This window comes from Pinus tabuliformis, chromosome 6, assembly GCF_031772625.1.
Source record: "Pinus tabuliformis cultivar Carrire ecotype Pingquan chromosome 6, CPIR1, whole genome shotgun sequence".
In the NCBI taxonomy this organism is placed as follows: Eukaryota; Viridiplantae; Streptophyta; class Pinopsida; order Pinales; family Pinaceae; genus Pinus; species Pinus tabuliformis.
This window is the reverse complement of record NC_142292.1, coordinates 419825329-419897417: the sequence shown is the minus strand read 5'-3', so window position 1 is coordinate 419897417 and position 72089 is coordinate 419825329.

The window sequence follows — 72089 nt, the reverse complement described above, 5'->3', positions numbered from 1 at the left end:
CCCATTATTACATTATTACCTTGGGTACCTCCCTTTGTACCCCATATTATCCCATCTCAGTATCACTCCCAGCCATCCAGCCAGTCATTTCAACCATATGCTCCGCCAAAACCTCAGTGCAATGCACCGCCCTAGGGGTGGAGGCACCAATACAACAATGCTCTAGATTTATTACCTCCACCACCTCCCCAACCACAGTTGTTACAGTATTCTCCACCCAAGAAACCCTAAATGCCTGCCCAGCCAAATCTGAACCCGAACAACAGAAAGGATTAGTAAGTATACAGTGGAGAGACATCATATCCATCTTATGCCATGGAAATCCAGGAGATTATCCTGAGATCTGGGAGAGTTCTCCCAGATAACCAACCTCCACCTCCACCTATGGAGGTTGAGAAAAAAAGAGAGGAAAGAATTCTTAAAGTGAATCCACCCTTTCCTAAGAGATTAACCCAACCACTCCAGCCTACCCCAGAAGAGACTGAACTTCTGGTAGAATTAAAAATTCTATGTGTAATGATTCCACTTCTCCAAGCAATAAAAGATGTTCCTATTTACAATAAGTTGATTAAGGAGAAGTTCTTCAAGCATCAAGGGAGGCGAAAAAGGGATGCACCTACCATTAATGTCATTGGACAACTGTTCCACTTAATGCTGGGGCAGGTAATCTGTCCAAAGTATTTGGACCCTGGAAGCCCTATAGTAGATGTGCACATCAATGGAACCATTGTCCCATAGACTTTGATCGATCTTGGGGCTACCATTAATGTGATGACCAAGGACACCATGCTCAAGCTCAACCTCCAAGGTTCATTGAGGAAGAACACAACAATTATGCAACTTGGAGACTGCTCCACAGTGACCCCTGAGAGGATTGTGGAGGATGTGATGGTCTCCATTGACTCTTGGGAGTACCCTGTAGATTTCCTAGTTCTCTAGCCTAACGCTAATCTTACTAGTTACCCTCTCATCCTTGGGATATCCTGGTTGGCTATTGTTGATGCTTACATTAGCTGCAGAGCTAGGAATATGCCCATCAAGAACAGGAATATGTCCATGCAGTTATTCCTATACCCTCCTACTCATACATCTCTATAGCATGATTTACCTTTATGGTTGGAGGAGGAGGAAGAAGATGAAGTTTATTCCACCCATATCTATACTTTAGAAACAACCATGGAAGGAGGACAACAGGATGAAGATGATTTGATTGAACACCTACTCCAAATTCCAACTCCCGGTACATTGCCCTTAGAATATTTAGTAAAGGAAACCCAGGACAATCATCCAATTGGCCTATGCTTAGCTGATTCCAACCCCCTCCATATCAAGACCATAGAATTTGTCCATGAGAGAACCCTGAAAATCAATCCATCTCTTTTTGTTTTCCAAGAAGAGAAGCTATGCAACATGCTAAAGGAACATCTAGATGCCTTCGCTTGGAGTTACAAAGAAATGAAGGGAATACACCCCTCAGTGTGTACTCACCACATATACATCAAAGAGGGTTGAAATCTAGTTTGGCAGCCCCAAAGGAGGATTAATCCAGCTCTTAAAGATATAGTGAAATAAGAACTGCAAAAACTGTTAGATGCAGGATTCACTTACCCTATCTCCAACATTGAGTGGGTCTCTCCTTTCGTGTTAGTTCCAAAGAAAAATGGTAAGTGGAGGATTTGTGTTGATTAAAGGGAGTTGAACAAAGCCATAAAGAAGGACCATTTCCCTCTACCCTTCATTGACCAAGTGTTAGATGGCCTGGCAAGGAAAATGTTTTTCTCTTTCCTAGATGGATTTAGCAGGTACAACCAAATCTAGATCAGCCGAGAAGACCAGGATAAAACCATCTTCACTTGTCCTTGGGGTACTTTTGCCTATATGGTTATTTCTTTTGGCCTATGCAATGCTTCTGCCACTTTCCAGAGAGTAGTCTTGAGTATTTTTGCCAAGTTAGTCCATGATGCGATGGAAATTTATATGGATGATTTTACACCTTATGTCTGTCATTTTCAAGAGGCTCTGTCCAACCTAGGCAAAGTATTGCACAAATGAATTGAAATAAATGTGTCTCTCAGTCTCGAAAAATGTGAATTCTTGATGACTACATGGACCATGATATGTCATTCAATATCCCAGCAAGGACTGCAGTTGGACCCAAACAAAATAGCTATCATCCAAAGGGTCCCACCTCCTCAAAGGTAGAGAGATGTCAGAATTTTCCTAGGGTTAGTTGGATACTACCAAAGGTTCATAAAGGACTTCAACAAGTTGGCCTCTCCTTTATTTAGTTTGTTGGCCAAGGACTCTCAGTTTATGTGGTCAAAAAGTTGTCAAGAGGCCTTACACACCCTAAAGAACAAGTTAACCACTGCATTGATTCTCCAAGGCCCAAATTGGGCCTTTCCTTTCATATTCATGTTGATGCCTCACACGAATCCGTAAGAGTAGCCCTAGGTCAGATAGATGAAAAATTGCCTTATGCTATCTACTTTATCAGTAAAAATCTGTCAAAGGCTGAACCAAATTACATAGTGACCAAAAAGGAACTCCTAGTTGTTGTGCATTCATTGAACAAATTTAGGCATGATATTACAGGCTATCAAACATTTGTGCATGCTGACCATGCTGCAATCAAATATTTAATGAATAAACCAGATGTGAATACTTGGATTATAATATGGTTACTTTTATTACAATAGTTTTATCTAACTATTGTTGATAAGCCTCGTAAGGAAAATGTTGTTGCAAACTTTTTGCCTAGATTAAATTTTCTTGCAGGAGAAGAAGGAATGGTTGATGACCAGTTACCGAATGAGAACTTATTTTCTAGTTCAGTTCTCTCTCCATGGTTTTTTGATATAGCAAACTATTTGGTATCTTCACAGTTCCCACCGAACTTGTCCTCCAAAGAGAAAAGCAAGATAGTGAGAAAGAGCACCCCCTTCACTTGGATTGGCGGAAATATCTTCAAACCTGGCCCAGAGAAAATCTTGAGAAGGTGTGTCAGGGAGGAGGAAGTCTTTGAAATCATTCTGACTTGTCATGATGGGCCTTGTGGAGGTCACTTTACAACAAATAGGACATCATTTAAATTGTTACAATTAGGTTATTATTGGCCCACTCTTCATCAGGATGTGAAAAGATATAATAGTCAGTGTGATCAGTGCCAAAGGATGGGAAGGCATACTCTAAGAGATGAAATGCCTCTGCAGCCTAAGGTGACTTTCGAGCCATTTAACAAGTGGGGCATGGACTTCATTGGACCTATTGACCCTCCTTCCAAATAAAGCAGTACATCATTGTGTGCACTAACTATCTGACTAAGTGGGTTGAATCCAAGGAAATTATGGCAGCGACAGAAGAGAAGGTAGCTGAGCTTCTAAGGGATAATGTATTTTACAAATTTGGGTACCCTAGAGAGATGGTCACAGACCAAGGCAGCTAGTTTACCTTCAACATGATTGAAGACTTTCTTAGCCAGCACAAGATCAAGCATAGAACCTTCACTCCCTACCATCCACAAGCTAATGGACAAGTAGAGGTGACCAGTAGAGCGTTGGAGGGCATATTGACCAAAGTGGTAAGCAGTAGTAGGAAGGATTGGGTAGATAGACTAGTTGAGGCCACATGGGCCTATAATACTACCTGGAAGACCAGCACTGGATTCACACCCTATGAGATGGCCTATGGGAAAAGGGCCCTGCTGTCCATTGAATTTTAGTATAACACATTAAGGATGGTAGTCCAACTAGATCTAGATCTTAGCAGTGCACAAAAAGAGAGATTGCTCCAGTTGAATGGTTTGGATGAATTCAGAATGTAGGCCTTCCTACATACAAAGGTAATTCAACTTCGGAGGAAGATTTGGCATGATAAGAACATGAAGGAAAAATAATTTCAAGAAGGTGATTGGGCTTTGTTATATGATTCTAGGTATAAAGACTTCAAGGGCAAGTTAAGGACAAGATGGATAGGACCTTATTGTTGGGCGCAGGATCCCCCAAGGGTAGTTTTGGGTCTAAAAGCCCATATTTTGGTCAAAATCTATAATCCAAGTGCAAAGACTCCGCATTTTGTGGTCACGGAGCACGTAGGTGTTAAAGAGTCATAGTGTTGTCTGCCCTTATTTTGGAAATCTAATGTCGGCTGTAAAAGATCTACCCATGGTTCGCAGACCATGGGATTGTATAAATAGAGCTAAGCTCCAAGTAGTTTGATAAGAAATGATCAGGCAATGAAGAAGAAGAAAGTCATAGCTTAGAGCAAGAAGTATAAGTCTTAGGTCGTAGCATAGGTAGAGGCTCTGCAGCTGAGTGCGTAGAGGCCTAGGGTAGAAGTCCACAGCTAAGTGCGCGGACCCCTGCAGCTAAGTGTGCAGGGCGGGTAGAGTCTGTAATCGTTTGGAATTATCAATAAAGAGGAGTATTCTACAATTTCTGCATCTTTATTTCCTGTTTATGCATCTGGTTATGATGGGTATGAATTTCACGTATAATGCTCATATGATGCGCGAATATATGTGAATGTGTTGGTGAAGAGAATGCAAGTAAGAACATATATTTATGCAAATCTAACTAAGATCGATTAAATAAGATAAGTAAGACACTTAGCTTAGTTTGGGAAATATTGCGTTTTGCTGCCCTAGTAGTGTGAAAGTCCTTGAGCTGCAGGTTAGGGCTATGGGAAAGAAAATTGGAACCTTTCGCAAAGGTACTGAAGGGTGGAACAAAGGGCTAAGACACGTGCATGAAGGAAAGTATAGCCAGAATAAACCAACATCACAACCATCTTAAGGGTGCATAAAATTGGTTCCAACATCCCCCCATACTACTTTGAGAGAGACTTTAGTCGGCACTCCACGGGCTGATGCTGAAAGGGCCAGTGGTGTAAGGATTTGTTTGGCTAACTAACACTGAACCTGGGTTAGGCCCCCTCAAGCCAACAAATGGTTCCATTGTTGGGACTCGAATCTACATAAGAGATGTGTGATGTCGTATCACTGGAATCCAACTAAGAAATAAATCGAAGGCTGGTTGGACAGAAGGATCCACGAGTTTGCGGCATAGGAGAATAGAAATTCGTGACTAACAAAAGAATAGTGGCTAGACAAGTACCTATATACGGAGATCCATGAAATATTTTTCGCCTCCTTTCCATTTCAACTATAAGAGTGGGTCACGAGGCCAGTAGATAGCCAAGGAAGGTGGAAAATTGACGGTCCTATTGTGTGGACCCCAGAGCTAGTGCGAAGGTTGGAAGCATCAGAGGATAAGATCGCAGACGTTGTCAATTATTGGCACGATCGCGTCATAGGAGGATTTGTTACTGAATTCGTGGTTGACACCTCACTCAGCTATAATGAGGCAGAGCGATGCTTTTTCAAAGGACTGTGAGGTAAGTACGTAAAATATTTGAATACTTGGATTAAAATGTTGTTGTGTGAAAAACAGGTTATGCAACTGCCTTAATGTTTGGGACTACGTGAAGCAGAAAAATTTATAGAAACGAAGGAAAAATGGGTCTAGAGTATAGCCTCTTAATTTCACCTTCATGAAGGGATGAAGAAGTGATAGTGAAGATTTCTCATCAAAGCGCTATTTAGTTGATAAGACAAGGATTCCCATGAATACCACCTCCGACCACACCACCTCCAGCTTCACCGCCATTGCCTCCAACTTCACCCACACCACCTCCACCTTCTCTGCTTTTCAGTATGACAAATATAGTGAATTTTCCTTTGTTCAAAGGCTTAGGACATGAGGACCCAGACCAATTTTGGTTCGTTGTGAGGGTTGTATGGGAAGCTCAAGGTGTTATAGATGACCACATAAAGAAGGCGACACTAGTTAGTGCCCTGCAAGATCACGCGCTAACCTGGTATATTAAGTACCCTAACGATAACCAAAATGGTGGAGTAGCAGATGTCCAGACAACACTAAATACGGAAACTAGTAGGCCTAAATCTGAGGCGCAATCGATTGTGGGGTTCAAATAGATTGTGATGCGACTAGGCTAGACACCTTGGGAATTGGATCAAAGATTAAAGTGTCAAATCCGTGAAGCCAATATGAATTTTACAGATGGACAACATTGCGAGTGGTTTGTGGCTTCACTACTACTGGTGAGCTCCAGTATTGCAACAATAATGCTGCAACTCCTGGGGCTTCCTACTTTACTTTTATCAACGCGGTAGTTCATAACAAACTTGGAAGCAACGGTGTTGTATGCACAAGTACTAGCTCTTACTATAGGTTGTCACTTAATCAACTGGCACAAGTTTTCTAGGAGCTTTAGCCAACTTCTATGAGTTCTCAAAAGAAGCTTTTAAATGTGATGAAATAATGCTAACTCTACAGAGGCTATTCTATTTGCATAAAGAGAATGAAAACTAAAATTAAACACAAACCCTAGCAAACCCTAGTTTACCCACTAACCCTACTTTTGCAAAAAAAGAGATGGAAACTAATGAAATGAGTGCCATTGACTACTGAAGAGGTAGATTGCATTTTATTTAGGCTACCTATGAAGAGAAATTAGAAGAAATCATCTTTTTGTATTTTTGAGTGTTTTTATGTGAAATTATTATGCTTGTGATTTATCTAGTTGTGATTGTGTAGAGGGTTGGTGGCGAAGGAAGGTGGAGTTGGCTTTTGAAGAGCTGGAGGAAGGTGTGGAGAGGTCCTAAGAAGCCCCTAGTACCCTTCTGAAGACTTCCATAGCAATCGGACTTCGAAAAATCACTCACAGGAAATTCTACATGAGGCTGCAAGGGATCTACAAGAGGTTCTACAGGAGGATCTACAGGAGGAGACCGAGAGCTATTTTAGGAGTTTTGAAGGTGGAAACATGATGGGAAAGGGGAAATGAAGGCTAGATGAAGGTTTTGAGGTGTCTAGAACTTGTCAAGAAAGATCAAGAATGAACTTGATGGTTGGATTTGTTCAAAGGACGAAAGGAAAGCTTATGGAGAAAAACGCAGAAATTAGGGCAGATTGGAGAACTGTTGCGAATGACTTGGGAAATCTATGAGAAGTGAGCTAGTGCTGGCTATTGTGTGGAGGGATGGTGAGCTGGAAGGTCCTGCAAGAGATCTACACAAAAACTGATCAAAGAAAGAACTAACTATACCATGAAAACATAGCTTTTTCTAGCTTGACCTAATTTCTGACCTACAAACAGAAAATGTTGAACAGTAACCTGTGAACAGAAAATCATGTGGAGAGAAATATGGTAAAAGAATAGAAATGATCTAAGCAACTGAATCTGAATTAAGATATTAATCTTTCCCAAATCAAGTTATCACACTAGTAGTTGCATGGAAGAGCAAAAACTGTGTTTTTGGTGGCAGCAGTAGTGCCTTAACCTCAAATCATAGCTCAGGAAGGGAGAAAGGAGATTAGGGCCTGTTGTTGGCCTTTTGAATCTTATTCCATCACTGCAGTAACCTACTTAAGCAACTGAAACAAAAAAAACTATACTAACCATCAAAAACAACCTAATCTAACAAAGTAAAATGAATCTATGCAACAGAAATTAACTAATAAACTGAAGCAAAAACATATAAGTATACAGTAGGAGGTGCTGGGAAACTTGGGTTGGGCCCTAACCCAAGAGCTTTAGCCATCTGAAAGAGATCATTTCTAGCTCAAAAATTGTTTCATCTTCATTATCCAAAATAGCAGTTACATTACATAAACTGTTTTAAAAGAGAACTCGAAAATGAGCTTAACACAATGTTGCACAACAGTGAAAAAATCAACTAATAATTGGCTAACATACTAAGGCTCTAAGCCTCCTTATTTATACAAATGAATTCCTTCAACATTTTTCCTAACATCAAGGAACTCGGCTTTCTAGAACTGGAGATAGACAGCATTCCTACTTTACTTTCTTGGTTGCCCCTTGGAATCATCTATGTGGACCTTTGTGCTCCGATTTGTTGATGGAGGATTCGAGGAAGGGGGTCATAAATGAAGGAGAAACCCCTCTACAAATCCTCTTCCCTATTTTCCTCGAGTTTTGGCTGCCATTTGCTCATAAATCCCTTGACTTTGTCCAAAATTGGCCAAAAAATCTGCATACAACACACATTAGAGTACATGGCAAAGTGACTAACCCAATTCACTCTATTAACATAAATATATTCAAGAAAATGCATTAAACTAATGAGAATGGTGGAATAAGTAGAAATAAGAGGTAGAATGAGCCCATATAATTACCCATTTCTGGGGCCCATCATCACCCCCTGCTCAATGGGTTGCTCATCCTCTGAGCAACTAATCTAACTCTTCATCCTTAATGGCTCTAACAGATTCCATAACATCCCAAGCCTCTGATGTGATGTCTTCCTCCTTATCATGGAAACCTACTTTCCTATCCACTTCTTCCCAGTGTTTCTGTTCTTCGTCCTCCTTGACTCCTTCCAACAGTCCTAGCAGCAGCGAAGGACTGAATTTAAGGCCAATCTAGTTGGCTTTCAAATTTTGCATTGAGTGATTATACAGAGCCACTCTCCTCATGGCTTCCCTCATCCTATTTGGGGAGTGATACTCCCTGATCCTTAGGCTATGTGGCAATGTATTCCACCTTCTCATGCAGGCATGAATACAGTCATCGCCAAACAATCTCTCCATATCCTCGAAATGAGCAATAGCTTGTGCTTGCTTGTCAACATAGTCAGGGACAACTTGAGGATTAGTTGCAAGGTGTTGGTGGGCATAGATGAGAGCTAAGGATTCTTCTAGTTCTTCTCTAATCATCAGGGGCTCACTTAGCTCTTTTGCCATCATTTTTTGGATTTCCACTACCCTCTTTTCTTCATGGCTCATCCAAGATGCCATAGCCATTAGTTTCAAGTCTCCCAATGTAGCATTTGGATACCACAAATTCATGTCAGTAAGTGCCATGTTGTGCAAGTAAAATTATGCTAGCTTTGCTTTATCCTCAACTGAACAGTGATCACATAAATGCATGAATTGGACATAATCCTGAAAAGGTATTATGCCCCTCTGGGCCAGTGTCTTAATCTAAAATTGGAGCAAGTGATATTTTAGGTATAGTGCATATGATTTGGCTAGCTGTCTGCACTGCAATGCCTCCATTGCGCAGCCGGCCATGCAGGCTAACTGGGGTTCCTTTTCCTGTAGCTTCCTTTTCAAAATTAGCACTTCATTTTCTATCTAGGATTATTTTTGTTGTTGTTGTTTCAACAATGTCTCACTATCTGTCTGGGGTTCCTCCTCTTGTTGTTGTCTTTTTGTTGCCTCACTATTTGCCTGGGGTCCCTCTTTCTGTTGTTGTCCTTGTAAGATTGATAGTTCATTTCCTCCTTGAGGTTCACTTTCTTGTAGCTTCTATTTCATCATTTCATTTTCTTCCTCCAATTGATCTCTTCTGATGCTTTCTATATGCCTGACCATGCTCAATTCTCTATCCATCTCTCTCAACCTGTTTTCCATGTGCCCAATGTCTTCTACCCCTTTTGATTTTGCAATCTACATCCATGTATGGGTCTTGACTCTTTCCTTTTCCATCTCGAAGAAAAGAGGCACTGCAAAATTTTGTGGGATAATCTTCCCACCTTCCAGAAGGTTGTAGTAGAAGCCTAAGTTAGGCTCAGGTCCAGGCTCTGGTATTTCTTTTGCCTTGCCTTCCTCCTGGACCTGTTCTTCTACTTTCTTTTCCAGTTTTTTAGTTTCTTTGAGCTTGGCCAATGTCTCTTGTAGAGAGGTCTGCGCCTCCTGTAGGACTGCTTTAGAGTCCATTAATTTGATCCTTTCTTTCCAGGTAGAGGTCTTAGGGCTTCCTCTCTCGTAAGTGACGGAGATTTTGGAGGGAGATCCCTCCTTTGTTACAATAGGTACATCCTTAGTGATGATGGGTTTCTTTGAAGGTGGCTGAGGCTTCCCCGTCTTGATTCTAGTGATTTTTCTAGCTTTGAAGTACATAGATGGTTGTCTTTTTCTTTTCCCTTTTTGCTTGGCTGGAGTACTAAGTGCAGCAAGAATAGCTGCTGCTTCTCTTGCTAGTGTCTCAGGAGACACTTCCTCTTGCTGTTTTTCTTCTTCTTCATCTGTTGTTTTGCTTGTGTCTGCTATCTCTGATTTTGTTTCTACTATCTCTGGTGTTGTTTTCTCCTTTACTTGTTGAGTTTCTACCTTTCCTGTGGTGGCATTTTTCTGAGATGTCTTGGGCTTTTTCTTTTCAGTTCTTGTCCTCTTCCTTTTCTCTACTGTGGTTTTCCCTTTTTCTGCTTTTGATGCTATTTCCTTCTCTACTTTAGGTTCAACTGTGGTTGTGTCATGTTTCTCCTCTCCTCTTTGTTATTCTTCTTTTTCTTCTTCTAATTGAATATTCTGTGCTTCTTCAAGGATTTCCTTCTCAAGTTCCTCTTTCTGCTCCTCCTCTTCACTGCCAAATGAACTAAGGTCATTAGTGAGTGTTTTTATGTCATCTTCTTTAGTCATGTTCCTGAAAATCTCCCAAGCTATAGGGATTGTGTAAGTGTGGAGGGCATCCTCCACCAACAATTTAATGAGCCCATGGTGAGCCAGCTGGTCTGGGACCCCTACATTCAATTTGGTGCTACATTCTATCAAGGATTGGAGGAAGAAATATGGAAGATTGTGTTTCCTAGGTGCAGGTAGGTCTATGCCATATCTTAGTTCATGTAACAATCTGAAATGATAACCATAGACTATATTGTATCTTCCTTCACAGGAGATATATTTCATGCCCTGATAGCTAACCTCACCCCATGGATAAGGTATACTTGTCCTTATGATCCCATTCTTATCCTCCACAAGATGTTCATCAGGCTGGAAAAAGGTCTTTTTAGCAACTTGTCCTAGTGGTTTTTCTTCTTTGCTCCAAGGGAGCCCAAGTGGAAGACTTGTAATTCTGCTCATGAACTCTGGTGTAAGTTCTATGGTTAGTCCCCTGAAATTGACTGTAGCGTGGGTTTTTGACTGGGGTATTAAAGATATTAAAAATTCCTCTATAACTTCCTCATCATACCCATGAAATTTCTCAAAGAAAGGCATCCAATTTGCCCTGGTAAAGAGGGCTACCACTTCTGCGTGTTCATGCAATTTGGTGGAATTCAGAGGCTCCTTTCTCATAAAACCACCTGTCATGTTGTTTCAGAGACTGCTGGAAATTCTCAGGTGAGGAGGAAGGTAGCAAATTTCAAAACTAGAAACAAAGGAACGGCTAAGGTTTTTCTTTCTGGAACCAGAGAGGGAATTTTTCGTGTTCTTCTTCGTCTTTTTTTTAACAAAAGCAATTTGCAATTTTCCTTCCCTTCAAACCCTATTCTCAACCTTAATTTACTTCTCGGGCTTTTTGAGGGGAACAATATCTTGATAAAACAGAGAGTATATCAAATAATGTTTTTTCTTCCCCACAAAATAAACAGAATTCCCAATGCAAATTCACTTTTTTACAGGCTTGATTTTCTATGGTTGCATCCCTTCTTTACACAGTAGAATACCACGGAGGAGAAAGAGACAGAATTTCAGTGCAGAGAGTAAAAATGGAGAGACTGTACATATATTTCAAAACACAGGCAAACTTCTGTTCTCACTTTTCCTCTCTTTTTAACTCAGTACTTCCCTTCAAATCCCACCACCTTTTGTAGATATATAACATGCAGAGTGGTTTTTCTGAGCCTACCCTTTTCAAGCTCGAATTTGGCATAAAATCCCGAATTTTCCCTCTGCAGAGCCGCTCACTGGCCTTCCTGTAGAAAAGCTCCTGTAGGCTGTGTTTCTGCTCCTGTAGAGCCCAATAAGTAGAAGGGTTTCAAAACTGATAGAGAGTGACTGTTATGAAGTTCTGAAGATGGTAGGTAGGTTGCTACATCCGAGGACTCGTCAATGCAAATGAAAACAAGGGTGGTGAAGGCGTCGACTGCAGTGTACTTAAGCTTACGGGAGCTTACAGGCGTGTTCTGCGGTGATGAGGTGAGGTGGCATGAAAGGTACATTATCCCCATCCAGACCATTGGTCCCTACTCCAGTGCCATTATGATCTTCCATGCCGCCTGCTTGCAATCACTTCCATCATTCCTGTTATACACCACCACCACTACCGGTTTCGATTTTTTCTTCCCGAGTTGACTGAACACATGTGCGATTGCACCCACTGAGTGTTGTTTGAATTAGATGAGGCTTGTTTGAATTGGATGAGGGTGGCCAGTTAGTTGGCCACCAATTTCATTTAATCATGACCATCTCAATGGTTCATGTAGTTTCTAAATCATATTCATGCAACAGAGGAATGGGTTTCGTCACTTACCTGTTAGTCGCTACCGTGCTTTGCATGCTTAGACTTTGTTCATGGATTGCTACTGCTATTGGTGCTCGTGGCTTCTAAACTGGTGATTTGGCTACCTCATGCTGGCGATTTTCTAATCAGGAGTGGCTTCTTGCGCATTGTATACACCTGTGGCTACACTAACCTTGCCTCTGGAGCTTATTCTTTTAAGGGGATCAGTTGTTACAGGAATAGTGCAAGATTTCCTATAACTACTTCTCCCTCTGAAATTTTAGGCTGATGCTTGAGTAGGGACTGAAGAGATAGCTGTGGAAGGTTTTGAAGGAAGGGAAAAGGTAGCTGGTATGCACTAGGTAAGAAACAAGTTAAGGATGTTGTTGTTTTATTCTTCATCATTTAAAAAAAAAAACAAAAGAAATAGAATTTCTGGGTTTTCTGTGCAGGGAAGAAAGAGGCGAGTGGAAATGTAAGTGTGCAGGGATGGAATGGAGAATTAGAGGGATGAATGGTGGCAGGGAGGTCCACAAGCCTTCTGGATAAATTTCTAGCCCTCAGATTCTTTTTTGAACTTGATTTGGAGCTCTCTGTGGCTTCTACAGGAGCCTCCTGTAGAATGCACAGATATTCCTGTAGAATGCACAGAGCTTCCTGTAGGATGCATAATTTCCAGAACAAATGAGACCAGGGCCTAGGAAAAGACAATGGTGATGGAGGAATGATCTATTAGGGGTATATTCAACCTAGACATGTTTTTTCTTCTATGACCCTCCTGCAATCTGCAATGCATTCAAAAGAAGTTAGTTTTTTTCTAGTTTTTTCCTATTTTTTTCTCTTCTTTTTTTTTTAAGACAGTTGGGTCCCCTCCAGGAGGTTTTCACCCAGGGATCTTTTATTTTCTTCTTTTCTTTTTTCTGGTTTTTTTTTTTTTTAGGGTGTGGGTGGAGTGGAGGTAGAGACCTGCTCCACTACCAACACTGTTTTACTCAGATTTTCAATGAATTCCTACTTGGAGAGGGGCTTCTTGTAGATCTTCAACTTATTCCCATTGATGAGCATGGGATGGCTTCTTCATCGATGGTCCAAAGTAGAAATGAACCATTGTCATTGCATTTTTCTACTGTGTACAGTCCCAACCATCTTGTCCTCAGTTTTCCCTTGAAATCTTTATATCTTGAATCATACAACAGCACCCAATCTCCTTCCTGGAATTGTTTGTCTTTGAGGTGTCTGTCATGCCATATTTTCCTTTGAAGTTGGACTAACTCTTAGTGGAGAAGGGCCTGCAATCTCTCTTCATCCAATCCATTTAGTTGAAGTAACCTTTCCTTTTTTGCATGGCCGAGATCTAGGTCCCGCTGAGTTGTCATCCTTAGTGTGTTATATTCAAATTCTATTGACAACAAATCCTTCTTCCCATAGACCAGCTCATAGGGTGTAAACCCTGTGGTGGTTTTCCAGGTGGTGTTATAGGCCCAGGTGGCCTTAAACAACTGATCTACCCAATCCTTTTTGTTGCAGCTCACTACCTTGGTCAAAATCCCTTCCAAAGCTCTATTAGTGACTTCCACCTGTCCATTTGCTTACAGATGATAAGGGGTGGAAGTTATGTGCTTAATTTTGTGATGTGTGAGTAGGTCTTCAATCAGATTGGAGGTAAACTGACTCCCTTGATCTGTGACTAATTCTCTTGAATAACCAAACTTGTAGAAGATATTTTCTCTCGAAAACTCAGCTACTTTTTCTTTTGTTGCTGCCTTGATCACTTTTGTTTCTGCCCATTTTGTCAGATAATCAATGCACACGATGATGTAAGATTTCTATTTTGAAGGAGGGTTGACATGACCCAGAAAGTCCATGCCCCACTTCTCAAATGGTTCGAAAGTCACTTGAGGTTGCAAATGCATCTCATCCATTGGAGTAGGTTTCCCCATCCTTTGACATCGGTGACATTGGCTGATATATCTCCTGACATCTTGATGAAGAGTGGGCCAATAGTAACCTTCTTGCAGAATTTTGAAGGCAGTCCTCTTTGTTGCAAAATGGCCCCCACAAGGTCCATCATGACAGGTTACGACGATGTCAAAAACTTCCTCCTCCCTGACGCAACGCCTCAAAATCTGATCTGGGCCAAGTTTGAAGAGATTACCCCCAATCCAGGTGAATGGGGCACTTTTCCTCACGATCTTGCTCTTTTCTTTTGAGGACAGGAGTGGCGGAAATTGTGCTGAAACCAAGTAATTAGATATATCAGCAAAACATGGAGAGAGTAATGAGATAGCAAATAGGTGTTCATCTAGAATTCGATCATCCACCATTCCTTCTTCGCCTGCAGGAAGATCTAGTCTAGACAGAAAATCAGCAACAACATTTTCCTTACCTGACTTATCAACAATGGTTAAATCAAATTGCTGCAATAAAAGTAACCATCTAATAATACGAGCATTTACATCTAGTTTGTTCATAAAATACCTAATAGTAGCATGATCAATGTGCATGAATGTTTGATAGCCGGTGATGTAGTGTCTAAACTTATTTAGGGAATGGACTACAACTAGGAGTTCCTTTTCGGTTACAGTGTAGTTTAATTCTGCCTTGGATAAGTTTTTACTTACAAAATATATGGCACAAGGCAGCTTCTCATCAATTTTCCCTAAGGCTGCTCCTATCGCTTTGTTCGAGGCATCTATATGAATGTGGAAAGGTAGGGCCCATTTTGGAACTCTCAAAATTGGGGCAGTCACCAGTTTACTTTTCAAGGTATCCAGAGTTGTCAGTCCATATGAACTCAACATCTTTTCCCAAAAGACCAAGCAATGGAGAGGCTAGCTTACTGAAATCCTTAATGAATATTCTATAATACCTTGTTAAGCCTACGAATCTCCAAACATCTCTTACATTTTGAGGAGGTGGGACCCTTGGGATGATGGAAATTTTGTTGGGATCCACCTGTAACCCTTGCTGAGAGATTGTATGAACTAGCATGGTCCCTTCAGTCATCAGGAATTTGCATTTTTCAGGACTGAGGGATAGGTTCATTTCAATGCACTTGTCTAAAACTTTTCCCAGGTTAGTCAAAGCTTCCCGGAAGTTAGAACCATAAGGGGTAAAGTCATCCATGTAGACTTCCACTGAATCATTAACCAGTTCAGCAAATATACTCAATACAGCTCTCTAGAAAGTGGCGGGAGCATTGCACAATCCAAAGGGAAGGACCTGGTATGCAAAGGTACCCCAAGGACAAGTGAAAGTGGTCTTATCTTCGTCTTCCGAGCTAATTTGGATCTGGTTATACCCACTAAACCCATCTAAGAAGGAGAAGAACTTCTTCCTTGCTAGGCCATCGAACACTTGATCTATGAAAGGAGAAGGAAAATGGTCCTTCTTGGTGGCCTTGTTTAGTTCCCGATAATCGACACAGATTCTTCACTTCCTGTTTTTCTTTGGCACTAGCACCAAAGGAGAGACCCATTCGCTGTCAGAGATAGGGTAGATGAATCCTGCATCCAAAAACTTTTGCAGTTCTTCTTTGACAATGTCCTTAAGGGCTGGATTCATCCTCCTTTGAGGCTGCCTGACTGGCTTACAATCTTCTTTAATGTAAATGTGATGAGTATAGACTAAAGGGTGGATGCCCTTCATCTCCTTATAGCTCCAAGCAAAGGCATCCAAGTGGTTTTTCAATAAGCTAAACAGTTCTTTCTCCTTAGAGGTGGATAGGGATGAGTTGATCTTCAAGGTTCATTCTAGGCCAAATTCCACATCCTTAACTCAGAGAGAGGTCGGATCAGCCACACTGAGATCAACTAAAGGATTGGCTTGGTTTTCTTCCACCGACTCTTCTAATGGCAACACACTGGGGGGTGGATTTTGAATCAAGTTTTCAATAAGATCATCCTCGGTTTGTGGCCCCCCCATGTAGCTTCTACTATACACAATGGTGTGGAATAGACTTCATCCTCATCTTCCTCCTCCAACCAGAGAGGTAAATCATGTTCTAACAAAGGCTGGGTAGGAGGATACAGGACTAGCTGCTTGGACATATGCCCATTCTTGATTGTCATGTTCCCAGCTCAACAACTGATGTAGGCATTTGCAGTAGCCAACCAGGGTCTTCCCAGGATAAGAGGATACCAAGTGAGCTTTGCCTTTGGCTGGAGAACTAGGAAATCATTAGGGTACTCCCAAGAATTGATGGAGACCATTACATCTTCCATAATCCCCTCATGGGTCACATTGGAGTGGTCTGCTAATTGCAGTACTATTGTGGTCTTTCTTAGGGAGCCCTGAAGGTTGAGCTTGAGCATAGTGTCCTTGCTCATCACATTAATGGTAGCCCCTAGATCAATCAGGGTATGGGGGATTACGGTGCCATTGATGTGGACATGGCCTACAGGACTCCCAGGGTCTAGATATTTCTGATACATTATCTTCCCCAACATCAGGTCGGATAGTTGTCCTATGACATTGATAGTTGGGGCATCTCTCTTGCGCCTGCCTAGGTGTTTGAAGCACTTCTCCTTGGTCATCTTGTTGTATATAGGCACATCCTTTATGACTTGGAGAAGTGGTATATTTACACATAACTGTTTTAATTCCCCCAGAAGTTCAGTTTCTTCTGGGGTTGGTTGTGTGGTTCCAGTTAATCTCTCAGGAAAGGGTGGAATGGGTTTTGGTTCACTTTCCTCTTTTTCTTCTTCATCCTCCTTAGGGGGAGGTTTTATCTAGGAGAAACTTCCTAGATCGTAGGTTAATCTCTTGAATTTCCACAGCATAGGTTGGGCATGATGTTTCTCCACTATATACCTATTGGGCATGTCTGTTATTGGGGTTTGGGTTTGGTTGAGTAGGTATTTAGGGTTGCCTTGGTGGAGCAGGAGGTAATGGTTGTGGTTGAGCAGGTGGTGGAGGCAAAAGAGTGGGAGGAGAGTTGTATTGGGGCCTCCACCCCTGATGAGGTTCATTCCACTGAGGCTGTCATTGAGCATAAGAGTGAAACGAATGAGCAACTGGTGGAGCATGGTATTGAGATTGATATGACCAAGGAGGGGGTGTGGACTAGGAAGGATGAGCAGGGGACCCTAAGAAGGCATGGAGGTGGCTTGATTGGGGTTGTAATAGGTCCAGGATGTCCCTTGCATTCTCTACTGGTAAGGTCAGGGCCCATGTGACCTCCTTTGGTTCATGAAATAGAGTGGTCTAGTGGCTCCTTCGACCGCCTAATATGCAGCTTTAAGTTTGGGCAAGGAAGGGCATTGCTTTGTAGGATGGTGTTCTTCATAGACTGAACACACTTCTATAGAGTTCAATGGACATTCGTTCCTAGGTTGCTTTCTAGTGCACCTGGGACAAAAGATGGCCAAAGCCCTCTTGGATTCCTCTTGTTTCCTTTTGATATGCAAGGTATCCATTTGCATGGCAAGATTCTGCCTCATCTTGCTCTTGAAATCTTCCAGATGATTCTCAAATTCACTTCTAAGAGATGAACTGGATGAGGATGTACCGGCTAAAGGTTGGCTTCCCCTACTTCTCTTTCTAGCTACCCTAGAATGGTTTCTAAACACAGTCTTTATGTCATCATAAGGTAGTTGGTAGATATCTCCCCCAGCTAGCAAATCGAGCATATCTAGAAGGTCTTCAGGGACTCCTCTAAGCAGGACCAACTTCAAAGATTTGGGGTCAAGTGTGCACCTGGCCCTTTTATAACTGACCTGAATCCTCTCTTCATAGTCTTCTAAGGATTCATCACTTCCTGGGGTCATTTGGAAGATTTCTTCCTTGGTATCCTTTGATCTACAGTAGTCCTGGTATTTGTTGTTAAAGGCTTGCTTCATCTGAGCCCAAGTTGAGATGTTGTTTCCAGGTAACCCCATGAACCAACACAATGTTGCATCCTTGAGGGTAGAAGGAAACAGTTTCAACTTCTGGTCAGCTTCTGCATAGTCATAGGCTTGATAGAGAACAACAAATTCAAACAAGAAGGTATCAAGATATTTGGTAGTCAATCCATCGAAGTGAGGCAAGGCTGAAGGACTTATGTTTTTCATTTTAGTGTCCCCATTGGTCTCTCAGATAGGAAAGGTACCCTCTATTCTTTCCCCATTTCCTCTAACATTTCTATTTTCAGCCATGGTCTCAGGAGGAATGGTTTCTTGCTCTTATTCTGCTATAGGATCTTCGTATATCTCTAGATGTTCACCTATAGGTTCTTTTGGATCACTGCCACCAAAGAAGAGAGAAGGGTGACTTAGTGATGTGGTGGGGGTGTTGGGTAGGAATTTTCCTGAATTTTCTTTGTTCCTACGAGGCATAAAAGGAAATCTCTTTTTGGGTGATTTTTGTTTTTTTCTGCTTGTACTTACAAAAATTGAAATGGATTGAACAACAAATTGCAACTAACTAAAATGAACTTGCTGAAATAAAATTGTAGAATTGAAATGAAAGCGATGAAATGACTAATCTACTTTGCTGGAATGGAAATTGGAGAATTGAAATGAAAGTAGGAAATGACTAATCTACTTTTGCTGAAATGGAAATTGTAGAATTGAAATGAAAGCAGGAAATGACTAATTTACGCTTGCAGAAATGGAAATTGCAAAATTTGAAATGAAAGCACGAAATTTCTAATCTACGCTTGCTAAAATGAAAATTGCAGAATTGAAATGAAACAACTACTCTACTTTTGCTGAAATAAACTACTTAGCATAATGTAGCACTAGAAAATAGAAGAAAAGCAGTAATCACAAAATACTTTGACACTTTCCCGTCAACAGTGCCAAAAAGATGCTGAGCTCCTGCATTGCAGCAATAATGCTGCAACTCCTAGTGCTTCCTTCTTTACTTTTATCAACCCGGTAGTTCATAACAAACTTGGAAGTGATGGTGTTGTATGCACAAGTACTAGCTCTTACTGTAGGTTGTCACTTGATCAGCTGGTGCAAGTTCGCTAGGAGCTTTAGCCAACTTCTATGAGTTCTCAGAAGAAGCTTTTAACTGTGATGAAAGAAGGCTAACTCTATAGAGGCTATTCTATTTGTAGAAAGAGAATGAAAACTGAAATGAAACGCAAACCCTATCAAACCCTAGTTTACCTATTAACCCTATTTTTGAGTGTTTTTATGTGAAATTATTATGCTTGTGATTTATCTGGTTGTGATTGTGCAGAGGGTTGGTGGTGAAGGAAGGTGGAGTTAGATTTTGAAGAGGTGGAGGAAGGTGTGGAGAGGTCCTAAGAAGCCCCTAGTACCCTTCTAAAGACTTCCATTGCGATCACATTTCGAAAAATCACTCATAGGAAATTCTACAGGAGGCTACAGGGGATCTACAGGAGGTTCTACCAGAGGATCTATAGGAGGAGGCCGAAATATTTTTTTGGAGTTTTGAAGGTGGAAAAATGATGGGAAAGGGGAACTGAAGGCCAGATGAAGGTGTTGAGGTGTCTATAACTTGTTAAGGAAGATCAAGAATGAATGTGATGGTTGGATTTGTTAAAAGGATGAAAGGAAAGCTTATGGAGAAAAACGCAGAAATTAGGGCAGATTGGCGAACTGTTGCGAATGACTTGAGAAATCTATGAGAAGTGAGCTAGTTCTAGCTATTGTGTGGAGGGATGGTGAGCTGGAAGATCCTGCAAGAGATCTTCACAAAAACTGATCAAAGAGAGAACTAAAAATACCATGAAAACAGAGCTTTTTCTAGCTTGACCTAATTTCTGACCTACAAACAGAAAATGTTGAACAATAACCTGTAAACAGAAAAGAATGTGGAGAGAACTATGGTAAAAGAACATAAATGATCTAAGCAACTGAATTTGAATTAATATATCAATCTTTCCCAAATCAAGTTATCACACTAGCAGTTGCATGGAAGAGCAAAAACTGTGTTTTTGGTGGCAATAGTAGTGCCTTGACATCAAAGCATAGTCCCAAGAAGGGGGAAAGGAGATCAGGGCCTACTGTTGGCCTTTTCAAATGTTATTTTGTCACTGTAGTAACCTACTTGAGCAACTGAAACAAAAACAACTATACTAACCATAAAAAACAACCTAATGTAACAAAGTAAAATGAATCTATGTAATAGAAATTAACTGATAAACTGAAGCAAAAACACATAAGTACACAGTAGGAGGTGTTGGGAAACCTAGGTTGGGCCCTAACCTAAGATCTTCAGCCCTCTGAAAGAGATCAGTGCTGGCTCAAAAACTGTTTCATCTTCATTATCCAAAATAGCATTTACATTACATAAACTGTCCTAAAAAAGAACTCGAAAATGAGCTGAACACAATGCTACACAAAAGTGCGAAAATCAACTAATAACTGGCTAACCTAATAAGACTCTAAGCCTCCTTATTTATATAAATGGAGTCCTTCAATAGTCCTCCTAAAATCAAGGAACTCTGTTTTTCTAGAGCTAGATATAGACAACAGTCCTACTTTACTTGCTTGGCTGCCCCTTGGAATCATCCATGTGGACCTTTGTGCTCTGAGTTGCTGATGGAGGATTCGAGGAAGGGGGTCATAAATGAAGGAGACACCCCCCTACAAATCCTCTTCCCTATTTTCCTCGAGTTTTGGCTGCCATTTGCTCATAAATCCCTTGACTTTGTCCAAAATTGGCCAAAAACTCTGCTTACAACACACATTAGACTACATGGCAAAGTGACTAACCCAATTCACTCTATTAGCATAAATATATTCAAAAAAATGCATTAAACTAATGAGAATGGTGGATTAAATTGAAATAAGAGGTAGAATGAGCCCATATAATTACCCATTTCTGGGGCTCATCAACTACCCCACTTAAGGAGCGCGTTGTCACAGTAGAAGATAACAACTCAAGCAGAGGCCTTGGAGATTGCCATGAGACTACATGAGAATCCAATGCAGGATCCTAATCTAGGATTTCAGTAGATCCATGTGCAACTACAGAATTTGTGCCTTGAGATGCAAAGTCTGAAGCAGCACAGGACGGTTCGACCAGAGGTACGCGAGGAGGTATGGTGCTTGAAATGCAAGAGTCAAGGTCATGACAAAGACCATTGCCTGGTCTTTGCAAATTACATTGTAGGAGGAGGACCAATGCCTTTAAGGTTGAAATCGCAAGAAGGACCTAGTACGACACCTGCATTATGGTGCACTATCTGTCAGGTAGCCGGAAAACATGCCACGAATAACTATCACTTGCTATAGAGGCATGTACAAGCATTGCAACAACTGTTCTGCAACTTTTGTAGGTTGGTAGGACATGATGATCATACTTGCAGGAGCTATGAATGGATGATGGATAGAACTCCCGCATTGACCAGAATGAAGGGAATGTGTGGATGGGATTTCAGAGGTGTAGACGAGGCCGAGGCAGAGGAGGACCTAGTAGAGGTCGCAGAAAGTTGATTTGCTATAATTACGAGGGACCAGGACACTGTGCCCGTGATTTCACTAATCCAATGCGTCCGTCATGTAAGAGTTGCACGTTGTTTGGTCACGAAACAGAAGACTATCCTGCACCGACAGATAGGATATGAGACAAAGGGGAACTACCACCTCCACCGACTCAGAACCTTCAAATGATGAGGTTTGAGTCACGCGAGGAAGATCCGAATGTAAATATAGTTCTCAGGAGTGAGATCACGATAGAGGATGACAAGGGGAAACAACCAGAAGACAGTACATGGCTTCGCAAAGCCTCGACGAAAGAGGTTGAGTTTGATTTGGAGCACGCTCATGAAACCTTCATGGAAGCTAAGAAGAGCTTCGCTAAGGCCTCCACCTTGGGAAGCAAGGACAAACTGGAGCTGGAGATGGACCCCTCTATGCTCACAACTTTCCTAGAAACCTGTATGAAGTTACTCTGCAACACTAAGGTTGTGAAAGTGCTACAAGAACTCATCAATAGATGTGCTGGGACCACGCCAGGTGAAAAGCACGTAGTCTTGAAAGATCAGTAAGCATAAGACAAGGATGGAGCGTGAAATGAGACTCACAAGCGTAGATTCATAGAATAAGAAATGGATCAAGTCATTCTAGACTTGGGGTCAGATGTGAATGTTCTACCGAAATAGACATGGGAGTGAATGGGGATACTTATGTTGCAATAGTGTCCAATTTAGCTAAGGATGGTGAATCAGCATAAAATCATCCCCATGGGGTAGCTGCAGGGGTGACCGTGGACATCGAGGGAGCGAGCGCGCTGGTGGATTTTGAAGTAATAGAGATAGTGGATGATAGCAATCCATACCTTGCACTCCTAGGAATTGACTGGGCTACTGATATGAAAGGGGTAATCAATCTAAAGAAGTAAAAGATAATTTTTGAGAAGAAATCACTACACGTAATAATACCCCTGGATCCTGCTAAAGGATTGCGCTATATAGAACCAGTCTGCGATTATGAGAGTGATGATGATCTGGACTACATGTATAAGATAACAATGTGAGACCAAGAATGGGTGAATCCCAATGTAGATGGATGGAATACATGGGATCATGAGAGTTCCTGTAGTTCGGACTCTGATGAATAAATAGAACGTTGGAAGAATCGATTGCATGAAGTAACTACGCTAAATTGCAACATGATGACCCGGTCGTTGCACTGTGTGTCATTTGAGGTGAGAACTCTGCCCACTTATCATGGAATGAATGAGGTATATATCATTTTGGATGCATTTGAAAGGGAGGTACTAGAAAAGCAACGCTTCCAGGCCTTGGACTGGGCACTACGCGCTACGCCCGTGAGATGGTGGGGCACACAAAAGAGAAGCTTTGATGATTGGTGCGAATGTAGGAGGATGATGAGAACACAATTTGGGAAGCCTAAGATGTGACTGACAGATAAGTACAATGGGCAGAATAATTTGTGCGTGCATCTGGCCAGAGGGATGCAAGCTTATGGAGAAAAGCCCCGACCTGAGTAGGTGCACCTGTTCTCCGCGCTAGAGTACCTGGTCAATAAGCCTGTGTTGGGGGGCTGAATCTGCGGATGACTCTTATTTTTCCAAGAGTACAATTTTGAAGTTGTTGTGAAGCCTAGACAATTGAACACAGGACCTGACCACCTGTCATGCATCGAGACAGGGGAGGAACCCACTAATTTGAAGGAAGGGTTACCAGACATGTAGCTCTTTGCTATGCACGTCAGGTAATAGATGTGCTAGGGCTACAAGAACTCATCAATAGATGTGTTGGGACCATGCTAGGTGAACCGCGCATAGTCTGAAAGATATGTAAGCATAAGACAAGGACGGGGCGTGAAATGAGACTCACCACGCAGATCGGAGAATAAAAAATGGATCAAGTCTTTATAGATTTGGGGTCAGATGCGAATGTTCTATCGAAATAGACATGGGAGCGAATAGGGAGACCTTCACTACAATGGTGTCCAATTTAGCGAAGGATGGCGAATCAGCAGAAAATCCTCCCCATGGGGTGGCTACAAGGGGTGACCGTGGACATCGAGGGAGCGAGTGCGCTGTCTAATTTTGAAGTAATAGAGATAGTGGATGATAGAAATCCCTACCCTATGCTTCTAGGAATTTACTGGGCTACTAATGTGAAAGGGGTAATCAATCTGAAGAAGTGAAAGATGATCTTTGAGAAGAAATCACTATGCGTAATAATACCCCTGGATCCTATTGAAGGGTTGCACTATACAGAACCAGTCCGTGAATATGAGAGTGATGATGATCTTGACTGCATCTATAAGATAACATTGTGAGACCAAGACTGCGTGAATCCCACCACGGATGGATGGATTACATGGGCTCACGAGAGTTCCTGCATTTCAGACTCTGATGAAGAAATAGAACGTTGGCAGAATCGGTTGCATGAAGTAACTACGTTGAATTGCAACATGATGACCTGGTCATTGCACTGTGTGCTGTCTGAGGTAAGAATTCTGCCTACTTATGATGGACTAAATGACGTAGATATATTTTTGGATGCATTTGAAAGGGAGGTACTAGAAAAGCAGTGCTTCCAGGCCTTGTACTAGGCACTGCGTGCTACGCCAGAGAGATGGTGGGGTACACAAAAGGGAAGCTTTGATGATTGGTGTGAATGTAGGAGGATGATGAGAACACGATTTGGGAAGCCTAAGATGTGACTGACAAAGAAGTACAATGGACAGAATAATTCGCACGTGCAACTGGGCAAAGGGACACAGGCTTATGGAGAAAAGCCCCAACCTAAGTGGGTGCACCTATTCTCCGTGCTGAAGTACCTAGGCAATAAGCCTGTGTTGCGGGGGTGAATCTGCAGATGGCTCTTATTGTTCCAAGAGTATGATTTTGAAATTATTGTGAAGCCCAGACAATTGAACGCAGGACCTGAACACCTGTCACGCATCGAGACATGGGAAAAACCCACTAATTTGGAGGAAGGATTACTTGACACGTAGCGTTTTGCTATGCGCGTCATGAATGGACATTTTGAGGACATCATACACTTCCTAAAAATAGGAACTATAATGGAGGGTTACATTGTCTAGCAAAAGAAGGAGTTAGTGGTGTGCACGACAGATTTTTCTGTCATTAGTGTGCATCTATATAAAATGGGTTCTGATGAGATATTGTGAAGATATGTACCGGAGTTGGAGAGAAGCAACATCCTCATGGACGCTCATGGGGGTGTCGCAGGAGGATACTATGCAGGGAGAGCAACCACGTAGAAGATTCTACACGTAGGATTGTGGTGGCCAACCCTTCATCAGGATTCAAAAGCATATTGTAAGGCATGTGATGTATGTCAGCGAACAGGTAGGCCATCGCAAAGGGATGAAATGCCTTTGAATCCGCAAATGACATTACAACCTTTTGAGAAGTGGGCAATAAGTTTTGTAGGACCCATCTAGCCACAAGGTAAGACAAGGGCGAGGTATATCATCACCATGATAGGGTATTGGACACGATGGCTGGAGGCGCAGCCTGTGAAGGATTGCACAGGCACAATGGCTACAAAGTTCCTATTTGAGCATGTATTGACGAGATTCGGATGTCTAAAGATTTTAATGACTGATTGGGGTACGCACTGTCTAAACGAAACAATCAGTGTGCTAATAGAAGAATTTCCGTATATCGCCAGAAGAGCACACCTTATCACCCACAGGCTAATGGGACTGTGGAGGCGTTCAACAAAGTTCTTGAAAATGTGCTGGCCAAGGTTTGGAATGCTCAACAAAGTGATTGGAACCTACACATACCTGCAGTATTGTGGGCTTATCGAACAACGTGCAAAAAGCTTATGGGACAAACCCCTTTTATGCTTGTCTACGGTGTGGAAGCTATAATTCCTATGGAATATATCATGCCTAGTCTGTGCATAGTAGCGCTCACAGGTATGATGGATCGCGGAGCCTTGGAAGAGAGGCTCACGCAATTGGAGGAGCTAGAAGAGGAAATATTTTTGGTTGGATTTCACCAGCAGGTCCCAAAGTAGCGTGAAAAGGCATGGCATGATTGACACATCAAGCTACGCACATTTAAAGTAAATGATATGGTTTTGTTGTATGATAGTAAGTTTGATAATTTCCCCAAAAGATTCAAGTTGCACTCGTGAGGGTCCTATATTATTAAGGAGATTACTGATGGTGGAGCAGTCCAGTTGGTTAGGTTGAATAGAGATCCCTTCCGAGGAAAGGTGAATGGTAGTCACTTGATGCCAAACACCAATGATCCCTCCATCTGGCTAAATGAAAGTAGCACATTATTAGCGCTTTAGATAGCTGAAAGGAGGAGCGGGACAATAAACTACACTGCCAAGGTTAGGGAGCTGCGTGAAGCAGGGAAGTTTCACAGGGCCTGCGACAGCACGAAGGCAGCTGCGCTATGTGGAAAGAGTGCGCAGGTCCACTGGAAAGTGACAATTAAAGTCACTGTTCACAATTTGATGGTCAGATTGTCGCCAAATGGAGCGGGTAGCAAGCGTTTAAGGTAAAATTTATTGATTAGATTGTTGAAAATTTGCTTCCAATCTAGCATTAATGGGCCAAATGTGGGGGGAACGGTCAGATTTGAATAGAAAAGGCCCTATAAATTATAAGTGGCTGTCCAGCGAAAAACACTTAGCATTTTGAAAATTCAGTTGTCGCGCTATCATGTGCGTATGGACCGTGTGGATTTTGAGGCTTTGAGAGCAAGTTCAGTGTTTGAGAGATTGTCAAATGATACATAGGACCTCTTGAATAGAATGATGTCGACATCCATGTAAGCCATGGACATAGAAGCAGTGACATCCGAGGAAGCTGCACAAGAAATTGAGGTAGTAGGAGTTGTCCCAGAGTGCTGGAGTCATAGTCGAAGTACCTAAATCACCCAGGATACAGAGACCAAAGAAGGATAAGTAGAAGTAGCCTATGCTACCAGTGCACATCCCACCAAGAAACCAACAAAGGACTAAGCTCACCTTGTAGAAGAAGGGGAAGGCCATTAACCTGGAGGTAGATGATGAAGAATTTGAAGAAATCCTGGTGGATGAGGAGGATGTGGAAATGTAAGTTAAAACCAAGGGTTCAAACCCTATACCAGGTTACCAGAATATGTTCCACTGTGCAAGGGCAAAGCCAAGGTGCCCAAGGACATAAATGAGAGCAAGAGCTCCCTACAAACTTTTTTACTCTCGGATGATATTGTTTTTGAGGGATTGCACTTAGGGCAGGTTACTGTACTAAAGTTTTAAGATTAGGACCTTGCAAATCACGAGAAATTCCCGCATTTAGTGACTGAGCAGTTAATGCGCCAAAGGATTGATACGACTATTGGAACGATCGAATTAGAGTTGTAGAGATGGCTCAAGGGTGTAGAGAAATTCGGGCTGCTCAACCTTCTCTGGGTACTGCATTACCACCGTGCCCTAGTAACCATCTTCGTCATCAAGCAACTGCTCTGCTTGGTGCATGATGGGTGTTTGTGGCTGGAGGAACCCATTCCCATCATAGACCACTTGATTCATCAGATCACATGGATGCCTTACTCAAAGGAGATTCCAGCTAATATATCAGAAGGAAAAGGTAGTAAGTTGGCCCTTGTGGAAGTTATGAAGAAGAAATTCAAGTTGGAGAAGAAGAAGCAGGGATATGCCATCTCCAGCATTAACAACCCTGCAGTCAAGGTAGCAACACAAATATTAGCAGGAAAGTTGATGTGGAAGTTTCATGTGGATGAGGTGCCCACACACGTGATTACACTAGCATCCCAATGTGCTAAAGGAGTCTTGTTCAACTCAGTGAATTACCTATCCGACGAGTTCCTTGTGAACTATCGCAAGGCATGGGAGTAGGGTAAGACATTCCATTACATGTGGCTCTTGCTCTTGATTATGCTAGTGGCATTGGAGCTACTAGAAGATAGCCAGTTCCCTTTGGTCATGCCGGACCTTCCAAAGGAAGCAAAGTATGCTTTGTTGTGGGTGACCAAGGACAAGCAATGCATAAAAGAAAGAAAGATCTTTTGGATCTTGATGGAGATGAGTATCCAGATGGGGATCAATCACAAACTGTGACTATCTCCCACAATATATGCTAGTTTGCAGAGTTCAAAGCGGATATCCACCATGTATTTATTAGGGCGTGGAAGGATCCTACAAAGACATGGCATCACCTACCATATTTGGCAATTGATGATGTTATCTTTGTAGTCCTCGAGTCTTGGCCACCGAAGTGGTACATTGCAATGGGCTCCACGGTGGAAATGGACAAGTTCGTCGCGCAGTGTAAGAAGGAAGAAACAAAACTCTGAAAGGAAAAAGTAGCTGAGAAGCGTATAAAAGAGTAAGCGGAGGCTAAGGCCCAAGTAGCACGCGACACCGCGAAACTAGCAGAACAACAAAAAATAGGAGGAGAAGAGTGCAAAGGACAGAAGTCACCTTCGCCTGGGACTAAAACAGAAACAATGGAGCCAATAGAACAAGATGGTATGGACCCGCAGACGACATCCACCCAACTCAATCATCAGGGGCTACAAGAGAAGGTCATGCCACGAATGAAAACCAAGGCCTCAAAAACATCCTTCGACCTAATCACCGTCATTGAGGGGGATTTGCACAATATTGGAGAAACGATGAGGCCCTCCAACAATTTGAAGAGTAATAGAAACTAGTATTAGCGGCTCTCCGGATAGAGATGCAGGAGTTGTAGGCTCGCACTCCATAGGTTGGCACAGTGTCCACCAGCCTCACGATTGACAGTTCAGTAGTTGCAAAGATGTTTCACACAAAGGTGACCAACATGATAGTGCTACCAAATGGGGCACTTACTACAGAGAATGAGGCCGATAGGCCCACAGTCAACAACCTGAAAGGGGTGGGATTGAATATGGTCATTCTCCCTTGGGAGATGCTCCACCTCTTGCATGATGGAGTCACCATGGAACTTAGGACCTGAGAGAGTCACGCTCTGCAGGTGATGAGCGAAAAGCACATCAACATCAAGTAGTTGGGTTTGCAGCGCAACGAGGTAGTGGAGAAAAATAAGAAAATCATGCAGGTAGTGGAGGAATCCTACCAAATGGTTCTGGAATTGGAAATTTAGGCAGAAGAATCGGTTGAGGTGCACATCCACAATTTGGCCACAGGGTTACGCAATGCTTGGACAAAGATGGATAGGATTCAACTGGAGCTGTACCTACAGATCACAGAATCGTAGTTGAGGGCTCAACCTTCAACCCCACCAGAAGTTAGGGAACAACATGCCACCGTTGTTGCAACAACAATAACGGCGGTCGACAGTGTGGTAGTAGACTACACGCAACTTTTCAAATAGTCATACGAGGTCCTGACCACCCTACAGGAGGACCCAAATTTGGAGTGCTTGGAGACAGAGGCACACAAGGTACAACAAAGATATGATGAGGTCAAAGGGATAGCACAGATGGTTTCCCTTACATAGAGGCTCACACAGATAGTTTCCCTTGTAGAGTGACTCGAGGGTGAGTCACGATGTTTGTGTTGGGGGCCTATTGGGCGCAAGATCCCCCAAGGGTAATTTTGGGGCTAAAAACCCATATTTTGGTCAAATTTTGTAATCCAAGTGTAAAGGCTCCGCATTTTGTGGTCACAAAGTGCGGAGGTGTTAAAGAGTCATAGGGTTGTCTACCCTTATTCAAAAATGCAATGTCAGTTGTAAGAGATGTACCCAGGGTCCGCAGACAATGGGATTGTATAAATAGAGCTACGCTCTATGTAGATTAGGAGAAATAAAGAATGATGAGGCAATGAAGAAGAAGAAAGTCATAGTTTAGAGCAAGAAGTCTAAGTCTTAGCTTAGAGGTAATTCTGATTTGTTACTAAAGTCAGAATGTGCTTCAGACTTGGCATCTCAAGGCATATATTCTACAACTGTGCATGGATCTGTTGAACTCCTAGATTAGGATGCTACATCAGAGTCTCATGTAGTCTCATGGAAATCTCCAAGGCCTCTGCCTAAGTTGTTATCTTCTGCTGCGACAACGCTCTCCTTAGGTGGGGTAGTAGTCAAGCCACAAACCACTCGCGATGTTGTCCATCTATCAAATTCATATTGGCTTCACGGATTTGACACTTCAATGTTTGATCCAATTCCCAAGGTATCTTGCCTGGTCGCATCATGATATCTTTCAATCCCATAATCAACTGCGCCTCAGATTTAGGACTACTAAATTCCCTATTTAGTGCTGTCTGGATGTCTACTACTCCAGCATTTAGGTTATCGTTAGAGTACTTAATATACTAGGTTAGTGCACGATCTTGTAGAGCACTAACTAATGTCACCTTCTTTATGTGGTCATCTATAACATGTTGAGCTTCCCATACATCCCTCACAATGAACCAGTATTGGTCCGAGTCCTCATTTCCCAAGCCTTTGAACAATGGAAACTTCACTATATTTTCCATATTGAACCGTGGTGGAGGTGGAGGTGGTGTGGGCAAAGTTGGAGGCGATGGCGGTGAAGTCGGAGGTGATGTGGGAGGAGGTGGTATTCGCGGGAATCATTGTCTTATCAACTGAATAGTGCTTCATGGAGAAACCCTCGCTATCACTTCTTCGTCCCTTTATGGAGGTGAAATCAAGGGGCTCTGCTCTGGACCAGTATTTCCTTCGTTTTTGTAAATTTTTTCGCTTCACATAGTCCTGAACATCAAGGTAGCTGCCTAACCCAGTTTTTGCACAACATTTTAATCTAAGTATTCAAAGATTTTACATACTTACCTCGTGGTCATTTGAAAAAGTGTCACTCTACCTTGCTATAGCTTACTGAGGTTTCGACCACGAATTTAGTAACAAATCCTCCTATGACACAATCAAGCCAATGATCGATAACACGTGCAATCTTATCCTCTGATGCTTCCAGCCTTCACACTGGCTCTGGGGTCCACACAATAGGACCGTCAAGTTTCCACCTTCCTTGGCTATCTTCTAGCTTCGCGATACACTCATATAGCTCAACTAGAAAGTAGGTGAAAAATATTTTGTGGATCTCCGTATACAGGTACCTATCTAGCCACTATTCTTTTGTTAGTCGCAGATTTCAATTTTCTTGTGTTGCAAACTCATGTATCCTTCTGTCCAACCAGCGTTCAATTTCTTTCTTATTTGGATTCCAGTGACACGACATCACGCATCTCTTATGTAGATTCTAGTCCCAGCAATGGAACCATTGGTCGCCTTGAGGGGGCCTAACCTAGGTTCAATGTTAGTTAGCTAAACAAATCCCTACACTACTGGCCCTTTCAGCATCAGCCCAGGTAGCGTGGAATGGTGTCTCACCTGAAGCAGTATGGGGGGATGCTAGAACCAAGTTTCCGCACCCTTGAGATGGTTCTTCATCCAAGAATGATGATGAAGGAAATCTGGCCTTAGCAAGTAAGACAAGGAAAGGGAAGGGGAAGGCTTCCCATTTCAAATTGAATTCGTCTCATGGAGGGAAGAAGGGTGACATGTCTAAAATAATATGCTTTGATTGTCACAAGATGGGACATTATGTGAGTAATTTCCCATTGAAGAAGTCCAAGAAGGGATCCTCAGAAGGATCGGAAGGTGAGGCATTAGCCTCTCAGATCGAAATGGACTTTACCCTCATCACATGCATGGTGTCATCGATGATGGGTTGTCTGGTATCTTGACAGTGGAGCCTCATTCCACATGACCAGTGATAAAAATTTATTTAGTGCCTTGGAGGAGAAAGACCTCAAGATGCGCATAGAGATGGGTGACGACGGAAGGTATAGTGTTTCAAGAGTGGGCACGGTTGCTTTTCAGAGGGAGCATGGAGCTCCTCTCACCTTAGCAGATGTGATGTATGTGACTAGACTGAAGAAGAGCTTGGTATCAGTCTCAATGTTGGAGGACAAAGGCTACGATGTTGTCTTCAGTAAAGCAAAGGCATTCCCAAGACACATAACCATGGGTGAGACCAAGAGGATAGGGATTTGGGTGAAGAATCTCTATAAAGTAGAGGTAGATGATTGTGAAATGTTGAGTACAAAAGAAGAATTGGTGCAAAGCCAAGACATTGGCAAGTTATGGCATAGGCAATTGGGCCATCTGCATCATGGGGCTTTGAAGATAATATAGCAGATATCTACAGGACTTCCCAAAGGTAAACATGAGCAATTTGACACATGCAAAAGTTGTACCTTGGGAAAGTACACCAAGTCTTCCTTTCATGATCAAGATAGTCGAGCAGAGGCTATCTTAGAGTAAGTTCATACTGATTTGTGTGGGCCATTCTCGATGGCATCCACAATGAAGCAAAGGTATTATGTGATTTTCATTGATGACTATTCTTGTAAATGCAGGATTTATTTCATGCAGAAGAAGGACCAAACTTTCACAAAGTTTTGTGAGTTCAAAGCTTTGGTGGAGAAAGAGTCAAGGAATAGGATCAAGGCCTTGAGAGGCAACAATGGTGGAGAATATGTCTCTCAAGAGTTTAAGGACTTCTGTGTAGCGGAAGGAATTAAATGAGAGTTGGTGGCATCTCATAACCCACGGCAGAATGGGGTGGCCGAGAGGAAGAATAGAACTATTGTAGGGGCAACATGGGAAATGCTGCATGACCAAGGCCTACCACTTCACTTGTGGGTTGAGGCTGCAACACAACAGTCTATTTGCAGAATAGAAGCACACATCGCATACTTGGGATGAAGACACCAGAGGAAGCTTTCTCCAGTAAGAGACCAGATGTGGGTCACTTCAGGATCTTTGGCTCATTGGTATATTGCCATGTGACAAAGGATGCATGGAAGAAGCTTGAGTCGACAGCAGAGTTGGGGATATTTGTGGGGTACACTGATACACCTCACAACTATTAGGTGTACTTTCCTAACAGTTGGGGGACAGTGGTTTGTAGAGATCTCAAGTTTGATGAGTAGAAGGCCATGCGATTTTCCCTTGAGAGGGAGCTCCAACTACAGGCTATGGAGGGACTGTTGGTTCCTAAGGAGGAGGAGCCTCAGACTGATGTGGAGCAGCCACATGCGGAGGTTCTAGGAGTGGAGACATCCTCTCAACTAGAGTCTTCCAGAGATGGATAGAAGCACACAAGAGAAGCTGAAAAATTGTTGGAGGATGTGAGAGAGAATGTGGGAGCACCATCTTCTCAACACAGACAGAGGAGGTCACCAAAGAGGTACACTGGATACATGGCCCTTGTTGGGGAAAGTGTTGAGACCAAGCCATCTTCCTTTAAGGAAGTAGTGTAGCAGCTGATTTGGGTTGATGCTATGGTGGAGGAGTGTGACTCCATAGTTCTTAATAGTGTTTGGGGCGTGGTTCCGAAACTGGAGAACAAGTCAATTGTGAGTTCCCATTGGATTTACAAGGTAAAGCAAGATGTTGATGGTAGTATGGAGAAGCATAAGGCAAGATTTTTTTCCCATGGGTTTTCATAGGTCGAGAGGATCATGTTTCTGTAGTATATTTCGACAGAGGAGCAAGATGCTAACATTTTGACAAAGGCATTGTCAAAGTGTAAATTCGAGTTCCATAGAGACAGGATCAGGGTGGCAAATAACCCCTTTCTTGTTGAGAGGGAGTGTTGAAATATGGAAACAAGAATATTCCAATTTAATTTGTCCTTGAATTAAATTGTGAATTAAAATCAAATTTAGTATTAACAGCTACTTGGAAATAGTTAATTAATTTATTTTAAATTAATTAGTTGGAGAAATTCAAGGTAAAAGTATTTCTGAAGTCATGCAAGAGTTATACCTTAAATTAAGGAGATAATATTGAGTTATATTTGAGTTGTAATTAGTTAACTCATTTTACTAATTTAAGTCCAGTTAAATTAGTTACAAACTATTTGAGGAACTAATAGTGAGTTAACAGTCAGTTGATGCATTAATGCACTCAACTAGTGCTACTCCAATTAACTGAAGATTCCCTCATCAGAAACTCATGCATGTCTATTTTGAGAAAGACCCAATTTAGATTAATGTTCAAGGACATTGTACTATCAGTTTCACATGTTTTCTCATGGAGAAAATGCATGCATGCAGTCAAGGATTTATCCTTGAGGATTGCACAGTTTTGGAGGCAGGGTTTTCCACTTGGTAACATGAAAATCATCCACAAGGAACATCACAAGGAAATAGGAGCTTGGAGGGTAGAGAGGAAGTTGGAGAGAAGCCAAGATTACCTGTGAGCATCTATGAGGATTGTACTAAGAGCTGGTTAGCTGTGAGAGCTAAAGTTTTATATAATTCCTATGTATTTCCACCATGTATGATAATACAATAGTGTGGGGTTTTCAGTTGAGGCTTTCCCCAAAGTATTTTCATGTGTATTGTGCCATTAATTCTTCTTCTTCTAGTTATATTTTTCATCTCGATCTTTAAGCTTCTGCAAATTGATAGTAGAAGTAGGTTATAGCATTATGCTTTGATTTATATTGCATTATTGGGTCAACCTACACATATTTTCTACACAACATAACCAGATGCATAAATGGGAAATAAATATGCAAAAATTGTAGAATACTCCTCTTTATTGATAATTCTGAATGATTACAGACTTGACCCACCCTACGCACTTAGCTATAGGGGTCCGCACACTCAGCTGTAGACTTCTACCATAGGCCTCTGTGCACTCAGTTGTAGAGCCTCTACCTACACTATGATCTAAGACTTAGACTTCTTGCTCTAAGATATGAATTTCTTCTTCTTCATTGCCTCATCATTGCTTATCAAACTATTTAGAGATTAGCTCTATTTATACAATCCCATGGTCTGTAGACCATGGGTAGATAATTTGCAGCCGACATTACATTTCCAAAATAAGGGCAGACAACCTTATGACTCTTTAACACCTATGCACTCCACAACCACAAAATGCAGAGTCTTTACACTTGGATTACAAAATTTGACCAAAATATGGACTTTTAGCCAAAAAATTACCCTTGGGGGATCATGCACCCAACAGGCCCCCAACACAAACATCGTGACTCACCCTCGAGTCACTCCCAACTCCATTTGGATGGCTGCAACCTTGAAAGCGCATTGATCAACCGCCTGCTGGACTTCTTCCACTCTCTGTTCGATGACTGCCATTGAACTGCCACCCTTAATCCTTTGTTGAGTTTCTTGTAGTGTTGCGAGCTTTCCTTCAATGGAAGTTGTGACCATATATGGCTTATCTATCCATGGTTGTAGGCATGCTTTTAGGACCATTTCTTTGTGCCGAGCGACATCCACCTGTTCCTTAAGCACCTTTGACTCCTACATCTGTGCGAGCACCTATGTAAGGGAAACCATCTATGTGGTCCCTTTGACCTCATCATATCTTTGTTGTAGCTCACACACCTTTGTCTCCAAACACTCTACATTTGGGTCCTCCTATAGGGTGGTCAGGTCCTACTGCATTGTTGATCGCTACTATTGTTGTTGCAACAGCGGTGGCACATTGTTCCCTGATTTCTGGCGGGGTTGAAGGCTGAGCCTGCAACTATAATTCTACGATCTGCAAGTTCAGCTCCAGCTAAATCCTTGCCATCTCTGTCCAAGCGTCGTACACCCCTATGGCCAACTTGCGGACGTGCACCTCAACTGGTTCTTCTGCCTAAATGTCCAACTCCGGGACCATTCGACAGGCTTCATCCATTACCTACATGATCTGCTTATTCTGCTCCACTACATCATTGGACTATAGGTCCAACTGCTCGATGTTGATGTGCTTCTCACTCATCACCTGTAGAGCGCGACTCTCTAAGGCCCTAAGTTCCAAGGTGACTCCATCCTGCAAGAGGTAAAGCATCTCTTAAGGGAGGACGACCATATTTAGTCCCCCCCCTTTCAGGCTACTGACCATGGGCCTGTCAGCCTCATTCTCTATAATAAGTGCCCCATCTAGTAGTACTATCGTGTTGGTCACCCTTGTGTGCAACATCTACGCGGCAGCTGAAGTGCCGATCATGAGGCTGGTGGACACTGTGCCATCCTATGGAGTGCAAGCTTGCAACTCCTGTAGCTTTGTCCAGAGAGCCCCTAATACTAGTTCTTGCTACTCTTCGAACTGTTGGAGGGCCTCCGCAGTGAAATCCCTCACCGTTTCTCCAATATCATGCAAATCCACCTTAGTGAGGGTGATTGGGTCGAAGGATGTATTTGAGGCCTTGTTTTTCTTTCGTGGCATGACCTTCTCTTGCGGTCGCTAACGCTTGAGTAGAATGGACACCATCTATGGGTCCACGTCACCTTGGTATATTGGCTACTCTGTTTCTGCCTCAGTCTCGCATGAAGGGACTTCTATCCTTCATGCTCTTCTCCTCCTGTTTTATATTGTTCTGCCAGTTTCGTAGTGTCACGCGTTGTCTCGAACTTAGCCTCTGCTTTCTATTTTCTATGCTTCTCAGCCAACTGTGCCATTCAGAGTTTTGTTTCTTCCTTGTTACGCTGTGCGGTGGAATTGTCCGTTTCCATCGTGAAGCCCATTGCGGTGTACCACTTTGGTGGCCAAGAATTGAGGACTGCAAAGATAACATCAACATTTGCCAAATATGGTAATTTATTCCATGCCTTTGTAGGGTCCTTCTATGCTCTGATAAAGACATGGTGGAAATCCACTTTGAACTCTACAAAACTATCCAAACTAGCGTATACTGTGGGCGAAAACCGCGGCTTCTGAATTAGCCCCATCCAGATACTCATCTCCATCAAGATCCAAAAGATCTTGAATTCTTTTATGCACTACTCATCTTTGGTCACCCACAGCGAAACGTACTTTGCTACCTCTGGAAGGTACATTGTGACCGAAGGTAATTGGTTGTCTTCTAGCAGCTCCTATGTGACTAGCACAATTGAGAGAAAGAGCCACGCATAGTGGAAGGTCTTGCCCTGCTCCTATGCCTCACGACAGGTCGCAAGGAACTTGTCACACAGATAATTCGCTTAGTTGAACTGGACTCCCTCAGTGCATTGGGCTGCTAATGCAATCACAAGCATAGTGGTAATGCAGTACCTAGAGAAGGTTGAGTAACCCAGCTTTATCTAGACCCTTGAGCCATCTCCAAGGCTCTAATTCAATCGATCCAGCACTCGCATCAATCCTTTGGCACATTAACTACTCAGTCACTAAATGTGCTAATTTCTCGTGATCTACGAGGTCCTAATCTTTGAACTTTAGTACAGGAGCCCGCCCTAAGTGGAGTCCCTCAAAAATAGTGCCATCTGAGAGCAGCAGAGTTTTCAAGGTTCTCTTGCTCTCGTCTATGTCCGTGGGCACCTTGGATTTGCCCTTGCGTGGTTGACCATATTCTGGTAACCTGGTAATAAGGTTTGTACCCCAGGTTTCAACTTCCATTTCCACATCCTCCTCATCCACTAGGATTTCTTCATATTCTTCTTCGTCTACCTCCAGGTTAATGGCTTTCCCCTTATCCTGTAAGGTGAGCTTGGTCCTCTATGGGTTTCTTGGTGAGATCCGAACCAATATCATAGGCTCCTTTTTCTTATCCTTCTTTGGTCTCGGTGTCCTGGGTGATTTAGGGACTTTGACTACCACTCCGGCACTCTCTGGGACAACTTCTACTACCTCAATTTCCTGCGTGGCTTCCTCAGCTTTCACCACTTCTGTGTCCATGGCTTTCACGGGTGTTGACATCATTCTATTCAGGAAGTCTTGTGTCTCCTTCGACATTCTCTCAAACATTGAACTTACTCTCAAAGCCTCAAAATTCACATGCTCCATACACACTTGATAACGCGACAACTGAATTTTAAAAATGCCAAGTGTTTTTCATTGGACAACCACTTGTAATTTATAGGGCCTTTTTTATTCAAATCCGACCATTCCCCCCACATTCGACCATTAATGCTAGATTGGAGGTAGATTTTCACGAATCTGATCAATAAACTTGACCTCAAATGCCTGTTTTCCACTCCATTTGGACACAATCCGACCATCAATTCATGAACAGTGACTTTAATGGTCACTTTCTAGTAGACCTACACACTATTTCCATGAGTACCACAACTACCTTTGTGCTGTCATGGACTGTGTGACACTTCCCTGCTTCGTGCAGTCCCAAAAACGTGCATCTCCCCAACTCGAGTAGTGTAGTTTATAGCCCCGCGCCTCCTTTCAGCTGCCTAGAGCACTAATATTGTGGTACTTTCATTTAGTTAGATGGCCAGACTGTCGGTGTATGGCTTCAAGTGACTACCATTCACCTTTCCTGGTAAGGGATCTCCATTCAACTTAAGCAACTCGACTACACCACCATCAGTAATCTCCTTAATAACATAGGGCCCTAACCAGTGCATCTTGAATTTTCCATGGAATTTATCAAACTTACTATCATACAACAAAACCAGATCATTTACCTTAAATGTGCATAGCTTTTTGTGTCGATCATGCCATGCCTTTTCACACTGCTTTTGGACCTGCTGGTGAAATCCAGCCAAAAATCTTTTCTCTTTGAGCTCCCCCAACTGCGCAAGCCTCTCTTCCATGGCCCCGCGATTTTTCATTCTTGTGATAACTTCTATGTGTAGACTAGGCATGATGTATTCCATAGGCATTATGGATTCCACACCATAGACAAGCCTAAAGGGTGTTTGTCCCATTAATTTCTTGCATGTCGTCCGATAAGCCCATAACACTGTAGGTATGCATAGGTCCCAATAGTTTCGCTGAGCATTGTAAACCTTGGTTAGCACGTTTTCAAGCACTCTATTGAATGCCTCCATTGTCCCGTTAGCCTGAGGGTGATAAGGAGTGTTCTTCTGGAGATATAATTGAAATTCTTTTGTTAGCGCACTGATTGTTTTGTTTAGAAAGTGCATACCCCGATCACTCATCAAAATATTTGGAAATCCAAATGCATCAATACATGCTCAAATAGGAACTTTGCAGCTGTCGTGCCTGTGAAATCCTTCACAAGCTGCACCTCCACCCATCGTGTCAAATACTCCATCACGGTGATGATATACCTCACCCCTGTCTTCCCTTGTGGCTGAATGGGTCCTACAAAATCTATTGCCCACTTCTCAAAAGGTTGCAATGTCATTTGCAGATTCAAAGGAATTTCATCCCTCTACGATGGCCTACCTGTTCGCTGACATACATCAGATGCCTTACAATATGCTTTTGAATCCTAATGAAGGGTTGGCCACCACAAACCTGCGCGTAGAATCTTTTGTGCGGTTTCTCTCCCTGAATAGTATCCTCCCACGATGCCCCTATGAGCGTTTGTAAGGATGCTGCTTCTCTCGAACTCTGATACATATCTTCACAATATCTCATCAGACCCCATTTTGTATAGATGCCCAGCATTGACAGAAACATTTGCCGCGCGCACCACTAATTCCTTCTTTTGTTGGATAGAGTATCCTTTCGATGCAGTTCCTATTGATAGGAAATGTATGATGTCCTCAAAATCTCCATCTGCGACGTGCACAACAAAGAGTTGCACGTCAAGTAATCATTCCTCCAAATTAGTAGGTTCCTCCCCTATTTCGATGCATGATAGATGATCAAGTCCCACGTTCAATAGTTGAGGTTTCAAAAAAACTTCAAAATCGTACTCTCGGAACAATAGGAGTCATCTACAAATTCACCCCCCCAAAATAGGCTTATTGACTAGGTACTTCAGCGCAGAGAACAGGTGCACCCACTCAGGTTGGGGCTTTTCTCCATAAACCTGCATCCCTCTGGCAAGATGCGCACATGGATTATTTTGAACATCGTACTTGTTTGTTAGTCACATATTAGGCTTCCCAAATCGTGTTCTCATCATCCTCCTACATTCGCACCAATAATCAAAGCTTCCCTTGTGCATACCCCACCATCTCATGGGCATAGCACGCAGTGCCTAGTCCATGGCCTAGAAGCGCTGCTTTTCTAGTATCTCCCTTCCAAATGCATCCAAAAAGACACCTACCTCATTCAGTCCATCATTAGGCAAATTTCTTACCTCGGATGGCACATAGCGCAACGACCGGGTCATCATGTTGCAATTCAACGTAGTTACTTTGTGTAACTGATTCTACCAGCGTTCTATTTCTTCATCAAAATCCGAAGTGCAGGAAATCTCGTGATCCCATGTAATCCGTCCATCTGCAGTGGGATTCACCCAGCCTTGGTGTTGCATTGTTATCTTATAGATGCAGTCCAGATCGTCATCACTCTCATAATCGTGGACTGGTTCTGTATAGCACGATCCTTCAACAAGATCCAGGGGTATTATTATGCGCAGTGATTTCTTCTCAAATATCATCTTTCCCTTCTTCAGATTGATTACCCCGTTCATATCAGTAGCCCAGTCAATTCCTAGGAGCACAAGGTAGGGATTGTTATCATCCACTATCTCTATTACTTCAAAATCCGCCAGTGCGTTCGATCCCTCAATGTCCACAGTCACTCCTTGCAGCCACCCCATGGGGATGATTTTCTGCTGATTCACCATCCTTAGCTGAATCGGAGACCATTGCAGTGCAAGTCTCCCTATTCGCTCCGATGTCTGTTTCAGTAGAACATTCGCATCTGACCCCAAATCTAGAATGACTTGATCCATTTTGTATTCTTCGATCTGCGCAGTGAGTCTCATTTTATGCCCCGTCCTTTTCTTATGCTTACCGATATCTTGGACTATGTGCGGTTCACCTGGCACGGTCCCAGCACATCTATTGATGAGTTCTTGTAACCCTTTCATAGCCTTATTGTCGCGTAGTATCTTCATACAGGTTTCCAGGAAAGTTGTGAGCATAGAGGGGTCCATCTCCGGCTTCGGTTTGTCCTTGCTTCCCGAGGTGGAGGCCTCAACAAAGCTCTTCTTAGCTTCAATGAAGATTTCACGAGTGCGCTTCAAATCGAACTCAACCTCTTTCATCAAGGCTTTGTGAACCCATGTACTGTCTTCTGGCTATTTCCCCTTGTCATCCACTGTCGTGATCACACTCCTGAGAACTATATTTACATTCAAATCTTCCTCGTGTAGCTCGAACCTCATCATCTGAAGGTTCTGAGTCAGTGGAGGTGGTAGTGCCCCTTTGTCTCATATCCTAGCTATCAACATAGGACAATCTTCTATTTCATGATCAAATAGCATGCAATACTTGCATGATGGATGTGTTGGATTAGTGAAATTCTGGCCATAGTGTCCTGGTCCTCCACAATTGTAGCAAATCAACTACCCGCGACCTTTACCAGGTCCTCCTCCACCTCAGTCTCATCTGGGCCCCTCAAATTATATCTGAGCAATCCCTACATTCTGGTCAAGGGGCCGTGTTTCAGCTTGAACCCTATAGGCAGGAGTCCTACCCATCATCAATTCATAGCTCCTGCAAGTACACTCATCATGTCGTACCAACATACAAAAGTTGCAGAATAGCTGTTGCAGTTTTTGTACATACTTTTGTAGCAAGTGATAGTTATTTGTGGCATGTTTTCTAGCTACTTGACAGATAATGCACCATAATGCAGGCCCAGCGCTAGGTCCTGCTTGAGCTTCCGACCTTAAAGGCACCGGTCCTCCTCTTGTAATGAAATTTGCAAAGACCGGGAAATGGTCTTTGTCATGACCCTGACTCTTGAATTTCAAGCACAATACCTCCTCACGTACCTCTGGTCAAACCATCTTGTCCTGCTTTAGACTTTGCATCTCAAGGCACAGATTTTGCAACTACGCATGCATCTGCTGAACTCCTAGATTAGGATCCTGCATCGAAGTCTCATGTACTCTCATGGCAATCTCGAAGGCCTCTACCTGAGTTTTTATCTTCTTCTGCAACAGTGCGCTCCTTAAGTGGGGTAGTAGTGAAGCCACAAACCACTTGCGATGTTTTCCATCTATCAATTTCATATTGGCTTCACAAATTTGACACTTCAATCTTTGATCCAATTCCCAAGGTGTCTCACCTAGTCGCATCGCGATCTCTTTGAATCCCACAATCAACTATGCCTCAGATTTAGGTTAGCTAAATTCCCTACTTATTGTTGTCTGGATGTTTGCTACTCCAGAATTTGGATTATCGTTATAGTACTTAATATACTAGGTTAGCATGTAATCTTGCAGAGCACTAACCAGTGTCATCTTCTTTATGTCATCACATGTAACACCTTGAGCTTCCCATAAAACCCTCACAACGAACCAGAATTGGTCTGAGTCCTCATTTCCCAATCCTTTGAGCAAAGGAAACTTCACTTTATTTTCCATATTGAACTGTGGTGGAGGTGGAGGTGTTGTGGTTGAAGTTGGATGCGATGGCGGTGAAGTTGGAGGTGGTGTGGGCAGAGGTGGTATTCACAAGATCCTTGTCTTATCAACTGAATAGCACTTTGTGGAGAAACCTTCGCTATCGCTTCTTCATCCCTTCGCGGAGGTGAAATCAAGGGGCTATACTCTGGACCCTTATTTCCTTCATTTCTGTAAATCTTCCGCTTCATATAGTCCTGAACATAAAGGTAGCTGCATAACTCGTTTTTTGCACAACAATATTTTAATCCAAGTATTCAAAGATTTTACGTACTTACCTCACGATTCTTTGAAAAAGTGTTGCTCTGCCTCACTATAGTTGACTGAGGTGTCAACCGTGAATTCAGTAACAAATCCTCCTATGACACGATCGAGTCAATGATCAACAACATGCGTAGTCTTATCCTTCGAAAATTCCAACCCTCACACTAGCTCTGGGGTCCACACAATAGGACCGTCAAGTTTCCACCTTCCTTGGCTATCTACCAACTTTGCGATCCACTCGTATAGCTCGACTGGAAAGGAGGTGAAAAGGATTTCGTGGATCTCCATATATAAGTACCTGTCTAGCCATTGTTCTTTTGTTAGTCACAAATTTCAGTTTTCTTGTGCCGCGAACTCGTGGATCCTTCTGTCCAACCAGCCATCGATTTATTTCGTAGTTGGATTCCAGTGATACGACATCACACATCCTTTATGGAGAATTTGGTCCTGGAAACAAAACCATTTGTTGGCTTGAGGGTGCCTAACCCAAGTTCAACATTAGCTAGCCAAACAAATCCCTACATTACTAGCCCTTTTGGCATCAGCCTGCAGAGCACGGACTGAAGTCTCACCCGAAGCAGTATGGGGGGATGTTGGAACCAAGTTTCTGCACCCTTAAGATGGTTGTGATGTCATTTTATTCTGGTTGTAATTGCATTTGCGCAGGTGGCTTAGCCCTTTGTTCCACCCTTTAGTACCTTCGCGAAAGGGTCCAATTGGCATTCGTGTAGCCCTAACCTACAGCTCAGGGATAAGTGTCTTACTTATCTTATTTAATCAATCTTAGTTAGCTTCATGTAAATAGATGTTCTTACTTGCGTTCTCTTAATGAACACATTCACATATATTTGCGCATCATATAATCATTAGAAGTGAAATTCATACCTAGCATAACCAGATGCATAAACGAGAAATAAAGATGCGTAAATTGTAGAATACTCCTCTTTATTGATAATTCCGAATGATTACAGACCTGATCCGCCCTGTGTACTAAGCTATAGGGGCCTGCGCACATAGCTATGGACTTCTACCTTAGGCCTCTGTGCACTCAGCTGTAGAGCCTCTACCTATGCTACAACCCAAGACTTAGACTTGTTTTTCTAAGCTGTGAATTTCTTCTTCTTCATTGCCTCATCATTGCTTATCAAACTACTTAGAGCTTAGCTCTATTTATACAATCCCATGGTCTATGAACCATGTGTAGATCTTTTACAGTCAACATTACATTTCCAAAATAAGGGCAGACAACCCTATGACTCTTTAACACCTACGCGCTCTCCAACCACAACATGTGGAGTCTTTACACTTGGATTACAAAATTTGACCAAAACATGGGCTTTTAGCCCCAAAATTACCCTTGGGGGATCCCGTGCCCAACACTTATGTTGTAGAAAGATGCCATGATAATGGTTCAGTATAGATCAGAACCATAGATGAAGAGGCCATTCCTTTACTTGTTAATGGGCACTGGCTAAAAATTTACAAGAGACCATTGTCAAAACAAGAGTTCATTGATGATGTTAATAAAAAAATGATGTAGTGGAGCAAGTTTCACCTCCTAACACATAAAATCATTGAGGAAAAAAGAAAAAGAATAAGGACTGAGGTGAAAACCTCCATGAGGTGCCTGAGTCTCACTATCAGGTTGAAAACCTCTTGGGGCAGCCTAATGGTGCCAATAAAAAAATAAAAAAGTAAAAGAGAGAGAGAAAAAATGAGAATAAAAAGATCCGTAGGTGGCACCTAGGGAAAACAGCTAGGATGAAAGCGTCTCAGAGGTAGCCTAGTTGTTTTCAAAAAAAAGGAAAGAAAAAAAAAGTGAAAAGTCATGAAAATTTCTATTTTGCAGGTCAGCAAGAAGGATGATTAGAGAGGAAAGGAGGGTCACCAAGAGACCTATTTCACTCAAATTTTATTTTTCCACTCATTTACATTCATCACTCTACCATTTCTTTCATTTTTTCAACTCCTTTCCTTCGGTTTACAAGGGGTCTGTGTTTTCTACAGGATCCCCTATAAACCTAGAAGATCCCCTTAAAACCTACAAGATGATCCTGTAGGAATCACAGTGACCCAGAAATCCTACAGGAAGCAACCCTAAAAAAATGACCTGCTATGTCAATGAAATAGCACCCCTACATCATCATTCCATGAACATGCTTATGTTCACCTTCATCACCCCTGCATTCACCCTTAATATATATATATATATATATATATATATATATATATATATATATATATATATATATATATATATATATCAGTTTTGAAAAAAAATCACAGTCTTCGAAAAAGAAGGAAACAGAGAGAAATAGGGATCATCACCTGAGCATTCCTCATTCTCCACACTCCTAGTCTCCCTCTCCATCCATGTCACCATTCTCAAACTCCCACTAGAAGGTATGATTGAGAGTTCTGAAGGAGAAGTAGCAACAGGACATCCTATAGGAAATCCTCTAGCAACCTATCCCACAAAATACAAATCATAAGAATAGCAAGCTTCCATCATGATGATTGAAGCACAAAAGGAACTCCAAAGTAGTAGTAGCACCATCATCTTCAATTCCAGGTACTTGCACCACAAAAAGTTCATCAGAGAACAACAAAAAAGGGAAGAAGAATAGCATGCGACCAATACACAAAGCAAGCACCTCCGGTCTTCAACCACTACAACAAGGTATTGAGCACCACAGGTAAGTATCCCGCTCATTCTCTCATGTGTATAATGTAGTCAAAAGATGTAAATATTATGAGTAAGTTGGTTTATAAGGAGAAGGACAAAAGCAGTTAAGGCTACAGAAGAATGAAGTGGGAGTTGATTACAAGGAAGTGGGGAATGATGAGGTGGTAGTGGGGACCAATGGTCTAAGAATGGAAACCGTACCTCGGCTTCCAGCACACCATCTCAACCCAAACGACCATAACACGAAATAATTGTCGTCTCCATGCATTCATGTATTCACTTCCTCGAGGCTTGCTCTCACAAGTTGCTCTCATACCTAGGCAACCTACAGCAAGGAAGACACCATCATTTTTCTGCACAGGAATTCCTATAGGATTTCTTAAGAAATCCTAGAGGATTGCACACATGATTCCTACAGGATACACAGAGACAATCTATAGGATAGACTGAGAGGAGTTTCAGAGGGGAAAACAAGTGGGTTGATCACAACAAAATTATGAAGAGGTACGCTCTATAATTACATTCCTCTTTCCAAGTAAATTGAACAAAAAATCCTCTAGTTTGAGTGAATTGGCAGTTGTGTAATAGAATTATCCACACAATCATCTTCATTTTTTACTTCTACATTTGAAAATTGTATCAATCATGTCATCTCCTCAAGACCTCACCAACCAAGATAACAGGAGGATTTAATAAGACGGAGCCCACTAACACTGTGATAATCCAACAACACCCTCAAGTACTAGAAATCTTCATAAGGCATAATTCAATGGGGTTTTTCAAAAAATTAAGGGGGTATGATGACGAGGTGGCTCAAGATTTTTCTCTCTCCCTCATTCCACTCACTAGACTCCATGCGACTGTTTTGGTAAGAGGCCTCTCCATAGAAATCACCCCTAAACTCATTAGCAGAGTTACCACACTTCTCCTAGGAGTACCATGGAGGAAGGAAGACAAAGGAGATAGCCAGGTTTCCAAAAGAAAATTCTTTTTAGAAGGTGAGGAACCCATTGAGGATAAAAATGTTGTAAGGAGATCAAGTTTGCCATATCCTTGGAATGAGGTGAGCTACCAACTTATTAAATAAATTTCATGTGAGGGTACGTACAGTGTGGTATATGGCTATCATTTTATGCTTCTTGAAGAATTGAGATTTGGAGTAGAAACACCCCCTCACCACAGGCTCAGCATACCATACTTCTTACTGCAATCACTGATAGACTCAAGCATCAAAGTGCAAGAGGGAAATTCCCAACAGTTAGCTCACCATGGGTTAATTAGAATCCTTATATAAAATTCCTTCCAAAACCTCAGAATTCCTATACAATGGTCAGTTTTCAGAGACATGCAAGCAGAGGAAGACATCAAAGCTCTCACATATGATGTTAGTCCTACTGTTAGTGAAGAGGAAGAGGAAGAGACAGAAGCAGAGGAAAAGGAAGTAGAGCAAGAAGAAGAAGAAACAAAAGGAGATGAATATGAGATGGATGAAGAAGAAGATGAAACAAAAGAAAATGAGGAAGATGAAGAAGAAGAGGAGAAACAGAGGGAGGATTTTGAAGAAATAGAGGAGGATGTTAAGGAGGAAACTGATAAAGATGATGAGTATCTACAAGAGGAAGAAGAAAGGAAAGACATAGGTGAGGAAAGCAATGGGAAAGAGGGGTAAGAAGATAGGGAGGAGTCACTTAGGGTGTCTCTAGAACCCACTAAGAGAGAGTTAGTAGCTTCCCTCACTGTTCTTAGCACCCCCATCAAGCAAAAAGGCAAAAGATAGAGATAGACCCCATTATATTTTAGGACAAGGAAAAGCACAAGAGTAAGGTAGGGGAAACCCCAAACACCAACCAAAATTCCCATTGTGATTGAAGACTCACCTAAACAAAAGGAGAAAATGCCTTCCCCTAATTCTCCTATCACCTATGTGAGAATGCCTATGACTAGATCAACCTACTCCAAGGGAAAAGCAATCCCACAAGATACATAATAGAATCTATAGGAAGCAAAAGCAGTCCTACAGGATACCCTGTTGAAGCTACAAGAGACACAAAAATTGGAAAAGGAGGTAGACCAACAGTAAGAAACTAAAGAAGATGACCCAGAGTCAAAAGAACCTATCCCCCAACCTAACCTTGACTCCTACTATAGGTTTATTGAACGAGGCAGGGTCACTCCTAAAAAATTTGCTATTCCACTATTCTTTAAGCTTGAGAAGGAGAGAGCCAGAACTCACAGATGGATGCAGACTGCCAAATCCAAGGGGGTGGAAGACATTGGGCACATGGATGAGAAGCTCAAGGAGATTGGGAGAGAGCTAAGTATCTTCAGATACATAAAGGCCATAATGAAAAATCAACTACAAACAGAAAATGCATGGTTGAGGAGATAGCTACAAGAAAGAGAGAATCAATTGGCATGTATGGCCAGTCTCTCTTTGGAAGCAATCTAGTGTAGGATGCCAATGAAATCCTATGCCATATACCTCAAGGAACAATGGCTACAATTCCAGATCAATACCCTAGCACAAAGAGGCACCATACCATTTCAGGACTATAGGCAATTCATTGTTCTTTGTGATCAGAGCACACTAGAAGATAGGGCCAAGATGTCTGAGTTTTATTTTCACAACATGGCCTTAATAAACATGAATTTATGGGACCCTAATGCCAAGCTAGGAGATTTATAGTTGATAGCTTTGGCATCATGGATGAACCATGAGGAATCAAGGGCTGCAGAGATGAAGAAGATATTTGCAAGAGAGAAAACTGAACCTCTTATGATCAGAGCTGACAGTCAAATCCCATGGCCCTCCTCAATACCCATAATTTTATTTCCAATGATCCTCATCTTGCACCTAGATATGTTTCTAACCAAGAGCGAGCAATTTCACATTTTTAGGACATGTTCAGGCTATTAGGGGATGATAGCATACATGCTTGCCTGAGGAGATGGAACACATTGCCATACAAATTAAAGATAATACAGTAGCACTCTCCTCAAATATTTAGAGAAGCACTAAACCGGACACCCATGTACAAGCAATCTATGCAAAGGTTGAAAGTCAATTCGATTGGCCTGAAACTTAGTCCATCAATACTCTTAGGAATGCTAGAAGGAAGGAAGGAAGAAGAAGAAAAGAGGTAGTGGGAGGAGGTAGAAAGGAAAGCATGCTTCTATGAACAAGAAGAGGAAACCACAGCAGAGGCGTGGGATGTTAGGGAGGCCACTAGAGCTATGAAGGATATGGATATTGATAGAGTTGCTCAGAGGATCAAAAACACTTTCAGTAGGGGGTGATGATGAGCGTCATCATTGGGTAATTATATGGGCCTTAATTCACCTCCTATCTTAGTCAAACCAACTTTTCTCACAACTTACTACATGTTTTTGATTACATTTTGTTTATGAGATGAGTTAGAGTTCGATATTATGCCTAGTAGACTAATATGCATTGAATGCAGGATTGAAGGAGAAAATGAAGGAATTTTGGAAAATATTAAGGTTAAAAATTGAATGGGACAAGGGAGAGGGATTGTAGGAGGAAAATCCTCCTCATCTACTTCTCCCCCATTCTAATATTCCTCCATCCATCACACCATCTCGGAGTGCGAGCAACCAAGCCAGGATGATTAGAAGGCAGTCAAGCAAGTGAAAGACAAAGAGCTAGTTTATCTCGAGTTTGGGAGCCAAGCCTCCCTAATTTTAAGGAAGTAGTTGGGGACTTCAGTTTTATAAGTAGAGAGGCCTAGAGCCTCATTAGGATTCGAATTTTTGTTGTAAAACTCTAAGCTATTTTTGAGCTCCATACTTATGAAAGTTTTGTTGATGTAATTTTTTGTTTTGGTAGTAAGAATGAGTTTTTTTTTGAGCCAGCACTAATTTGACTTTGAGGGATGAAGCTCTTGGGTTAGGGCCCAACCATAGCAACCAATGCTTCTCTTTTCTTGTATCTATATGTTTAGATTTCTCATAGATTCATTGTTAATTTGCTTTTAGATGTGTTTTCATTGCAAGTAGTGTAGATTGGATTAGTTATTTATTAGTTTTCTTCCATTTGTGCCTTACTTCAATAGCAGGTTAGCAGGGATAAGAGGAGTACCACAAGGTTTCCAGTCGGTGTCTTGGCCTCATTTCTCCCCTTTGGAATCATGATGTGAGGAAGGGACCTTTATGTAGCCCCAAAAACAAAGATTTCTATTTCCTGCATAAGCTTTAGAGTTTACTGTATTTAAGTTAGCATTTGATCAGTTTTTCAAAATAGGATTTCATTTCCATTTCTTCTTTCTTCACCCTTGTAGTAGATCTCATCCATGCTTTCATTCCTTTCAACAACATTCCGCATGCATCATGTAGGCAATTAGTTCATTAATTTTTCTTTTCTAGCTTATGAGAATACTTCTTGTTTACATAGCTTTTTGGGAATTATACATCTTTTATGAAGAGCAGGTGCTTTAGGAGGAGACAAAGACTTCATAGCCAGCAACCACCTTCCACTCCATCCACCATAGTCATTCCTTGTTTTCACCATCACCTTCACTAGTTTTCATCATTTTTCATAGAAATTCTTCCAAGCACATTGAGTGAATCCAAACCATCCTCTATCTTTGTTGTTGACTTCTGAGTGATCCTAGACCTTTTCTCACTTCATTCCACTCATATACCACCTTCCCTAAGCCTTCCATCACCTCCAACACCTTCCATTTTCCTCTTGCCTATATCCTATAGGTTTACGGGGAATCCTGTAGGTTACTAGTACATCTTGTAGGTTTTCCTGAAATGGCCTGTCTTGAGGCCAAATTGAGGGAAAACCTCTAGGAAGTTACCAAAATCCTCCAAAGGGTCTTCTACACCATCCAAACATCTCCTAACCCTTCCATCCATGCTCCAACATCCTTAATCCACCTGCCACATCACCAAAAGAAATTAGTTTGCATACTTGATTTTGTATGAAAAGGAAAAAAGAGAAAAATAGATTTATTTCAATTACTTTACTTGCACATTAGTGATTTTTGATCCTTCTTACTTTCATGCTTAGATAGTAGAATTTGGTTCATGTAAATTTAGCATTATTTCAAAGCATAGTTTTTTTGGCAGCTAATTAGGAAATGGTGTGATTTAGCATTGAATTTTGGTCTTTTCCATTATTGCAGTAGAGTTTCTATCCCTTAGATCAGATTTCCATTTCTTCCATAAAGAAACCAATATTCTTCTGACTCCATAGAAGTCTGGCTTGAAAACCCCAGTGGTCTCTTGCCAGCTGAACCGTGACAAAAGGCAGAACCATCACTTTTACTTATGTATATAGCACTAACACCTCCAAGTTTGTACAAACCCCGAGTTGACAAAGTAACGCTGGTAGCCTAGGAGTTGTAGCATTCTTGCTGCAATACTAGTGCTCATCACTTAGCTTGTGTTACTTTTTGTGAGAGTCAAATTTGTTGCACTTGGTCTCATAATTTTGATATATCATGTTGCATTTCTTCCTATTCTTCATGAGTCATGCTAGAGATTTCAGGTTGCTTACTAGGTGTTTCCTTTTTCTTTCTTTGCAGCATCAATTAATGATAATTATGCTTCACTATGTCCTTTGAATTCCTTCAAACTAATTTTTCAAACCAAACTTATGCAAAATTTTAAAAAGACTACACACCTTTATTGGCTTTGTAGGAGCTTGATATTGAATCAGTTGTATATCTGTAATTGCAGATCTCCAAGGTCTGAAATTTCACCTTGTGGTAGCCCTCTGTTTTCTCCTTCCAACCCCACAAGTCTGATCAATATTGGGTTCTCCAAGATAGAGTTATTCCAAATCTCCCACATTGACCTAATTATATACTAGTTCAATAGAGCGAACTTGTATGATGTGACACATGTCACTGTTTCAACCTTAGGACATGAAACCAATACATAGAAAACTAAATTCCATCCTCTTTCTATAATTTTTTATGAAATTTCAATCTGATGCTCAGAGAGAAAGTTATGACGATTTTCCCCAGGTCACCTATTTGAGATATAATTCAGGAGCCTGCAAAAACCTTAACTTCCTTGGATCATATCGTCAAAAGTATAGTGAGACAAGATATGAAATTTGTACCTGAGATTCATCAAGATTTTATATCAAATGGGTTTTAATTTTAGATTATGAAATGTCATAGAAACAAAGGTATATTGAAAATGCCACGATGACCTATTTGAAGCAGCGAAATCCTAGAATCTAAATCTCTGATACCAATTGTTATGCAACCCACTCACAAAATAGAAGAAAAGATAGAGCAACGACTTCAAAATCAACCTCTTCAAGGGGGAAACATCCTTTACATTACATAAATGAACAATTCTTGGATGCTACAAATGACAGGACCTCCTTTCTATATATAGGAGTATAAGGGGTCACAATATAGTTAAGCCGACATAACAATAATAATGTAAGGGAACAACAATAACAATAGTGGGCTTTTATGGGGCACAATAATCATAATATGGGGACAATATGGGTGCAAAAATAACAATAAGGGGCTACAATGACAATAATAATAAGGGAATACACTAGTATTATAGGGGCCTAACAGAAGGAATTTAGAGGCATCCAAGCTTGGTTTAGTTTTGTGATTTCAAGACTGGTTTAGGTGAGATCACGGTATGGTGAGGGTGGAGGTGGTTTAACCTTTGGATTCCCTTGGTTATTTATGTATTTTTTTATCCCATGAGATCCTACTTCATCCTTGGAATATGTCACGGTGGTGATTGACTGAAAGAAATATTTGGTTCAGCCAATCTATGGTTGGGTAGTACATGGAAGTCCTGAACCTAGTTAGATTTTTCCTATGTTTAATAAGAGATAAGTTTCTCTTGATTTTGATGAGTAAATGTAATTTTTATTATGTGTCTTTAATGGATGTTCTCTCATTTTTATTATATGGTTATATGTTGTTTTTCAACGTGGTTTTAGGACAGATATTATTCATGGAACTTTTCATTTTTTTACTTATAACTAAATGAATAATGAATGCAATACCTAACTGGTGTTATGACAGCTAATGTGAGAAGGCAATGACCTTTCTTGTTAAACCTCATATAAGTTTTTATATCCTTATGTTCAGACTACATTCATGACCTGTAGGTTGCATGTTCATCATGTGTTTGATGGAATGATTTTCATGGTTGGGCTTGGTTAGGTCAAGTCCTCGATCAAGTTTTGTGTTAAAGGCTTCATCTTGGTTTCATTTATTTTCTTAGAATGTCTCATCAAGTTCCAGATAGTGGTTTGGAGACTAGCCCTAAATAAGTGGCTTAACTCTCGCAATCTCTACCACATAACTAGCTGAAAAATATTGCAACCTCTCCCTTGTAGGCATTGCGGGAGCAACTAGAGGGCTTTAGTCACATGCATTCCTTGTCATGGGATTGACTAGGGGTTTAATTCATTGAAAGGATTGGTTAACTCAAGGATTTGTCATATGGAGTAGTGGATTAGCTCCTAGGGCTTCTATAGCACCTAAGGAAGGTCTGTAAGGCCTTGTTTTTTCAACTTTGTTTCATTAAATATCATATAGGAGGTTGATTCCTATCCTATTAATGCCTCATCTCATGTTTAACTAGGGTAAGTTAATGAAAGTGGGTAGATGTGAGAGGAGGCGATGTTACAATGTGGTATTAGACCATGGTTCAAGACATGAACTGGATGGGCCAGATAAATGTTGCTATGCATGTGTTTTCATGGTTAAGGGTTTTGTGCATGAGGTCATTTCATGTATTTTATGTCATAATGCTTCCATTGGTATGTTATGAGGCTTAGATTTTGACAAGATAGAGCAAGAGAATCAGATCATGAGAGCAAGGTTGCAGCACTAGACTTTGAGGCAAGAGAAAATAGTCATATAGATATTGTATGTTTGGCATGCAGGGATGTTGGTTAATGATTGTTATAAGAATTGGGTTTGTGTACATGTTTACCATTCTATGGTTGTTATGTTTACATGTGTGATAGATGTTAGTTATTAAGTGTGATCATATGTACCCGTGTCAGTTAGTCATGAAGGATAGTAACTTGTTGTTATATGGATTGTGGTTGTATGCATGATGGTTATGGTCATTCTACTTAGGATCTTGATGGTATATGTATCATGCTAGTTTGGATTGGCCTATGCGAATGCTTAGAGTTGTGACCTTCGGGTATGAGTCAATATGCTTGTGATATTGTGTCATAATAATCTAGATTGATTGTGCATATGTGATTGTTATGCATGAATAAAAATTGTTTATGAGTTTATGATTTGAACATGTTAGCTAGTTACTGTTATGGATATAATGACCTTAATTATGTTTGGGTTGATATGTTGTGAAGTTATATCATGTTAATCTAGATTTATTGTGCAAACAAGATAGCCCCCCTTAAGATACATTAAGGTATGAGTTTGCTTATGTCATCTACTTGGCACTTGAATGTTTGATTATGTCATTTATATATTGTTTGAATGTTTGACTATTTGCATGATATGAATATTCATCTATAATATTTCATGAAGGAATGATCTTGTTTGAGATGTTTGCAATAACACATATGTGCTAAGAACAATTGATATGTACTTGAGTGTAAGTAGGTGATAGTTGTAGTATTAAGTATTATGATTGATGAATGTGAGTTGATTGTTGATTATGACATGGCTGTCAAATTAATAGATATGATTTCTTGATATTTGGAACATGTGGTTGACATGTGTGTTCAGTTACAAGGAAACATGCTTGGCAATCCAAGGTAAGATAACTGGTATATTGTTATGTTTATGTATACAATGACAATTATGTGTTTATGGAAGTATTCTGCAGGGAATTCGATGGAAAAGATACTTCCATGAAATCTTGGAGAAGGTTGAGGTTGAGATTTCCTTTGGAAGTATTGGGAAACTATGGGGATTGAGTCATGGTTTTTGTTTCTAGTCTTGGGATTTGGGTCTTTTGTGATTTGTTGTGCTTGATTGTAGTTTTTTTTATGTCTAGTGTATGGCTATACCACTTTGCTTATGGTGTCATATTTCAACTAGTTTTCATGGGTTTCTTCTTGGTTTCTTTGGGCTATTTCCTTTTATGTTTTGAGGGTCTTGGGGATTTGTTAAGGAAAGAGGAAAGCTAGTGGATTTGGGGGAGATCTTAATGAACTCCAATAGGTAATATAAGACTCAGATGAATCCCGATGCATGTATAAGGGCAGATGATGGCAACAGTATGATAATGGGTTGGATTGGTGGAGTCTATTGGGGTAAATGGTGTTGGCATTATGATGCATGTGTTGTACTTGATGGCAAGCCACTTGTATAAGAACAACTCACTTTTACATGGCGACTAGAAGAATCTACAAAAGAGATATCAGATGTGACAAAATTAATGGCAGTGGTATTTATAGATGTGATGAAATGCAGGGCAGCTTCAAGGAATCATTTCAAAATGCAACTCACTCAGATGAAAGATCACAGTATAGCAGGTAAACAACAAAGAATTACAGATCAGTCTTCACAGAATGAAGAAAGAGAGGTACACATAAGTTCACCATTGACCAAGCTACGTATACAAGTAGGTTCATTGTATACAAGTCGTGTATATGTACACACACACTTTCACAAAAGGAAATGTGTGTATACCTTGGAAAGCTAAGTTTTTCGTCCGAAGTATTTGGTCCATGGTCTTTTGATCCATGGTATTGGTCCAAAGTATCTAGTCTGAGGTATTGACCGTAGGTATTTGGTCCAAGGTATTAGTCCTAAGTGGTTTTGGTCCATGGTATTGAGTAAGGCCTAAGACTATAAAAGGAGGAGAATATCATTAGGCCATGTGTGCAAGTATTGAATATTTGATGAAGTGTGAGATCCAGTATGCAGGTTATGGGTTTGTGATGCTTTGCTTGATTTTAACTAAGGATGCATCTATGTGGATGATGATGGACAATGGATCGGGATCTTAAGGCTTGGAATGCATTATCATTATGTGGTTTGATCATGTTTGTTCTAGATCTGCATACTAATGCATGTACTGTTCAGTAAATATTATGATCTGGGTATTACTGAAGTCTAGAATAGTTGCAAAATTATGAATGAATATTTACAAATGTATACGGTGGTTGACTTTTGTAAGAGTGTGTCTACATGCAGGTTCAACACGTCGAAATAACATATACCTTGTGAACTATGATGATTGAAGTTACAATTGGTTTTGGTTGTTCATGCAAAGTTCTGAGTTTTGCTTTATGTTTGGTGACTGCATTCTGGTAGTAGTGTTCAGATTGAATGATTGTGATTTGCTTCAGTGATGATGGATGTGATCTAATAATGGATCAGGATCATAATGACGTATCATTATGTGATCTGATGGACTAGATCTGGTTGCTAACACATGTATTATCCTTTATATGTGATGATCTGGGTATGTCTAAAGATGAGAAGTGCAATAAAGTTTTAAGTAAGTATTTGCAGATCTATATGCTAGTTTGCTTTGATGAAGTTGCGTATACATGCTAGTTCATATATTCCAAGTTGCGTATACACTCTGATGCATGCTTTTTAGGTCACAGCTAGTTCTGAATAATGATGCAGTATTCTAGGTTTATATCTGTGTACTGGTTACAGTGATCTATCTGTTCCAGTAGATTTGTTGAAGTTGATTAAGTATGAATGAATGGTTGATTTAGTTGTGTCATAGGTTCATAGGTTGTCAGTGATTGATTGATTTTGGTTGATTTAGAATGTAATGATTGAGTTTCAGTGATTGGTTGATACAGATATAGTTGATGGTTGTATTGCAGTGGTGATTGATTTTGAGCTTCAATGTTGTTGATGGGTCCAGTATGAAAATTGGATGAAACATGGCCTTCATATTGTGTTGTTGTGTTCCAGGAGCATCCAATCTAAAAATTTATGAAATGTGGTCCCTGGAGGAAGAAAGAAGGTCGTAGCCTTTTGTAGGTCAGCACCTGCGTACTAGTAGATAAATTGGCTAGTACAAGTGCTAGGGGGTTCTAGCTCCCTTCTAGTAGAAGCTAGAGAATGAGAGAAGGTTTTATCCTTCTACAGGTAGAAGCCTACGTATTGGTATGAGTCTGCACCTGTACAATGTTGTAAACATATTTTCTTATTATTAAAAGAAGATAGAGACAACAATAGCAGGTGATTTTCACCCACATTGGGTTTCCACCTTAACTCTTGGTGTTCATGTGTGTTGATTATGTGTGATGGTTCACTCTATTATTAACTGCATATGGTTACTATTTAATGTTTAATTAAGTACTTATGCACAGATTAAAGATCATCATATGATGAATTAATTGAATCATTAGTTTGTTGGATATACACTTGTTTCCTTAAGCACAGTTGCGTGTACACGCAGGTTACCCACATGGAAGTAGCGTATAAAAGTTTGAGTATGAAAAGAAAAAGAATATTGACTTGAATATTACTGATTCAGCGCACCCCCCCCCCTCTCAATATTATTTCCAACAATTAGAATCAGAGCAGGTCCTTTGGTAGAATCTTGATCGCCTGAAGGAGATTCATTAGATAATGGGAAAGAAGCTAAAGAAGAAAGAACCTTAGAAAAACGAGACATCTCAAAGGAACTATGATAGTGGGAGAGTCGATTAGGGATTATGTGGAAGAAAGTCTTCAAATTTAGAATCGCCTCAGAATGAAGATGAACAAGCAAAAGAACTATCAGGTATGAATTTGTTATCCTCTGGTGATACATTTGTCTATCCATTTTAAGATGATGAAACTGATAGCTACACAATTGAATTTACTCTTATCAGTGAGAAAGAAAGATATCAAATAGAGGCAGAATTTAAAAGGCTTACAAACAAAATTAGAGATCAACAAGATCTATTGGACAAAAGGAAATGTGCCTTCAAAGAAGAAAAAGCTCAACTAGAGGAAGGAAACAAGGAAAAGGAAGATCAATGTCAAAAGATGTAGGATGAAGTGACATCACTAAGAAATGAAGTAATTAAAAGGAGCACAACAATCAAGAAACTCAAAGATAGATCTAGTTATTATGAAAATCTTGAAGCTAAGATCCTCTCTCTAAAAGAAAATCTTGAAAAATCAAATAAGGAGAATGAAGAACTACTCCAAACTCTTGAAAAACAAGAAAATGAATTTCTTGAATTAAGGCAACAGATGGAAGAAGGAAGAAAAGTTGAAGAAATCATGAAGAAGAAGTATCTTGAAAAGGAATAGCAATATCAGGCTAAGGTAAATTAGAAGAAAAGGATAATCTCTTACGATTTCAAGATAGTACTAAGATTTTGGATGATATTCTTAGTAGTCAAAGGTCTCCTGCCATCAAATCTGGTCTTGGTTTCCATGAATCTGTTGAAGGTGAATCTAGCTCACAAGCTAAGGCAAGGAACTCTAATGTAAAACCTGAAATGCTCAACAAGAAGATTAGAGGTCAACCCCATCAACAACCAAGGAAAGAAATTCTTCAAAGAAAATCTTTTACTCCTAAATGTGGAAGTGATAGTCAGTCATTTCCTCAGATGAATAATGTTGAATGTTTTATATGTCATAATTTTGGACATGTTGCAACAAGATGTGGAAGTAGAATGGTTCAAGACCATCACACAGAAAGATCATCAGCTTCCATGTACTTTAAGGGATATTGTTTTTCCTGCAACATGTTTGGTGACAAAGCCATTGACTGCTATAGAATAAATATGAAACATGTAAGATGTTATGCATGTAACAAGTTTGCACATATAGCAAAGGAATGCAAGAGAAAATTTGGGGCACCATACCAAAAAGAGAAAACATCATCACACTCGAAGATATGGAAGAAGAAGGAAGTACAATCAGAAAAATGTGGCATAACATAGTGTACAGACATGACAGACTCAAGGGAATTCGAAAGTATGAAATTTCAATGTTCTAAATCTCATACGCAAGTATCATGAAGAAAAGTCCTGTGTATACGCGAGTTCAAAGCTGCATAGTCGCATATATGTAGTTTGAGAAAAATGTTGTGGGACAGTCTCAGAAAACTGATGTTATATGATTCAGACAGTTATCAATTATCTTTTATGTCGTAGATGACTACAGTCTGTAGAAGTGTCTTGATCTGATCAATTTGTTGATAACTTGATGTATATCTGATTGATGATGATGCATTGATATTTCTTATTGATATATGCAATGATTAGATCTAATAGTGAACAGGTGGAACAAGTTCAGGGGGAGAACATGCTATGCTTCTAATAAAGCATTGTTGGCATTATGTTTAGAAGTCCTTGGTACCTAATCAATGATGATGATTCTTATATGGCTAAATGATACATCTTGCTATGTTACGGTTATGAGTTAACCATGATAAAATCTCATATGATACTTGGGGTCACGTAGTTGGTATTCAGATCAGATTTATGGATGATTTTGGATGAATTTTTAGTGATGTATACAATACATATATTTTGCTTACATGGTGATCTTCATAAGGACAAGGAGAAGTACAAAGCTTGAGTACACAACTTCATTATTTGATGATGAGCCACTCATTTCCTTTATGCTACTGTCATCCTATCGTCAAAGATGCATAAAGTTCATATGGAGAAGTTATGATGCAGGATTCCTATAGTTCTTGGCTCTCACATGGATGAGGAGTGTTGCTGTTGATGATATCAAGAAATCTTGACAAATGACCATGAGCTCATGATTTGCTTGATGGATATATAGTATGATGGATACATGGATGATTACTTAAGTTGCATATTGTTGGTTGGCCAAGAGAATGGTGTTATTGTAGGTCACATGAAGACATATCTATTTGAAGACATGAATATTCGAAGACATGACTTACTTAACCACATAATGTTGATGAGTTCTTACCTTATGATGATAGGTTGATACTCACATATGATTATCATGGTTGATGATTCTTAGATGTGGGTTGTTCCCTAGTGATGATATATGATTGATATATTGAAGGTTCTTGTGGAATGATCATGCAGTTCTTGATGATGATGTTATGATCATAGATGATGACTATGGTGTTTTCACATACATATGATGATGTGCTACTGCTTAGATATATGACATATTCTTAGTTGATTCATGGAAGGTTGTTGGTCTGGATGCTGTTGACAGATGCTTATGGAGCAGACCATACATTGTGTATGATAGTTGCTCATGACTATCATGGTCTTGTTTAGATATGTGGTCTCTATTATAAATGTCATGTATATCATTCAATGTAAAGGTCATATCAAGACCCATGATGTAATAATTTCTCTCTGTCTGTTGTAGTATTTTGATGAGACCCTTTTGATCACATGATGTAATTTGTAACCCCACTATGCATGGGATGGATGATGTAATGTATAAACAATTAGTATATCCCCACTTGATTGGGTAGATGAGTGTAATTTGGTATATCCCCACTTGGTTGGAAGATGGATGTATGTATGAGTCATTTGTGATAGGAAGGTCATCCTTACATAGTTGAATTATAGAGTCATATTATTCTTTTAGAAAATATTACTTGCGGACTCTGCATGTGCTTAGGGGGAACATGGATGATTTAGTACATCTTAACATGAAAAAAGGGGGAGTTCAATTAGCATGTACTCAGGGGGAGCATGGACAGCATAATGTATATCACATGGAGAGAATATGTTGGTCTGCCCTTTGCCCTAGATGTCAAAGGGGGAGAGTGACTTGGTGTTGTTGTTGCCATCAAGTCCAAAGGGGGAGATTGTTGGCATTATGATGCATGTGTTGTACTTGATGGCAACCCACTTGTAGAAGAACAACTCACTTGTACATGGTAACTAGAAAAATCTACAAAAGAGATATTAGATGTGACAGAATGCATGGCAGTGGTATTTATAAATGTGATGAAATGCAGGGAAGCTTCAAGGAATCATTTCAGAAGGAAACTCACCCAGATGAAAGATCATAATATAGTAGGTAAACAACAAAGAATTACTTATCAGTCTTCACAGAATGAAGAAAGAGAGGTATACGTAGATTCACCATTGACCAAGCTGCATATACATGCAGGTTCACTATATACAAGCTGCGTATACGTACACATGCACTTTCACAAAAGGAAAAGCACATATACCTTGGAAAACTAAGTTTTTGGTCCGAAGTATTTGGTCCATGGTTGTTTGGACCATGGTATTGGTCCAAGATATCTGGTCTGAGGTATTGACCCTAGGTATTTGGTCCAAGGTATTGGTCCTAAGTGGTTTTGGTCCATGGTATTGAGTAAGGCCTAAGACTATAAAAGGAGGAGAAGATCATTAAGCCATATGTGCAAGTATTGAAAATATGATCAACTGTGAGATCCAGTATCTAGGTTATGGGTTTATGACGCTCTGCTTGATCTGAACTAAGCATGCACCTATGTGGATGATGATGGACAATAGATCAGGATCTTAAGGCTTGGAAAGTATTATCATTATGTGGTTTGATCATGTTTGTTCTAGCTCTGTATATTGATGCATGTGCCGTTCTGTAAATATTATGATTTGGGTATTACTGAAGTCTAGAATAGCTGCAAAATTATGAATGAATATTTACAAATGTATACGCTAGTTGACTTTGGTAAGATCACGTATACACATAGGTTCGACACATCCAAATAGTGTATACATTGTGAACTATGATGATTGAAGTTACAGTTGGTTTTGGTTGTTGATGTAGAGTTCTGGGTTTTGCATTATGTTCTTGTGACTACATTCTGGTAACAGTGTTCAGATTGAATGATTGTGATTTGCTTCAGTGGTGATGGATGTGATCTAATAATGGATCAAGATCATAATGGCTTATCATTATGTGATCTGATGGGCTATATCTAGTTGCTAACAAATGTATTATTCTTTTATATGTGATGATCTGGGTATGTCTGAAGACAAGAAGTGCAGCAAAGTTTTAAGTAAGTATTTGTAGATCTATACACTGGTTCACTTTGATGAAGTTGTGTATACATGCTGGTTCGGCTGTTCCAAGTTGCGTATACACTCTAATGCATGTTTTTATGGTCACATCTAGTTCTGAATAATGATGCAGTATTCTGGGTTCAGAACTATGTACTGGTTACAGTGATCTATCTATTCCAGTAGATTTGTTGAAGTTGATTAAGTATGAATGAATGGTTGATTCAGCTGTGTCAGAGGTTCAGAGGTTTTCAATGATTGATTGAGTTTGGTTGATTCAGAAATTAATGATCAAGTTTCAGTGATTGGTTGATACAGATATAGTTGATGGTTGTATTGCAGTGGTGATTGATTTTGAGCTTCAATGTTGTTGATGGGTCCAGTATGAAAATTGGATGAAACATGGCCTTCATATTGTTTTGTTGTGTTCCAGGAGCATCCAGTCTGAAAATTTATGAAACGTGATCCCTGGAGGAAGAAAGAAGGTCATAGCCTTCTGTAGGTCAGTGCTTACGTACTAGTAAACAAATTGGCTAGTACAAGTGCTAGGGGGTTGTAGCTCCCTTGCAGTAGAAGCTGGAGAATGAGAGAAGGTTGTAGCCTTCTGCAGGTAGAAGCCTACGCATTGGTATGAGTCTGCACAAGTACAATGTTTTAAACAAATTTTCTTATTATTAAAAGAAGACAAAGATGATAGATGCAGGTTGTTTTTCACCCACATTGGGTGTCCACCTTAAATCTTGGTGTTCATGTGTGTTGCTTATGTGTGATGGTTCGCTCTGTTATTAACTGCATATGGCTACTATTTAATGTTTAATAAAGTACTGATGCATAGATTAAAGATCAACATATGATGAATTAACTGAATAATTAGTTTGTTGGATACACTTTTGTTTCCTTAAGCACAGTTGCGTGTACACGTGGGTTATCCACATAAAATTAGCGCATACAAATTTGAGTATGAAAAGAAAAAGAATATTGACATGAATAATACTGATTCACCCCCCCCCCCCCCCCCTCAGTATTATTTCCAACAATTGGATGGTGGAAGGATGTTAATGAGAAAGGTAAAATTAAAGGTAAGCTAAATGGATTTAAGGTCTCAATCGCCTTGGGTATGTTGGGAACTATTTTTCTCAATGTTGTGCATGTGTTGCATGAATAAAGGAAGTTCACTTAACCTAGACCTTATGATATTTTATAATTATGTGGCGGTCATGATTATCCTAATGTGTATATATGTATATATATGTATGTATGTATGTCGTTTCCTAACAAGGTCATCAGGGACCATGATTTCTTTATGCTAATGATTATATATATGTATGTATGGATGCCATTTTTTTGACAAGTTCATCAGAGATCATGATTGTTTATGGAGGCAAATGGCATGAAGAAGTTCTTTAAATTTGGTGGATATAGTATCCTGGACAAATCTATGAAGTTAGTATCATGTGGATATGAATTGATATTATGTGTTTATACTATGTATATGTTTATGTTATAGCAAGTAATGTTGAGGGATACATTAGTGTAATGAAATTAGTGCAATATGTGACATGTTAGGACAAGCATGGATAGTGGAAAGACACTAGAAGTAAGCTTTCCTAGTAGAGACAATGTACATCAACCCGAAGAATATTTCTTGTTAAATAACATGTAGTGTTTTCGTCAAGGTAGGAGGCTTTGGGAATCCATTCTACTCCTCCTCTTATTCTAGTCGGTCTTCTCTATGTAATTTCACCAAAATTTTAGTGGCGACCGTTTTGTTGGCAATGGAAGCTGGTGGTGATGGATTCTTCTTCTTCTTGGTGTCTTTCTTGTGTTGTTCGTCTTTTTTTGGTGGTGTTGTAAACGAATTCAATTCCTCATCATATTTTTATTCCGATGAAGATGTAGGATGTTGAGTTGCATGTCCGGGTGCACATTGGATGAAGAAAATATTGATGAAAATTTCAAGTATTGGAGTCCTGAAGAAATATTTATTTTTGTAAACTTATGTTCCAGCAAATTGATGATGAAGATCATAGAACAAAATATGACATGTGGCAGAAGTCCACATACAAGCTGATTTTTGAAGAATTCTAGGAAATTCTTTGACAACCTGGAACAATGGAAGACCTGCACTAGCAAATGAATAAACTGAGGTTTGAAGGATACAACAAGAAGAAAAAACTGAAACAATTTAGAGGCTATAGGATCTAGAAGAAAAGAAGAAGAAAAGTAAATCTAGTTGAAGTCAATTTTTTAAATTTAATCCTAGATGAGACATAGACCAACACACATCTTAATTTAATTTTTATGTGGTTGTAATTAAGGGGGAGTGTTGGAGAATCTAATTCCAATCACCTGTTAAGTGTCATAACCATCTATCCAAGTGTCCTAGTTCAGTTTTAGTTACTACAACATAGTTTAGTCTCACTGTAGTAATTTATTACTCATGTATTCAATGTAATTTTATTTAACTTATTTGTAATATTGAGCAGTGAAACCTCTACTCCATGATTTCTCTTCATTCCTTGTCAGGTATGCTTGTTGAATTTTTGGAACCGACTGGGAGAAATCCTTAGGCTTTCAAATAAGATGAGTTTAAAATGATACCACGTGTTTATTTTCAACCCTTACATCAAGTTCTTGATTGATTCCTAGAAATTGCAATGAAGAAAGTGGTAGATGGTTGTCATTTCACTCCTAGTCATGGAGTTCTCTAAGAATTAGGTTATATACTCACAATTGATTTATTCTAGGGAAAGCCTATTTTTAAGCCCTAAGTTCTTGATTGATTCCTAGAACTCATGATGAAAATAGTCACAGATGGTTTTCATTTCACTCCCAAACATAGAGTTATCAAAGAATTAGGTTATATAAATCATAATTTATTTATTCTGGGGAAATCATGATTTGAAGCCCTATGTTTTTCAGTGAAATTTTTTTCTTATTTCATATATTTTTGGAAAACCTTGGTTGGAATCCCTAAATTTTAAACCCTAATTTGGGGAAAGGAGGTTGAAGTTAACTAAGAATTAATAAAAAATGACAAACAATATGTCTATGGATGAGAAGGTGTGGCAGGATGTTTTGAGAAGTATGCTTCCCCTTGGAGCCCGAATCCCTAGCCAGGACGAGCTTGATTATTCCTTTTCCATGGAGTATCAAGGTTTGGCCATTTCTTACCAGGTCCCGAATGTGGATCTAGTTGATGCAAGCCAAATTTCGATTTTAGACATTGCACGACCATTAATTACTTTACCTTCATTCTGAGTTATCCAAACAATTTCATCTTCCCACAACAACTTTCTTTCACCTTGATAGGAGTAATCTCACTACTAAGAAGGCTATTTCTAAAACAAGATTCAAACAAAAGTTTCACGGTGTAGAAATTCCTCAAAATGACTCCACCCAAATTACGCACTTTGTATTTGCAGTGGACTCTTCTAAGATTGTGTTGATACAAGGAAGAACACACGTCCTATCCTGTGATCATTATGTAACTAATAATGCAGATGGAGATGATTTCCCACCTTCGAGTGCCACTATGATTCCACGTATCATCACAATTCGAAACATAAAATTTTAGTTGGGTAATGCGGGAGGAAGTATAAAGTTTTTGCAGAAAGCATTAGTAGATCTACGACCATAATTAAATAGCGCTAAGGAAGGGGAAATTTTCTAGAAAGTTATTCTTGGATAAATTTCACCCATAGTTGGAATTTGATCATGTTAGAGAAAGTAAGGCTTTTCATGATAAAGTTCTCGAGAAATTCTCCACACAATTAGTATTGGAAATGCTGGAGAATATTTAATGTCACTCCAAAAATAATCCCTAGAGAGGGATCACATTCAATTAGAAAATAATCATGCAGGAGAGAGTATGGATCGTGCTCACTTAGAATCAGAAATTGATAATTATGTACAGTGATAATCTAAAGATGTTGGAGCAACTGAGTCTATATCCATGGAGGAAGGTCTCAGAATTTGGGAAGGATAACAACAATTCAAATTTATTGAATCCAGTCTTTCTGGAGGCCGAAGAAACATGAATTTTAAGAGCATCACAAAGTTCTGAACTTTTAGTGGACTCCACCAATCCAACTTCATCCGAGATTGATGTATCCACTCTCGTTTCAGTCTCACCATCATTTCACCTCATGAGCTGGTCAACTTACATAACAATGACGCAAAATAATTGGCAGCAGTGACAAATAAGAAATAGAATATATGGATAATGAGGAAGTTCATCCTTCTCATTTAAATTCTCCAGATCCATCATTGAGAGCTGTTGCATCAAATGGTTTGGTCCCAAGAAAATCAAGAAATAAAGACACAGGAGCTGAGCAAAGAAGGAAGAAAGGAATGTGTGATAGATGCCAGAAAAGTAAGTTACAATGGTCTGCCCATTGATGATTCAAATCAGTTCAGTCTAGGTAAAAGCTCAAAATTTTTGAGCCATCTCCAAAATGCCTTAGGGGTTCAACAAATCATGAAGGCTGAAAAGAATGTCTTACTAATCAACTACGATAAGAACATCTCAGTGTGAATGAAAGATTACTTTGGCTAGAATAAATGGTTATCCTACTTGGTTTTACTAATCCACCTTGTAAATTAAAGCCTAAGAACTATTGGTATGATAAAGTATCTAGATTTTGGGGCATGGTGAGAAATCTATTTCTCCCTTGGCTTTGATAAAATTAGGCTGGTGGGATGATTTAAAATTTGAAATTCAATGACTTAGGTACCCTTTTTATTTTGTGTTTGATTTAACAAGTAGGTCAGAAGCCAAATCGGATCATAAGTCCACACTTGAATGTAGGGGACGATCTTCAAGCTAATGTGAGTGGTTGCAAGAAAAATGTTTTTATTAATGGGTGTGAAATTACTAAAATGGAACTCAAGAGGTTGAAGGTGATTTTTGCAGTTGCATGATGTAGAAGTTCTTATACTCAAAAAAAAATTTACAGTGTAAAAATGTAAGTATTTTTAATAATTCCTTAACCTTCCCAAATTGAGCAATCATCCACTGAAATATCACTGCAAAGTCATCCTGCCACTCCACCACCATGAATTTTTTACCCCAGACACTAATCTAAAATTGAAATACCAATACCCAAATTACAAAGCATACAAAATTGAAATTATTTGATATATTTGTTTTCATTTTAACATGGAATTTATCAATGCCAAAAAAATGAAGTTTCAAATCAATGAGGGATCAAACCTTCTGCAATTTTCCCTCTTGGATACAAATCATTTCATTTTAGTCCACATGGGGTGCCCTCAACACTAATGAAGGTCGAACATGATTATTGTAGCAAAGGTCAGTAGTTCCATGCTCCTCAATCAAATTCACATTGTTACTCATCTAAGTTTCTCACTGGAAAACATAAAATTATTTTGATGTTCACCCTACCGGTGTATGTTTGGTTACCAAGGCCCTAAAGGGTAGCCTTGGTGGCCAGTTGAGAACTACAAATCTCAGGTGGTAGAGTTTGCTATAAATCATTCTAATGGTCTTGGACATGACGATTTCCTTACCATTGATGAGTTCTACAACCCTCCTGCCTTGCGGGACAACAAAATGCTAGGCATCAATGTATTTGATGGCTTTCAAGGAATCCATGATCTATCTTGACAGAGGAGAGATGAAATCAATGACATTAGGAGGGAGGAGCATTCCATAGTTTGAGCTTGGTAACATATAACATCAAACAGTTTTAGAAACCACCCACCTTACCTCCACCCAACATATGTAATCATGATTTAATGGCCAACAATAATTCCATCGTCTAACACAAAAATAAATGATAATTGAAGGTACATAGTGGCACGTGATGGGAGTTTTTCCCAAAGGAACTCCTTAGGGTGTAATTATTGTGGCATGATTATTTCTCTAATAATATTCCATATCACTATTTTGATCATTGCAATTAGCAGTTAAGAAATAGTTCCATGTCTAATTGGAAATCATAGTAACATATTTGATTAATATTGAAGAAGTTATGGTGATTTTAAGATCATAGAGATATAAATGAGATCCATTGAATGTAAAATTCTCTTAATTTTGTTTTAATACCCTAGCTATCATCTTGATAGTGGAATATTGCATTTAGTATGGATATGTTGGCCCCCACCATTGAGTCATATTCAAATTTACATGCAACTTTTTTAGAGGAAATTTATCTTTTAATCTTTCATGAATTTGATATGGATAGTAAGAAAAACATAACAAGAAATAGCTATTTTGAAATTAGGAAATTTGTTTATGCACACTAACATAATTCCAACATTGAAATAATTTGTATGAAACTATTGCTCTTGGATAATCAAATACAAAAGCTCTAAAAAGCATCTGAATCAATCCAAAGGTTATGAATTTGGGGACATAATGAAGAGAATTATATAAGAGACATATACATATAGTGTGATTTAAAGGAAGCTTGCAAGGAATGGTGCATGGATAGTTGTCATTTATGGGAGGTTAACTACTTTCAAATTTTCTTTGACGAATATTATCCTCCACATGGATTCATCTTGATTGACAAGAATTATGAGAAGGTTATATCCATTTGTTTTTAGTTTGCAATGTTTTTTCCACATTCACAATTCATTTTTACCATTAATTTTTGGATCCATATGACTTCAATATGTATTTTGTGCACAAAAATCATCCATTGCTTGATTTCATGTAGGTTTCAATGTGAGTCCTCATGCATGGAACCTCCACTTATATATGAGCCCCCTTACAAACATTTCTTCGATTAATTCACACTTAACGTTAGGAGAAACACATGCCCATAGAGCCTTGGATTATGGGTGCACATCGCAAATAGATGAATTAAAGGAAATTCTTCTTAAGGGGATATGAAGTGGTGGGATCCATCCTACTTATATAATGGGGAGTGAAAAATCCATTAGGGTTATAAGTAGTATCAGTATGATGTGGACATAATTTAATGTGGATTGGGTCCACTATATTAGTCACTACTAAATAAACTGCAAGGTAATTATCATGGAATAAATGTAACCAAGTGCACCCATTAATGTAGGATTTAATAGTGGTTAAATTTTGTTAGATAACTACACACAAGGATGGAGTATTTGTAATGATATCTTAAGTCCTTTGATTATATTGGAGCATTGTTTAGTTGGAGGTTTATCTCTTGAAGAAGGAAGTGAACATGAGTTTATCTTTTCATAAAGATATTTTCTTTATGGTGCTACCCTACCTTAAGGGTTTTGCATTTAATGAATGAATATTTTTGTCTATTTTGGAACTATATGTTTATGATAATTTATGTGTTAAGGAAATTAATATTGATATAAACATAAGGATGCTAATCATTCCTGAACTTCAAAACCCATTTAGGAAAATAAGATATCCATTATGGTTATAACTAGTTGATAATCCTAGTGGGGTGATTGAGTAACTTATTGGGATTATTGGGTGTCCTAGTGAATACCTAAGCATTAAATGTCACATGGAAGTAGTCTCTAAAAATGAGATAGCTCTTGATTTCACCACACATAGAGAGCACTCTATTATAAATTGTTATAACATCAAAATTAACTAATTTTTTTTTTGTTGGGTGTGATTTGAATATTTATAACATAAGATAAATAAGGTGCATTAAATTTAGTAATGTTACAAAAATGATCCTATGGTAGGTGAAATGATGTTAATACCAATACATTGTAAAATGATTTAGTGTATGATTCCAACAATGGTACATTATTTTCCATGGGTGGCAGTTCAATTGGTGATTGCCATGTTATGAAGTATGATGTAGACATGAGATGCAAGGTTCAAATCTCATATGGGTCAAGTAAACAACAACAAAAACAATAGTACATTATAAAATGTTTTGGTGCATTGATTTCAACAATAAAAATTTTTACTGTATTGATTGTAACAATGATATGGTACAAAATAATTTGATTTATTAATTTTATAGATACAAAACAATCCATTAGTACACATATCCTATATCATTCTTTTCATATTTGTTTCTTTCATAAAATCGTGCTTTGGAAATAGGAAATAAAACATTTAATTTTAATGAAATGTAGTTTATTTGTTTAGCTTGAGAAAACATTTAGAGGAATTCGTATGTATGCTTGCACATAATGTTTAGAACAAAACAATGAAAAAATTAAGCAAATTGCTAAGTATTTACTTACGTCTCACATGATAATGTCTTAGCTACTAAAAATCAAGTCAATAGAACAAGAATATCCCTAATGTTGATTTCTTTGAGAGATACTCCATATCTCTAGTGAATTTGACTATCTATATGTTTCTTTATTCTAAGAAAATTATGTTTCTCACTAATATAAGGGGTCGCATGAGAGGTCCATGCACAAACTCATTCAAATATTCCTATTATATTTATTATACATATTGAAAGAAAGAACTAAAGATAAACACATTCTATTGAGACTTACAGTTACTGGAGTTAGGACTTAGATCTTCTGCGATTTTAACTTCCATTTTTCTAATATTAAGAAGACAATATAGAACTAGCAATTTCCCCTAAAGGTGCAAAGATACATCGAAGGAATATAAGATTTAGGAAGATCATATTGAAAATCTAAATCACTTGATATAAAAACTGTTATTTCTAATAGAATAAATATTAGACAAAAGATTATTTGAAAAAAAGATGAGAAAACCCTATTACAAAGAGAAATTCTACTTCATTGGTTTCTTACTTGTCGACGGACATTTCTAATTGCAACATTTGATTATGCCTGATGTAAGATGATTGATGGAAAACTACACAGGAAAATAGCTAAATGACCACAAAATTAATACAATCCCCAATTTAATTCTTTGACATTAACGAAATTGTTTGTTTGTTTGTGTTTCCATGTTGGGAAGAGAAATTTATGAAGACCTAAAAGGATTAGTTTTCACATTGTTGTCGTCAAGACAACTCAAATGACAACTTCAAAGATCTATTCAAAACATTGATGAGGTATAGATTGCGTCGGGGAGGTTGGAGGTACCTTTGAGTTTCCAAATGGTGATTATAGGTCTCACTAGTTTTCCCATGGATAACACTTCTCTTCTTGATGAAAGGACTGTTGCAGCATAAGCCATGTCGATTTGAGTAGGCACCCTTAATATGAAGGTCCTGAAGGATGTTATGAAGGATTTTTATTACAGTAATTCCATGGATATATGCCTAGCCCAACCCCATAGATGGACACCTTCAGTGTAAATATTGAATAGAAACTCACCTTCCTGAAGTGTAAGAGGATATATTAGCAACACAAACATATTTGACTAATAATAGCACTATTTGACATAGTGTCTCAAATAATAGTACTTACAATTACAACAAGATTAGTGTCTCAAATTATAACAATTACCATTACAATTGGAATCCACTGAATAGATGAGGGATCATATGGATGCCAAATTTATGATGTATTTAATGTCACTGTGGTCTCTTTCTAATTCTGGATATTATCAATATCAATGCACAACATACATACGATCTTTCAAATCTTAGAGTTGTTTATTGCAGATATACATGAAAAGATTTTGTCAACTACTTTTATGTGAAAACAAGAAAAAATAATGTGGGGATACTTAGCTTTTAGATCACAGGAACCTAAGAGGCTTCAGTTATTCTCATACAATTTTTTATGTAGAGGTTTCCATCTTCCCTTACTAAATTATAATTTCACCCATAATTTTCCATGATAGTCTTAGCATACAAAAAGACAAATGCTTGGATTCTTATTTAGAGAATATGGGAACCTAACAGAGTCAATGGTTAATTTATTCTAATACAATTATGCCTAGGTATCCTCTTGAGATGTTTGGAGGGAAATGTGTTATTAAAGAATTTGATAATTGTCCATAGATTCTCGGAAGAAAAAAATTTGTTAAATTGTTTAGTCCATTACCCTTGGACTACCCAAAAAGCAAGGGGATGCCGACACATAAGTTATGTCATTGAGATTATTGTTTATTTTTGTTTCTCAATAGCCAAGTGACACCAAATGGATATTTTATTTTCATTTTTAATGGTATATTTGTTCTATTATAGAGGATAGGTTGGGGTTCTTGGGGGTTGGGGGAGAGGAAATTGTTTTTATTGAAGTTTTTGTGTGGACAATCATGTCACTGATGCCATATGAAATGGAAGTTTCCAACTTGTCAGTTTGGTAGGATTAGCTAGCACCAGCTAGAATGTGTGGTGAAAAGGACAAGTTGGTGTGAGATTTGAAAAGATCTGAAGTGAAAAAGGCCATATTTGTGATAAGCAAGGGTGTTCAAATCTTGGCAAAGAAATTATACTTGCACAACAATAGGGTCATGTAAAATTCAATTAATGATTAGGTTTTTCCCTACTCTACCTATCTTCATTGATCAACATTGTCGGCTTAACTAGGAACTACCTACTTAATCTATCGGGTGACACATTGTCAACATAATTGCAGAATAAATGAACAATGAAGAAGAATTATGATGGGGTCTCCCTAAGTATTTTTGTCTCTCGAGACAGTGTTGCATGCCGTGTTGCCTCTGTCATTCCATAGTCGAGTAAATACCAAGGAACAAATTAATATTAATGGCATAAAGCCTACACAAAATAATAATAATAAAAAAGTGTAATCACAAATGTATGTATAAACATTATTTGAAAAACATGCCATACATGTTACCGTTTCTCCATAGAATGTTCTAGCAATTTGTTTTATGTAAACAATTATAGGAAAGAAAAATACAAATATATATATATATATATATATATAACCCATTTCTCCATAGTATGTTCTAGCAATTTGTTTTATGTAAACAATTATAGGAAAGAAAAATACAAATTATATATATATAACCCACACCTCTGTTTAGGAAATGTGTGGCCCTGCATGTGCCTTGTCCCCATGGAAATAGCTAGCACAAGCATAGAAAAGTAGCATCAACACTTGCAATGTAAAATTAAGAAAATTTTTACACCTTGAGAAATTTGATCCTATCAGCGCTTCATAGACCCAAAGTTAAGATAGATCTAAGCTAGTTTATAATAATATGTCTCAATTATTATTTAAAAAATCTTAAACCATAAAAAAACACTTTTCTTTAAAAGTAATTTAATTACAAAATTCAAAACAGCAAGATGGTTTAAGTGAGTTAAAAAGAGAATTATTCTTCCTTTATTTATTCAATTACAAAATTCATGTAAAAGTGATAAGCCATTTCCTGTTATTAAAAAAATTTAAAAAAATTCAAGACTCTTTTCAAATGTCATAAATGTTGTGTTATTTTTCAAAAAGTAAGTTATA